The following is a 72,089-nucleotide window of genomic DNA, read 5'->3' as shown; positions in this document are numbered from 1 at the left end:
TGTGGTCTAGTTAACAATTGGCAACAATCATTTAAAGATTATTTGCTTGATTTCGACTGATATTTGAAATTGATATATTGCTTAATTTTTATGTTTATGCCTATTCTGCAAGAGTGCTTGATCGTCAACACCTGACCAAGTTTGACTGAGAATCTAAGAAACAAGGATTTTAGACAAAATGCCCTTGCTCTCTAAAGAAATAAACTTATATTAGCGTCTGAGCTGCTACTCGCTTTAAGAGCTCTGGCACCACCAGCCACATCAAGAGTGCCTGATATTCCGCTAGTCCTTTTTCAACCCTACTTTTAGGTAGAATATAACCATTAAACTATTATTTAAGGAATCAACAAATGACTTTGATGGGCATTTATGCTCATGTAGACCGTTCCAACTGATAATAAAATCGACTCGTTGAAGAAAACAACAAGTCTGTTTAAATTAGAAAGACAAAAATTATAAAGACTAGCAGGACGGCTTTAGGACCACAGAAACTAACATGGCTTTTGGACTGTGGTGTCTTTAGACGACTTTGTGCTGCAATGAGTTGTTAGCAGTAGTAGTAGTAGCAGCATATTATCAAGTAAAATACTGAACAATATATGCAGGATTAAATGTCTGCAGAAGATTGCTGGAGAAGGCTGATAGGCTGGAGTTCGCACTGTTAAGGGAAGCATCTTTTGAAAAATTGTTATTGTTTTTGTTGACAACAGGATGCGCTCAGATGGTCTGATTCCACAAAAGAAAATACACTTTCGAAATAATACTTGCTTATTTTAAGATATTTCACAAATGTTTCAATATCCATTACATATAATTGTGCTGTAATCAAAGAAGTTGTATTGTAGTTTCCTTTCTTTCGGTCAAAAGACATCATCTTTCCATATTGCTTTTTCTTCTTTTTTTTATTCCGTATTGTATGCAATTTCCATGGTTACTCTCAGTGTGGTATGGGTTCCTCGGACAAGCGTAAGCTTCTAGAGTCCGCAGCAAGTTGCTTTTTGTTGTTGTTGTGTCACTGTGTGAAATAGCCAATTTCACTCAGTGCGGTAAAATATGACAATACTTGAACTTCACTACCTTCGTTTCTTTTTAAGGACTTTCCATGCACCAAGGAACTCATGGGAAAGCAAATCTATAATAAAGGTTCTTCCAACATGTGCCCCATATGTATTTTTTTGGGGGGGGGGGCTTCGGTATAAAGAATGAACAATCGAGAAATTTTGCGGAGGGTCATTTGATTGTAAATTGTATTATTTTAAGACCCTGGAGCCGTCCCTTGCTTCACTTCATAGATATAGACATGTTACACCTTTTTTTTACTATCATATCGGGATTGGTGTTAAATGATTGGAAGATTTTCCTGAACTAAACCGCAAAGTACATATTTCACATAAGATGTTTAATTTCAATCAAAGTTGGCTAATTAAGGGGTTTTTGCTGTCACTAATCACAAATATGGCACTTAAATTGGAGTTTACTCGCATAATTGCTTGTAGCCTCCCAGACAAGGGCCCGAAATTTTTAGAACAGCTTTTTTTCAAAACAAAACCTGGATATATAAATTTTGGCGGAACATTGGGCAGTCTAAACCATGTTGAAATTAGGGTCGCGCATGTGTTTTAGTGTATATTACCGTAGGGCCCCTCAAAACTGACTCTTTTCGTCACCTACCGAACACCATGAGTATAGGACATGTTCTCCCTCTCTTGAAGTATAATTGTTCAGGGTCATTATGGGAAATGGAGAGCTTGCGCTTTTCCCCTGGGAAATCCCCCCAGAAAATTTCCTCCGCAAAAAAATCCACCTTTGGAAAATTCCCACACTTGGAAAAGTCTCCCACGCACAACATTGAGCAGCCATAGAGAAAGTACAAAATAGGTAACTCAAAATGTCGAGGTTTGTTTTTTACTAGGTTTCAAGTATCTCTTCATCCATTGAACAGACATTATTTAATTTTTTTAAATTTACTTATTAAAGTAAATTAATAAACCTACGGAATAATTATTGTATTTAATACCTTGCGATGACGCGGTAGATAAAGCTGCTCTAAATCCTGATTGAAGGTTTGCAGGCTCAATCCCATGTGTCGCAAGGAAAAAGCAAGTCGCAGCAAATAACAACTCTAGTTTCAGCCCGATGTTTAACTTCAACTTCTACCAGTATATACTCCAAAGCTAATAACAATCCTTCCAATTCAGCATCAGAAATCTTCCTATTTTTTGTTCTGCAGCATATAGCCGACGAACAGTCAGGACCTGCTACGGCAATAACACTACTACCGTCGGTGGAGTAGAAGCACCATCGGTGTACAATTTTAAATACTCTCCTTAGCGAGATTTAAGTATTGGACCAAATTCAGAACGACGGCCTTTTTTCTGTTTGACCTTCCGCAATCCATTGATATTGGATTGATTTATACAATACTTTAATTTTATTTTTATCCTTTAATCTTGAATAACACTATTTATGATGAACTATATCGATCTTTTATGTAATCACAATGAAATCATAGTTTTTCTTCTTAGAAACTATATTTTCATATACAAGATGATGAATGACGTCATAATCGTATTTTTTAACAATCTGCGTTAAAAGTATTAAGCTATATTATGATGCACCTTTAACTTCAAGTTACTATGGGCTAGAATTCATTCTCTATTGTAATAGTTTGCATATTTTTTTTTTCAGTTTACATAATATCTTTTGTTATCTTTATCTCCCCTTATGTTGAAATTACAAACAGTTCCAAGGGTTTTTTGTTACTATGGGCCGTGTTCGTCTTTTACTAATTCGCAGTCAAATATGGGAACATACTCCAGAAAAGCACCTTTTCAAAAGACGCTTGTGTTATCAAAACTTTTAGTTTTGGATATGCCACGGCTAGTTCTTGACTCAGTTTCAGTTATCTCTACAATCGCGGACACTCATTTATTACGAAGTACATAGATTTTCTATGTAATATTATTTAAAATTTTCAGGAATTATTCTAGTTTCAGTCGAAAAATCAGATTTTTGTTAGTACCCCCTACAAATTACTGTATTTTCAAACAGTTCGTGGTAACGAACTGTAAGTAAGGAGCGGCCCGGCTCAATGGTAACCGAAACTGTAAAAAACGGAATTTTGATACCAATAGATACATCAAAAGAATCAGATTTTAATTCTGATTTCAAATATATAAGTTTTATCAAGTTCCTATCACAAAAATGTGGTTTCAAGCTCCTATCTACAAAAATGTGGAATTTTTCCTTTTTAGCCAGAAGAAAGATCACGGATGCGTGTTTATTTTTTTTTTTTCTTTCTTTCTTTTTCCCAGGGGTAATCGTATCGACCCAGTGGTCTTAGAATATCGTAGGAGGGCTCATTGGAACGGAAATTAAAAGTTCTAGTGCCCTTTTTAAGTGACCAAAAAATGGAGGGCTACTAGGCCCCCTCCCCCGCTCATTTTTTCCCAAAGTCACCTGATCAAAATTTTGAGATAGCCATTTTGTTCAGCATAGTTGAAAATCTAATAAATATGTCTTTTATGATGACTTAATCCCCCAAAATTCCCAGGGGAAGGGCTGCAAGTTATGAACTTTGCCCATTGTTTCAGGAAGGATTTTTTTCTGGTGGGGGGGGGCTGGAGGAGGGGGTTACTTGGGAGAATCTTTCCGTGGAGGATGTTTCCTTGGGGTAAGGAACATTTCTATGAAGGGGGCACCGGATTTTCCAGCATTATTTAAAAAACGATCAGAAATTAAATAAAAAAAAACTAGTTTTTTCAACTGAAAGTAAGAAGCAACATTAGAACTTAAAAGGAACATAACTTATTAAGTATATGAGGGGGTCCTCCCCCAAGTCAATACCTCGCTCTTTAAGCTGCAGTTTTTTTTAGTGATTTGAAAAGTGCTATCTATTCTATTTAAACAGCCTTTGTGATCCAGGGGTTTGTGATTTAAAAATTTTTTTAACTTTAGCGTAAAGAGCGTGGTATTGACTAAGGGGAGAACCCTCTCATATACGTAAAAATATATACGTAATAAAAAATCCATAAAAAAAGCGATACGGCTCAATATCAATCGAAACTTTAAAAAACGGAATTTTCATGTCAATAAATGTACCAAAAGAATGGGCTTATATTGCTGATTCTAAATATACAAATTTTATTAAGTTTAGTATTACTCATCAAAGGCTCCCCTACAAGTGAAAGAATTTTAATGAAAATCACACCGTCAGATTCAGCGTATCAGAAAACCCTATTGCATTGGTTTCAAGCTCATATCTTCAAAAATGTGCAACTTAGTATTTTTTGCCAGAAGAGATCACGGATGCGTGTTTATTATTATTATTATTTTTTAAGGGGTAATCGTACCGACCCCGTGGTCCTACAACATCAAGAGAGAGCTCATTCGAACGGAAATTTAACGTTATAGTGTCCTTTTCAGAGACCAAAAATACTGGAGGGTAACTTGGTCCCATCCCACGCCCCTTTTTTCCCAATTTCGTCTGATTCACAAGGAAACAAATTTTTTGTACTTTCGTCAGAGACATTTATTCTAATTAACGGCCTTTGTGATTAAGGAGTCATTCTTAAAGAATTGGAACACGATTTGAATTTAACGTAAAGAGCGAAGTATTGACTAGGGGGCAAATCTCGTAATATACGTAATAAAAATATACGAATATAGAAGTTCGTCACGTAAGTAAATTTGTAAATTACATCAGAACCAAATTTAGAGAAAGCCATTTAGCAAAAGAAAAGTAAAATTAATATGCAAATTTTGTTTTACTCATTCAATCACGGTGAGCTAAAATAAAAGTTGCATTAACTAAAAACCGATCAGAAATTAAATTAAAAAAACACAAGTTTCTTAAACTGATAGTAAGGAGCGACATTAAAACTCAAAAGGAACAGAAATTATTCCGTATATGAAAGGGGCTATCCCCTCATCAACGCCTCACTCTTTACGCTAAAGTTTTTTATTGTTTAACAAAAATATAGTTGTGAGAAAGTCAAACTTTAGCGTAAAGAGCGAGGCGGTGCTCCCTGCCTCTGTACCCCAACCGTTCTGCATGAATAAACAGATTTGATATCAGGGTAATTTTGTGTTTCCTAACCCTGGAAGATAATTTTCAAAAACACCTAAAGAGTCTAGTTCAAAACTTAGAAGTTTGTCCGTCATAATATCAATGCGATACTTGTCTTTCAATGTTGCAGCGTTCTATCCTGCAATTTCCACAATGTGGAAAATTTCCACACTTGGAAAGTCCCCCACCACAACATTGAGCAGCCATAGAGAAAGTACAAAACAGGTACCCCAGAATGTCGACCAGATGTAATAAGGGGTAACAAAAGGGTAACAACCAGTAAACAGTTTTAGGACAGGGGCTGGTTGGTCTCCAATTACTTTCGAGTTATAAAAAAAGGACTAGAACTCTCAATTTCCGATCGAAGGAGCATCCTCCGAAGTTTCTACGACCATGAGGGGGAGGCTGGGGATGAAGAAGCGGCAGCCCCCTCCTATATGGGATGAATTCTGCTCATTTTTGGGTTTCCCAGAAATCAAAATAAATTAAATATCAGTTTCTACCTCCACGCTACCCTTCCTTAGAACTAATTCTTTATTTACCTGAAGGATCAAAGAGAGTTGGGACGTTTCGGCATTAAAATGCACCCTCTGAGGCATCTTTCACCCTCCCTAAGAACAGAACAATCAGAGAACCGTATAGTAGGGGGTTTAAAGCTCTCTTCTACAAATATTTGGAAATTTGTATTTTTTTTTACGTAAGAAAGATCATGGATGTGTGATCACTTTCCAGATATCCAAAATTGCAGATATCAAAACGGTTCTAGGACAGGGGCTGGTTGGTCTCTAATTAGTTTCGATTAAAAAAAAAAGGACTAGAACTCTCAATTCCCGATCAATCCAACATCCTCCGAAGTTTCTACAACCCTGAGAGAGATGTTGGGGATGAGAAAGGAGCAGTCCCCTCTTATGCTGAATAAATTCTGCTTATTTTAGGGTTTAATGTTACTCTTTACTTTCAAAACAACAGTGTATACCAGAAATGTTCCCAGAAATCAAGAGGAATTATATATCAATTTCTACCTTCACTCCCCGCCTCTCCCTTAGAACTAGTTCTGTATTTATCTGAAGGCTCAATGAGAGTTATGATATTGTGGTATTAAACCCCTTTGAGGCTTCTGCCTCCCTCCCCAGCTACAAAACAATCAGAGAACCCTACTGTAGAGGTCTAAAGCTTTCATCTACAAATTTTGGAATTGTGCATTTTTTTTTTACCAAAGAAAGATCATGCGTGTGTATAGCCTACTCTAAGCTTTTTTGAAGGTCCAGGATCAAACATGCTCTCTTTTCTCGCTAAGAAACCTTATATGTTAACAATAACATACTTCCATAACTTAAAGCTTTTGCACCGGGGGTAGCGGGAGGGTTGTCAACCCCGGAGCCATAGTTACTTGACCTTTGGACTACTTTGAAATAAATTACTATCTCAAAATTTTGATTGAATACATTTGAGGAGGGGAGAAGAGCGTGGGGGTGCCCTCTGATCACTTTGAATCTTAAAAAGAACTTTCGATTTCCAATTTTGGAGGGGGCAACCAGCCCCTTCCAAAAATTATAGGATCACCATTCCCATAAGAACCTTATATCTTAACAATGGGCAACTTGCATAGCTTATAGCGCTTGCCCCGGGGCTTGAAGGAAGTCTGTCACCCCGGAAGCATAATTATTTTACCTTTGGAGTATTTTGAAAAATGGCTGTCTCAAAATTTTGGCCACATGCGTTTGGGTGAAAACGAAAGGGGGGGGGGGACTGGTTGCCCTCCAATCACTTTTGACTCTTAAGAAGGTCACTAGAACTTTCAATTTACAGTCAAATAAGCACCCTCTGAAGTTTATACGACCACCCCTTCCATAGGAAGTACCTATAGGAAAAAATAAGTACCCTAAATACTTAAATGATAATACATTGAAGCCAAATGGCTGTTTACTATAGGGGACATATAGCATTGACTCTGACTTAAACAAGTGAGTAGGACTTTCAATTTCCCTTCTAATGAACATCCGAAATTATCCAGGGGAATATGGGGAGATTTCCCCCGGGAAATTTTCTGGGGGGGAACTCTCCAGGGGGGGACACCTAGCACCTGAGAATGATGCTTTAACTTTTCACAACAATTACATTTCATCAATTTCACAATAATCAATGTAACAATTAATACAAAATTTTCATAACAATTAATACCTCAAGATAATTGAGTTTTTATGCTGATTTCAAATATATAAAATTCATTAATTTTAGTGTTACACATCAAAAGTTACGAGCCAGAGAAAATTTGCCAGATTTTCCAAAAAAAGGAAACCCCCCCCCCCACAAAGTCAAACGATTCTAATGAAAATCACACCATTAGATTCGGCATGTTAGACAACCATACTACTGGTTCCAAGTTCGTATCTACAAGAATTTAGAATTTTGCATTTTTATTTCTCAGGAGAAAGATCGCGGATGTGTGTTTTTTTTTCCTTTTTTCAGGGGTGATCCTGTTGAGCCAATGGTCCCAAAAAAAATTGGGAGAGAGCTCATTTGTACAGAAGATAAACTTCATTTAACTAAACTGGTTTGCTTCAAATTTGATGATTATACACAGTAGTGTGTAAGTACGTATCAGATATTATGAAAGAGGGGTGAAGAAGGGTCACTTTGTAGACGGGGAGGGGGCAGATGTCTTAAAGAGTACATTTTAATTGATAGAAATTGATTATTGGTAGAAATTGATATCTAATCCCTCTCAATTCTCAGGAGTATTCTTAGTCTACGCTTTTGTTATTAGTGTTAGGAGGGGTAATAGTATCACTCCTATTGCGACAGTCTTTTTATATGTAGCATCAAGTATTACATTTACATGCCTACTGGCGCAGAGGTGGAAAAGGTGAGTCGGGGGATATATTTACATATAGATACAATGTGTTTAAACATCAGAGATCCCTATTTTAGAGGTCCCGATGGCTTCATTCGCGTAGAAGGGCGCAGAATTTCCACCCATATGAACAATAATACCCCTTTCCCTCCACCTAAATTCTGTAGTAAAAATATTATTAAGGACCTAATCAGCAAAATTACTGTTCATCGAAAATTTTGACTAAAATTCGAATTTCGTCAAAAATTTTAATTCTTAAGCAAAAACTGAAACAGCAGGACGCTACCAATTCCGTAATTTAAAAGTATTGATAGATGCAACTTAACAGACAGAAAACGGAGGCCTATAAGACCGGTACCCCACATCATATTTTGGTTTGGCCTGGGCGTGATTCGAAAAACGATCAGAAATCAAATTAAAATTAATAAGCTTCTTTCAACTGAAAGTAAGGAGGAACATTAAAATTAATGCACACAAAAAATTATTTTGTATATGAGGGGGGAGGCCTCTTCCTCAACCCCTCGCTCTTTACGCGAAAGTTTGACTTTTTGTCAAAATTCTTTAAGAGCGGCTGCTAAAAGACAAAAGCCGTTGAATTGAAATAAGAAGCTATTTTAAAGCACTAAAAAACTTTACCGTAACGAGCGAAGAATTGAGGAGGGGCAGCTTTGCTTAAATACGGATTAATTTCTGTTGGTTTTAAGTTTTAATGTTGCTTCTTACTTTCAGTTGAAAATTTTTATTCTCATTTAACCTGTTTTAGGAACTATTTAACTTTGTTTAAATTTAACTTTTCAAAAGCTTTTCCCCGTCTTAGTTACTCCAGCTATTCAGTAAGCCGTCCGGTTTAGGTTTATAGGCGCAGTCCAGGAATTTGTCTGAAATTTTCAGACGCTCAGAATTCTTTTGATGAATTGAACTCGGTAACAATTTTACAAAAGTGTTTTCATAAAAATACTTGTTGTAAACCTACCTATGTAGCAAAAAAAGAAACTTCTTTTCTTGGGTTCAAACAAACAAAGCAGTTTCTTTTTTTAGTTAATAGTGTGTACAGATTACGAACTACTTCTCCACTACTTTAGTTTTATTTGGTATCAAGACCCCCTCCCCCCCCCGGACCAGGTTTGTCAATTAAGGGGGTAGGAGAGGAGGTAATTGCCCTCTAGATTTTGAAAAATACATTTTTTGAAGTTTAGATTTAAAAAACTTGAAGAAAAACAAAAATATCCCCCCCCCTAGATTTTTTGAGGACAGTTTTTGTATCTTCATTTGAAAAATCAACAATAATCCTTGCCACCTCTCTGCATTTTCTTGAATTGTAGCCCTGCTTCAGTCTACTGCGGTTTCCAGAATTATATCCAATGTTCAGTTTAGTATCTGTATTTTTTTTTCCTTTTTTATTTTTTTTATTCTGTATAAGATACTTACAGCGTGCTATTATAATTTGACCATCTACAATATGCTATATAATTAAAAGCAAGCTAACACCCGTGTGCTTTTGGGGAATAAAGAAAGTCGCATTAATAGTTTTGTCCCACTTGAGGGCTCGCGCCCAAGATTTCCCCTCTTCTCGTCGGACCTTAGCCCCCCTGGCTCAGTTTTATTCCAAAGGGGTGAGGTATCAGGTAATTGTGAGCTATTTCTTCTTCAGACAGTTGAAAGGCGTTCGTGTAATTAATGCCATTGAAAATCAGGGCAGCTGGTGAACATTCTACTGGGTTCTGAATTGTACAGTTGGGTACTTTTTATGAAGGGACGATTGAAGTGGGACTCGTTAATCTTAAGCGGGAGAATGGCTTTTGTTGTATTCAATGGTACTAAATTTACTATTAAAACATATAAGGTATTACTGCTTCCTTTGAGACTAAATCAACAGTATTATTCTAGAAAGAATCAAGTTTGGATCTAGTGCTCCTATTTGTAGGGGTACCCTTTCCAATGAGTTTATTTATCAATAATAAAAGCATTATACTCACTTTTTTTAACCTTTGTTATTAGTATAAGTTTGCTTAAGTCACTATTAAGGGAAACCAAGCCCATGCTTTGAGAAATAAAAAGGCTCTTTGAACCAGACAGGTGTTCAGAACGGCCTTGGTCCTGTGCCCTCATTGAATCTTTATATTTGGGGAATCCATCTATCTACATAATTGTCAATGTAGGTAACTTCTAACCAACAACTAATATTCAACTCTGAAAACGACTATTTTACGTTGTACAAAGGGTACCAGCAGCCGAGCGAGTATATCTCATTGTTATACATATAATCAGGAGGTTTAAAATAGTGACGAATTTCATGCATAGTTTTATTAAGCCTACCCTTTTTTGCCTCACAACGGGTGGAGGGGATCAAGCTGATACTTCCTGGAAAAAAATTGTGGGGGAGAAGGAAGGGTAAGGTGGTTGTGAATTTTGCATTGGGGAAAGAAGGGAATTAATCTTTCTCCGGTCCTAAGATAAGAGTAAATGCTAAGTTTTTTCTTTCTTTTTTTATGCCTATTGCCTAATAGAATCTGCTGCTAGTTATTCGAGGAATTTGATATCTCTAATGTATTTCGTAAATTTTTAACATTTAATCTTAGATTTTTACTCCTCCCCCGGAGTAAATTATTTATTTGCGCCAGCTCTGAATCCTTTTTGTACTAAATATATATATATATATATATATATATATATATATATATATATATATATATATATATATATATATATATATATATATATATATATATATATATATATATATATATATATATATATATATATATATATATAAAGTTAACGACTAATAGATTAACTATTTCGAGTCCTCTTTAAAAAAATATATAACCGATAAAATGGGATTGCTGTTTTTAGCCGTACAACTACTGAGCTGCGGGAGTTGAAACATGTTTTATGCTTTGGGAGTGACGCTAATTAGACAAATACCTATTGTCTGGCTGTAAATTTTCAATCTTACAGCGTTTTTTTTTTGTGAGTGTCTTTTGCGTTTTTTTTTTTTAATCAAAATTGTTCAACAAAATTACCGACATCCCAAGTTCTTAGACAATTTTTTGGAGGCAATTTCGTACCAAGAGGGCTATTTGGGAGGGGCTTCAACAAAAACATAAACAACATTATCGAAAATCAATAGCAAAATAAGATGTGTTTCAAGCCGATACGGTAGATGCTGTAATGTAAGATACTCACTGTCTAAAGTTAAGGTTTCTCGAAAAACACTTGCAATGTATTTATCTCTTTTGTCAGTAGCGTCACAACACAGTCCTTTGCAAAGCTGTAAAGATAAAAAAATGAAGGCATTTTCAGTTTTGTTCGAAGTCCGCTTTTTCTGGATCTTTCTCAGTCTAAAACAGACATAACAGCCTTACCTGGCGTCCTAAAGATGTTTTTTTCCTTTTTTTTTCTTGATTATGCGCAAAGTAATGCAGTTTGTCTCTGAAAAAGGTTTTCACTTAAAAGCCCGCGTCGTTTGCCCGGAGTTAAGGGCCGGACACAAGTAGCTTTTTTTGGCGCCGATTTAACAAATCGCTGCCGAATTGCAAAGAAAACGGCAGTGACAAAATTTTCGGTGCAGATTTACAAAAACGGCGCCGAATTTCATCGTGATCATAAAAAATCCTCAATCTTTTCCTTCTCTTCAGCAGGAAAAGCAAAAGAACTAAATAATAATAAAAATTATTAAATATTTATCAATATAATTCAATAATGAAAGAATGCAAAATTTAATCAAAAAGTTTTTAATTAAATAAGAATGAAAGAAATTTAATAATAAAAGAACTACAAAATGGGTGTAGACCAATTGTGCAACTACTGATAAACTGCAATTGACTATTGGTATCCATGATGTTTAGTTTTGAATATTTCGCACAAAGGGCACTGCTTTTGTACTCCTATCGCTTGCCCACTGAGCTGCTGAAATCGGTGCCCAAAAAAAGCTTCGTGTGTCGGGTACTTCAGCTGAGAAAAAAACGAACAGGTGTTAGGAATTCAAAATCTACTTCTTCACTAAGACAGGTTCTACCTTGCAGAAAGGTACAGAAGTTTTTCAAATAAAGTACTTACAGAACTAAACGTACAAAGCCTTCCTCCATAAACCACAGAGCATAAGCCTACTTCTATTGCAGAGGAAGTAGACTTAGAAAAAATAATCTAGCAGAAAAACGCAAAATATTGTTTGTATAAATAAAAATTGTTCATAAAAAAACCATCTTGTTTCAAATTCATTTTAGAAGTATTTCTTTTCGATCGGAGCCGCCTGAATTGCTACATCCTGATTGGGTTTAAAGAAATATTTTGCAGAAGTTAAATGTTTATGGTCATCATATGAAATTTTGAGCAAACTTTATCGTATACATTTTATCAACTACATGGGTTTAAGTTGTTGTTACACCACGTATATAATTTTCTAGACTAAATGGTCAAATTACGTTACATTAAGTACAACATTTCACTCTTAATCAAATCCTTCGTAATCTTCATAAACAAAGTATTCAAAAATTGAGAATGGAGATGGAGATCAAAGCTCTGATCAGTCATGAAAAGCTTTGCAGGAAAAGTTTATCATTTTATTTTTAAAACTTATCAATTGCTGATCCAGATGTTTCTTTTGTTGCTAATATATAGAATTCTCCACAGCGTAACATAAACTTAAGTAAAATAAAATTCTATTTAGAGCTCGATCCCACCAACCGCTGCCTGCGTTACATGCAAAATTTGCTCTATAAGATTACATAACTTAGCATAGTCTTTTTATGCTAGTGTTAAAGGTTCTACAGCGTATTATGAAATAACATGTTGTTTTTATAATTTGGAAGCACTTTTATAATTTTTTAGGAGCGAAAATAAAGTTTTTAAGCTTAGTGTTGGATGCTAAAAAGAAAAATCATGTTAAAAGTTTAAAAGAGGAAAAATACTCAGAATTACAACTAGTAGGTGAACAATTTGGCTTCAATTCGGCTTACGTTTATAGTACCTAAAACTATGTTAGGTATTGTAACCTGTAATAATCCCAGTTGGTCTTCCGTACCTACAATGAAGTAAATTTACAATTGAAAATCCGACAAGGGATAAGGAAACACTAAAGGAATCTTTCTTGCATTCCAAATCCTTTCCGAAAAATTTTGAAATGAGCCTTTTGATTTTAGCCATGACGACTTGATATATGTCTCATCTATACCCATGGAGTCACACTGTCTTTATTTTCAATACAACAACAACAAAAACTCAATTTAGTCATTTATTCGTAATATAAAATAAGTAAATCAGGTACGAAAATAAGCTCTTTTTATCAATTTTCAACGAAGTAAATTATACGGGAACTTCAAGGTTTTTACGAATACGAAAAGCGGAAGGTCTACAATTGTAAATGTGATTTTCATGGGTATTTTTATCTGGTCGTCCTTTCCGACTTGGCAGAGTTGATGCGACAAGCCATGCATGCACATAATCAAATGAATTTTGATGACAAGGGGCCCTTGCTGTCCCAAATAACTGACACATTGACGGCATATAATGTGAGGGCGGCCATGTGGAATACATAACTTCAGATTCTATATCTGTCGTTATAGAAGACAACGATCTTTTATCAGAATCTGCTGGGTAGCTAGTAGAAGGACTTATAGGGTCTAAATCCAGAGGATGATCCATTAGAGTTCCAACATAGACTCTTGGATCTAGTCTTTGAAAAGCATCGGGACAGCTGAGCCTATGACCAACTGAGTGACCTGCTTCATCAAATATTTTGCAGTGACACCTTGTTTTTTTCTCCTGCATCATATGATTTATAGTTGGTCGATAAGGTGGTATGCGCGTAATTCTTGCGTGTTTTACACTTGATAGGCTACCTGTGAATGTGCTCGGATCTCTGTAAACACTTTCAGTTCGATTTGCTGTATTAGTGATATGAAGATGAGACAGGTCACGAAATTGACTAATTGAACGAGGTACAATATAGGTTGGCAAGTCATCCTCGGGTATAAAAGAAGAGCCACAGATATTAGGGTCTATAGTGTTTGTGTTTCTACTATTTGACGAACTATTATAAACGCTGTCATAATCACAGAAAGAATGAGTTGGGATTTCTGAATAAGGTGCTTTTTCTTCTTTTACGACTGATATTTCATAAGTACCGCAATCTTCTGGTTTCATCCAGCATTCTGGAGTTGTTAAAGCAAGGCTCAATAGACCAAACGCAAAAGTCCCAGCACAACTTGCCACTGTAGCTAATCGTACTACAGGATTATTCTGTCGGGCCAAATGAAACCAAAGGGATAACATAAAAGCATTTTCAGACCCAACGATTGCATAGTAAATGGCAATATTTAACACTTTCACTGTAGCTTCTTGTTCAAGAATATTGAGAAATGAACCACTATCTATTAATTTCGGTGACCAATTAAATATTAACAACAGTGACTGCAGCGCCCTTTTAGTCAATTTTTGACCTTTGGTCATTTCGAAAGTGTCCTCGTTTCTAAGTAACCATATAAAAATCCCAAGCCAGTGTAAAGTTATCACTGCAAATATCCAGTATCCAAGTTCAGATGTGAAAACACCAAATGATAAAACGCGGCACCATAAAAAACACACTGTCCTGAAGCCATAGTTAATGTAGGGGGGAATAATAGATATCTCTTTCTTCGCTTCGGAGCTATTGGTGCTGCACTGAGCACTAAGATATAAAGGATCCTCAATATCAGATATTATATCAGAGGCGATAACGACAGTTACACTTACTGAAGCCAGCTGTATCCCTGCTACAACTGCAGGTAATAGTATAGCTTCCGTGGTCCATGGACTTCCGTACAATAAAAATATTTGGACTAAGACGGATGGTAAAGTTTGTAAATGAGACTGAACATATCTCAAAATAGCAAATTCTCTGACATCAGTCCGATCATAGAAGAAAGCTAATTTTAGAAATCGCCACGCTATACCACAAAGCAGCAAGTGTAGAATATAGCAAATGCACTTTCCAAACCATCTACCACTAAAGTCAAGGCTGCTATGAACATAGATGATGCTGGCTACGTTGACGAGGATGGATGAGGTTATTAAAATTGACAGAACAACTGCTGCCCATTGTAAGCGCTGCCAGTAGTGGTAAGCCACACAAACTTGGAGGGCTGTTTCGAGTGCCACAGAGCAAAATAGTGCTGCTGCTTGAAGCCTTCGGCTTACCCCTTCGGAGAATATTGGAGTCGATGAAGTTTCCATAGCGAACCATACCACCTGAAACAAAATTTAGAGTAAGAGCATGTACAGGGTAAAAATAACTAAAAAAGACTCTAAGACTTAAATACAAGACGTAATCAGATAGGCTAGTTGTAAGAAATTAAATTAGCACCAGTTTGTATTTCGGATGAGCTAGAAATAAGTGCAAGCAAAAATTCAATCAGAAACATTGTGAGAATCGTTTTTGTTCTAAGTGACTGTTCCAACGGTTCGGCCTGTCGTTTTCAGGAATAAATTTTTCTTAGAAAATAATGGATAGCATTGCAAATTGTTGTCTACGCGTTGATTTCTTTCTCACTATGAGTCAAGATTCAAGAGTTTCTTATATCAATGTAATATTCATGTTGACTTCTTTGCTTTATTATCTCTCTTCCCTCTCCCACTCACCCTTTCACTCTCTACTAAGTTAGGTCATATTAAAAATCACAGATAATCAAAACATTTGAATACAGCTACTTTTTTTTAAGAAATTTAGCAAGTGTGTACGTGTACATGCATAAGGGGAATATTTACGATGAACCGTTCCATACATATTAACCAAGTCGGATGTCTCCAGTCGACAATTTTAAATTTTCTTTAACTACCGGATGTAGAACTTATGTAAACATATTTTACCTATGAATTGGCTGAGATCACCTCTTACCCTAAAAATTATTAGTATAACCAAGCGTTAAGACAAACCTAGAAACTATTTGCACTCACACACACGGCTACTACGGAAAACTAATAATATGAAGCATCAGAGCATTTACTTTATTCCACAGACATTCCATTATAAATTGAGATAAGGGTGCCGGTGCTCCATAACTTCACGAGGCTTGAGTTGCGAATTTAATGACTTTAAGCCGAGCATATTCCCCTTGGTTAAAATCCTTTGGTAAGCCTATTTGTAAAGCTAAATATAAAACTAAATCCAGAACGTAAGCTTTTATGCTGTGGATCATATAAGGCTGGAGATTTCTGTTCCCTTTCAAACAAGCTATTTTGCGACAAGCCAACAGCTGTAGCATGCACCGAAAGGACAACATACTTATATTTTTAAATTCATCAACTTCAGATTTATCCATTCACCAAGCCAGAATTATGGTACTGTTAAGACTTTTTTCTTATAGAACGATTTGAACTCCCTTAAAAAAAAAGAAAAGAAAAACAAAATAAAAAAATAAAAGCAAATTCCAAAATATAACTTGGCAAATGGATAAAGCAGAATATCAGCAATCAAGTGATGGCAAAATTGTCTTCTTGTACTGAAACATTATAACCAAGGGCGTAGGTCCAGCATTTTTATTGGGGGAGGGGGCAAGAGGGGTGCTTATCCGGAAAGGCAAGAGGAATGGGCTATATAATAATTTTTTCTCCAAATTATTGGGGGGCAACCGAAACGACGCCCCTGATTATAACCGTATGACTGCAGAAAAAAGGAATATCAAAGTTTGACACAGGGAACATTAACATTAACGCCATGGGCAGCAGCTATGCGTGAAATAGCGTTAATAGTTCGCTTGTTCCGACAGTTCCACTTTCCGTGCAACCTCGCCTCTGCAGATATCCGGTTTTGACTAGACCTTGAATTGGATGAACCGTTGTCGTAACAACTCCTACTTTATCAATTGGTAACATAAATGAAATCATTAGATATGTAGATCTTTATTTATCCTTCTTTGATTCGTTATCATTTTCCTGTTCATTCATAACTTCAAATCCTCAAAACGTGTTTATTGCAATGATTGCGTTATGATTATGGAGGGACGATTATGTTTGCTTCAAGTCTTCACGTAGAGTCTACTAAAAATAAGAATATGTAGTATTCAGATATGTTACATCAGATATGTAGTATTCAGATATGTTATCAGAATATGTAGTATTCAGATATACTACAGATATGTATTGTCAACGAGCCGCGAAAACATCTTTATTTGCATCATTGGCCATGCCATTTTTGCATATTAATTTATTGCACATTCTGAACATAATTGGCTACTTTCACATAAAACCTTAACACTATAAACGGTTTAGTGTCAACTTTTGCGAGACAAATGAAATCCCAATCGTTAGATTTGTATCATATAAAAAGGGTAGACACACTTGGATGAAATGACTATCTAAAAATGAAATAAAATGAGACCAGATAAAAATGCTATTTCACGGGTGGTCAACCAACGGTCCCAAAAGCTCGTTTACGTCACTTTAAATCTTGAAAAAAGAATTCTGAGAATTTATTTATATTTTCAGAATAGCAGTGTACATTAAGATTTAAAAATTTGCTTAGATTGATTCTTTTGTCATTCATTACTTGCTACTGTTATGCGTAATTTAATGCCCCATTAGTATGACAAGAGATTTATTCATTCCGTTAAGTCACCACATGTCCCAGTCGGCAATTCTTAAAGTTCAGGTATGGAGGATAATAAAAGCTGGCTTTAAATTTGGAAACTAAAAGGCAGAGTCATATTTAAATAGAATCTCTTCTATCTCTTCTTTTTAGGATCTGGATAATTAAGCTATTCCCTCTAAATTGTGTCAGTTCTGGATTGATCAAAACAAGGGGAAAATGCATTGACGCCGGCAGGGGGAACAATATCCCCAAGGACAATGAAATATGGTTTAAAATGCATAAAATAGAAAACTAAGAAATATTCTCATTTAAATCTTGTTAAAAAGAAAGCTTAAGGGAGCACTTGCCCTCCCCCTCCCCGGGGAATTTCCTGGTGGTGCTCATGGGCAAATGGTATCTACATGCGTAGTTTTGAAAATAAATGTGCCCACTCACCCGTAAAGGTTTCACTGCATGGGCGCCGGCAAAGGGGGGCAGGGGGCCACGTCCCCCTGGATATTTGGGACTATTAAGTAATTATAAGGAAACCAAAGAAAAGAGAGCAGAATAGGGGAAAACCATGACACATGTGCTTGTTGCCCCTTTGTTGGCTGCCTTCCAATAGATTTTGACCCATAATAAGGAAAATATAAACTCTAATTTGTGACTGAGTAACCCTTAACCAGTTTTCCACAAACATTTTTTCTATATGATTTGGTTGGAGTAAAAAAAAAAAAAAAAAAAAAAAAAAAAAAAAAAAAATCAAATTCTTCTTAGTAATGAATGGTAGCCTAAGTAAATAACGATCCTTGTCAATAACGAACCTATAAGAGCCTAAGTATTGATAACATCAAACAGATCGTGGTAGCGAACTGTAAGTAAGGAGCGACCCGGCTCAATAGTAACCGAAACTCTAAAAAACGGAATTTTGATACTAATAGTTACATCAAAAGAATCAGATTTTTATGCTGATTTCAAATATATAAGTTTTATCAAGTTTAGTCTTACCCATCAAAAGTTTCTTGCCTGAGAAAATTTGCCTAATTTTCGAAAAAAGGGGAAAACAACCCTTAAAAGTCATAGAACTTTAATGAACTTCAGAACTTTAGCGTATCAGAGAACCCAGTTTAGCGGTTTACCCAGTTAAGCAGTTTCAAGCTCCTATCTGCAAAAATGTGGAAATTTGTTGTTTTTTTTTTTTGCCAGAAGAAAGATCACGGATGCGTGTTTATTTATTTTTTTATTTATTTATTTTTTTGTATTTCCCCAGGGGTGATCGTATCGATCCAGTAGTCCTAGAATATCGTGAGAGGGCTCATTCGAACGGAAATTAAAAGTTCTAGTGCCCTTTTTACGTGACCAAAAAAAACTGGAGGGCAACTTGGCCCCCTCCCACGCTCATTTTTTCCCGAAGTCACCCAATCATAATTTTGAGATAGCCATTTTGTTCAGCATAGTCGAAAATCTAATTAATATGTCTTTGAGGATGACTTAATCACCCAAAGCTCCTGGGGGAAGGACTGCAAGTTATAAACTTTGCCCATTTTTTACACATAGGATTGGTTATTGGGAAGTATACAGACGTTTTCAGGAGGAATTTTTTTCTGGTGGGGGGGGGGGTTGGAGTAGGGGTTACGAGGAAGAATTTGTCCAAGGAGGATTTTTCCTTAGGGGCAAGGACATTTCTATGAAGGGGGCGCCGGATTTCCCAGCATTATTTAAAAAACGATCAGAAATTAAATAAAAAAACATGTTTTTTTCAACTGAAAGTAAGAAGCAACATCAAAACTTAAAACGAACAGAAATTATTACGTATTTGAGGGGGTTCGCCTCCCACTCAGTACCTCGCTCTTTACCAAAAAGTTTTTTTAGTACTTTCAGAAGAGCTTTCTCTTATATTTAAACAGTCGTCGTTATTCAGGGTTTTGTGATTCGAACAAAATTCAAACCTAAGCTTGAAGAGTGTGGTATTGACTAGGGAGTGAACTCCCTAATAGACGTAATAAAAAAATAAGAATATAGAAATTCGTTACGTAAGTTTAACTCGTAAGTTACGTCAGAACATAATTTCGAGAAAGCCATTTAGCCAAAAAAAGGAAAATTAATGTGCGAATTTCGTTTTAATTATTCATGTACGGTGAGCCAAAATCAAAGCTGCATTAACTCAAAAACGTTCAGAAATTAAATTTTAAAAAACAAGTTTTTTTAACTGAAAGTAAGGAGCGACATTATAACTTAAAACAAACAGAAATTATTTCGCATATGAAAGGGGCTGTCCCCTACTCAACGCCTCGCTCTTTGCACTAAAGTTTGACTCTGTCTCACAACTTTATTTTTTTAAACAATAAAAAACTTTAGCGTAAAGAGCGAGGAGTTGAGGAGGGGACAACCCCTTTCATATATGGATTAATTTCTGTTCGTTTTAAGTTTTAATGTCGCTCCTTACTTTCAGTTAAAAAAAAATTGTTTTTTTTTATTTAATTCAGTCAAAGAATCAGCTTTTTATGGTGATCCTAAATATATATTTGTTTATTAGTAATTATTGCAGTTATTAGAACACAAGAAAGTTCATATAATTATAGAAAACACAAGGAAAACAACTTAATAAGGGGCAATTTCGGTAAGAATATGCTGTCAACTTTTTCTTGCATTGCAAGACTACCCATGAACTGAATACTGATATATGAAGCCACTATAATCAGAAATATTTCCCCTGAACGGAATGATGGGAATTTCTGTATTTTCCTCCTGAACGGATACGTTATTGTGTTTTATTATCATTTTTTTCCAGGAGTGATGGTATTTATTTAGTTGTCACTTTGAAAAGGATTTAATTTTTTACAGTTATGAAGTATAAAAGGTGTCAAATATACTGGCCTTTGGTATTCAAAATTAAATTAAAAATTTTGATTTGATAGCCAAGTTCAAAACTGTCGATATTGTTAAAAAATATCCGTCCAACGCTTCGGCATTGCTCAACAGAACTAAATGCTGGGAGTTTATATCTTAGTTTTTGTAAGTAGCCTATTTTTTTGTAATTACTTAGTTTTTTTTTCATTTTTATATAGTTTTACTTTAATTGACATACTTTTTCCATTGCCTTTAGAAAATTGTTTCTCTCTAAGCTTCATTAAATAAAAAAAAAACATTTTTTTTTCAAATGAAAGTAAGAAGCGGCAGTAAAAATTAAAAAAAATAAAAAATATTACGTATATGACGGGGGTTGCACCCCTCCTCAACACCTCACTCATCCTACTACAATTTTTTAGCACTAAAAAAAAGTTACTTATTGTTCTAATTAAACGACCCTTGTGTTTCAGGAGTCGTTTTAAAGAAAAGGGCCAAAATTTGAAATTAATCGTTAAGAGCGGGGTTTTGAGAAGGGGGTAACCACCCTCATCTATTTACTAATATCTGTTCGATTTAAATTTTAATGTTGCTCCTTACTTTCAGTTGAAAAAAATCGTTTTTTCTGATCGTTTTTTAAATAACGCCAGGATACCTGGCTCCACCTCCACGGAAAAATCCCCCTCCCCATAGAAATATCCTCGGGACAATTCAATTCTAGCGAAAGTTGACCAATTTTCCTTAACATCTCCACGCGTAAAATTGAATCGGTAAAGAGAAAGCAAGACATATAAACAAATTTTGTATATGAATTCAGGTAAATTCACCCAGTGTAAAATTTCCTCTGAAAATTTCACCCCCTGGAAACTATCCTCTCCATTAAAAATTCTACCAGCAGAAAATTCATCCTCCCTTCCCTACCCCGGAAAATGAATGTATACTTCCTAATAAGAAATAAAACAATGGGCATATTTTATAACATGTCCCCCAGGGGCTGTAGGGGATCATTTTATCTCCAAAGACATAGTTATTAAGCCTTTCAACTATGCTGAACAAAAAATATATCTAAAAATTTTGATCGGACGATTTTGGGAAAAAAGTGGCATGGGAGGGGGCCTAGTTGCCCCCCCCCCAATTTTTTGGGCACTTAAAAAGGGCACTAGAACTTCATTTTCGTTAGAATGAGCCATCTCACGAAGTTCTAGGCCCACTGGGTCTATAGGATCACCCCTGGTTAAAAAGAAAAGAACTGTTTGATTACCCATCATAATCCAAACAGAGATAATTGAAATACTGATCGTTATTTCTGCGGTACCAAAAGTATTGTATTCGTAAAATTTTACAGTGTCATCAAATGTAATTAAACAAATACAACAGGTTTTTCAATCAAAGTAAGCATCAAGTTAAAAACTTAAAACAAATATAAATACTCTGTATATAAGGGGGACTACCCCCTTCTCGACACCTTGCTCATTAAAAAAAAGTCTTTTAGTGCTTTGAATTTTTTTTTCCAATTGCAAATTTTCTTTAGAAACTTGGAAAAAAGCCAAACTTCAAAGTAAAGAGTAAGGATCTAAGGAAGAGACAGCCCCCTTCATAGAAAGAATAATCTGTTTAAATAGGTTTCAAATCTGTTTCTTGCTTTCAGCTGAAAAGCTCTTCTTTTTATTTAATTTCTAATTGTTTTTTTTTTCCAAATCATACCCAGGCCTAACCAAGAAATAATTTGAGATACCGTTCCCTTACATCCCTGGTCAATTGCTTTTAAAATGTGTAAATCAATAATTATACGTTGATTAGTACCGTCCTACGTTTAAATTTGTCCCCTGCTCAATGCCTCGCTCTTTGCACTAAAGTTTGACTCTGTCTCACAACTTTATTTTTTTAAACAATAAAAAACTTTAGCGTAAAGAGCGAGGAGTTGAAGAGGGGACAGCCACTTTCATATATGGATTAATTTCTGTTCCTTTTAAGTTTTAATGTCGCTCCTTACTTTCAGTTAAAAAAACTTGTTTTTTTTTTATTTAATTAAGTCAAAGAATCAGGTTTTTATGGTGATCCTAAATATATATTTGTTTATTAGTAATTAGTGCAGTTATTAGAACACAAGAAAGTTCATTTAATTCGAGGTACCGGTCCCTTACATCCCTGGTCAATTGCTTTTAAAATCTGTAAATCAATAATTGTACGTTGATTAGTACCGTCCTACGTTTAAATTTTCAATTTCAATTTTGGATAAAATTAGAATATACTTAAAAAATTGGTGATGAATAGTAATTTTGGTGAAAAGTCCTTGTTAATATTACTAATAAAGAAGTTTGGTTGGATGAAAAGGAGTATTATTGTTTGGACGGATGGAAATTCTGTGAGACTTTTGATCTTCTACATAACTGAAGCCATCACAACCTCTACAATAGGTTTTCCATATCGATCAAAACATTGCATATATTTTTTTTTAAATACATGGAAGTACTTCAAATAAATAGAAACGGACAAATATTACCATTTAAAATTACTGAAAGCTAAGTTCCTAGCAGTATTTGCCATCCTCAAGAAAATTTCATGGCGGTGCTGATGATGACCTGCCTCGCCTTTTCCACCTCTGTGCTGGTAGATATGGGAATGTAACATATTAGCTTTATAGAGAAACATTCTAATTAATTCCTACACCTCCCCCTTCCTCTTTCAACGTTTATCTGAAGCCTCATGCAGAGTAAGCAGTTTGTCCAATAAAATGTACTTTTGTAGGAATCTACCCTACCCACCTAAACAATGACTCACACACCCCCCCTCATTATAGCTAATACGCAATTGCAGATCACCAAACGTAGCCTAATTTCATTACAGATAAAGGGAAACAACTTGGTTGAATACAGCACTACCACCGTGTGGCATTGCTTCTTTTGCAACTTGGAAGCCTAAAATATAGTTATTGATACTTTCAAATCAATTAGCTTCTCATAATTTTAAATTGATTGCAAATTAGTCCTCCTCGGGGGTTAAGTCGTAGTTTGGTGCCCTAAACCGCCTAAACTGTCACCCAACCACTGCTGCTATTTTGGCGTCTGCCGCCCCTGGAAAATTTTCTGCCGGCACCCTTGTTTCACTGCCAGCTAGATTCAAACAAAAATAATTACAAAGGTCCTTTGGCGACCTTGAAAAAAAGTCAGAGGACTCAAACCAAAATCTAAACTTCTCAACGCCAATAACATATTAGTCAGTTCAGTTTCCACTATCTTTCACAACCTAAGTTACATATCTTGTTAGTAAAAGTTTCGTCTGTTGGAAGAATTGTTTACGTTTATTATCTTACCTATATTTTTATGTGTACATTTATTTATTTTTTCTTGGGAGGGTACTCCTGACGTATATAGTCTATAGAATAATGTGGCTTCGCTGCCCCCTTTCTCCACTGCCCAGATGTCTTTCTTCCTCTTGAAACCCCGTTCACATCTTGATTTAGCACTGAACTATATCATTTAGCAAACGAACAGAGTAGCTTTCTGTTTGACAATTCTTTGATGGATTTTAACAGTAGGTTAAACGTGTTTCATTACTGCTATTGTGAGGTAGGTCTTAGAATTCCAGTTGCGCTTCAATTTTTCGAATAATTTTATTAGAAATTGCCTGCAAAGTTTAGGGTTTGATTACCAAAAATATCACTTGTCCAGTTGCCATTTACGTCGAGTTCCAAGCCGATTTCCATTTGTATTTTGTTTTTCGCTCATCGTAAAGCTAGCGCTTGTATCTCCGTACCTTTCATAAAACCGCCTTGATGTTACTAAGCTAAGTTGTAACTTTTTACTAAAACTTCGTTTTTAGGTGTCACATGATTAATAATAGCCAGTTACTCAATATTGGAAAAACAAGTTGGGAGTTTCCCACATCGAAAAGTTAAATTAACGATAGTGCTTAATGAGCTGATTAAATTCGGTCAATGTGTTGCTCAGTGTCATGATGGAGGGTCGGTTATGAGCGAAGTACTGCCTAAATACAGGTGAATGTCCGAAATTCCCTTTTCTCTGCTTGGATTCCAATAGCGTTGCAAATCAGCTTTTTCAGTCTTATGTAGGCTTTGACGGTAAAGTTAAATTTAAGTTAGATTGAATAAGGTTATAAAACACAGAAATGGGTTAAAAATCTAACCTAACCTTCACCATCAAGCCTTGCATAAAACTGAAGAAGTTGAACGGCAGTGCTGACTAAATTCAAGGAGAAAAAAGGTATTTCGGACGTTCACCGGTAAATGTCTACATTCACCTATCTCTAACATTCACGGTAACATATACACTCATGAAAATTTATTTCAGAAATAGGATTAATCACAGCGCCATAAAGGGACGGTGTTCAGGGTACTGAACTATTGATTAGTTTCCTAATAGCGTATGAAAGCATAACACAGGTATATATAATCGTTATTGCGCACGCGCGAAGGAAGATCCAAGAAGAATGGTGCGAGACACGTTGTGTCCCATGTTTGTTTGTTTTTTTTACTGGAAAAGGCTGGAACGCTCATTACTGTATAGCACAGGCTGCTGTGGCACACAAGCTGAACTTGGTCCTAAGAGACGATCAAGGGAAATCAAGGAATCTTTGACTTTTTAAAGTGCAGTAATTATAGTGGTTTTTAAACCAAGTATCTATGTGCTAGAACTTGTTTATCGGACAACAACAAAAATTGGCGGTTGGAGGCTCCCAAGTCAGTGGCGTAATTTGGGCAAAAGCGTGTGGGGGGGGGGGGGATTCGGAGCCAATGTTCCCAAATGAAGGGAAAATGATAGTGAAACTGCAAAATGAGCCATATAGTCCCATAAATGCAAAGATATACTAAAAAAAACTGACCCATTTCTGTGGATGCTTGAATTATGCAGGCTTATCTTAGTTTTTACAAGATTTTTGAAGAAACTAAATTTCAGCTAGAGGGGGGGGCGTTAGTTCAAAGTTAGATAGGAGAGTAAATACTACATGGAGCTACTGCTATAAGTCAGTTTGGGAGAAAGGGCTGTAAACAAAGGGAGTTTGCATTCAGCACATTCACCAAAAGTTAATAATGTGACTTACTGTCCCTGTGACTTCCGTGACAAGCGATTTGCTCAGCACCAAAAGGCATGTAAATGTAGCCTACAGGAGGGATGAGGGGCAAAAGCTTTATCAGTCTACTTGTCAAAGCATGCATTAAAGGGGAGGAAAATTGCTTTAACAAGGACAAGGTTACTAACCATTTTTCTGCGCTAGAGGACAAATGGTATTCCCTCGCTCAGTTTAACTTGCCTTCAAATGCATATTACTTCTACTTGCTCTCCATCCTCTCTCTACTTTTAATAATTATTCATGGGAAAAAAAAACCTAAATTTTATCTGTATTGGACTTCTTATTTGTGTAATGAGTTGTTCCATGAAGTCATGTCGTATTTGTTTTTTAGTTCTTTTTTGCCTCTGGGTACCCTCGTGCCTTGAGACTTAAAATCAGAAAATTTCTGTTGGAAATATTTTATCTATCAAATACTATAAGAAAGGAGTTATCTATGCAACAAATATATTAAAAACGTTAGTTACACCATTTGAAGAAAGCGAACACTGTTCAAAACCAGTAAATTAACATGAGCATAAATTAAAATAAACTATTCAATTTTGTCATTGCTTTGGCATATCGCTACTGAGATTAGCATTTGTTTTACAATGGAATTTAGCTGACTAAGGGTGACGAACGTAATGAGAATTATGTCATGTAATCCACCCTAATCTCAAAAACAGATAAAAGAATAAATAAAACTTTTGGTAGCGACATTAAAACTTAAAACGAACAGAAATTACTTCGTATATGAAAGGGGCCGTCCCCTCCTCAACGCCTCACGCTTTATGCTAAAGTTTAACTCTTTGTCACAACTCTACTTTTTAAAACAATAAAAACTTTAGTGTAAAGAGCGAGGCGTTGAGGAGGGGACAGCCCCTTTCATATTAATGTCGCTCCTTACTTTCAGTTATTTTTTTATTTAATTTCTGAGCGTTTTTCAACTAATGCAGTTTCGAATTTGGCTAACAGTGCACGAAAAATTAAAACAAAATTTGAATATTAATTTTGGAAGATTGCATCATCTTCAATACCTTGCTCTTTACGCTAAAGCTGTTAGTTCTTTAAAAAAAAGCTTCCTAATTAAGAGGCCCCAGTGTTTCAGTAGGCGCTCTTAAAAAATTGGGACAAACAGTCAAACTTTAGCGTAAGGAGCAAGGTATTGAGGAGGGAGCAACACCTTCATAAATGGAATAATTCCTGTTCGTTTTTCAAATAATGCCGGTGAATCTGCCTCAACCTCTATGAAATACACCCCTCCCCCTCACAGTAAACTCCTCCGTGGAAATTCCATGCAACGTAAGTTACACCCCCCCCCTTTCAAACTCCCTCCAGACAGTTCCATCCTCGCTGAGAATCCCCCTCCCTGTAAAATTGATTGCGGACGATTCACCATGAACAATTCTCCTTAGAATTCTTTCATTTGAATAAGACTTTAATCCCTAATCGGTTTCTCGATCACTCCATAAATACCCCCTTCCGTGGAAATTATTTCCTGGAAATCAAAACACACGGACTAAAAGCCCCTGGATAATTCCCCCAGAACATCTCCACATGAAAAATTTGGCAAAGAGAAAGTAAGACAATTAAAGAGTGTTTCGTTTAGTAATTCTGTCAAATCCCCCCAGTGTAACATTTCCCCTGGAATATTATATTCACCCCCCAGAGATTTCCCTCCGCAGGGAAGATTCTCCCTATAGAAATGTGACCAAAGCACAGCCCCCCCCCCAAAAAAAATGTCTGTGTACTTCCCAATAATAAATACTATACGTAAACAATGAGCGAATTTCACAACTTAGAGGCCTCTCCCCACGGACTGTGGGGGGTGGGGTGGTGGTTATTTTACACGTATAGACATGATTTTTTTATCTTTCAACTATATTGAACATATTTGATTACATAATTTTGGGGGGAAAAGGGGCGTGAGAGGGGGCCAAGTTGCCCTCCAATCTTTTTGGTCATTTAAAAAGGGAAATAGAATTTTTAATTTCCGTTCAAGCGCACCCTCTCTCGATCTTCTAAGACAATTATTTCGATAAAATCACCCCTGGAAAAAAAAAAATAATAATAAACACGCGTGGTCTGTCTTCTGGCAAAAATACCAAAATTCCACATTTCTGCAGATAGGAGCTTGGAACTTCTACAAGAGGGTTCTCTGGTACGCTTAATCTGATAGTGTGATTTTCATTAAGATTCATATAATTTGAGGGGGTACTTACCCCTATTTCAAAATCCGGCAAACTTTCTCAGGCTCGTAACTTTTGACGGGTAACACTAAACTTGATGAATCTTATATATTTGGAGTCAGCATAATAAGCTGATTCTTTTGATGTATCTACTGACATTAAAATTCCGTTTTTTAGAGTTTCGGTTACTATTGCGCCGAGTCGCTCCTTACTTACAGTTCGTTACCACGGACTGTTTGACGACCAAGTTCTCACATAATGGGAAAGAGAGGTAATAAAAATAAAAACAGCACATATTTAGATTTGTCAATAAATAAAGATGAAGTAAAAACCTATATATCAATTAAATTTATGATCTTATTTTAAAAAATGTACCTATTATTTTATCGATAAGAGTTCCTCAATAAATACATTATAAATTTGTGGTTTTTTCCCTTTGTTTTGTTTTTCTTTGCAATTCCCTTTACTTGTAACAAATCTTTTTACGTTTTTGACTGTTTCCTCTGTACTTCAGATAGTTATTAACCTAACAATAATTTTTTTCACAATAAAATTCACAATAATTTTTTTCTTCTTTGAGTTCAGCGGGCCTAAAGTATTTTCCGATTTTGTGATTTTCATGGATTTTTCCTCAATTAAATACTGAAATTAAGATATGTTTGCATTGGAAAGCTTCAAGACCTTGCTTTTGATATCATAGAAAATTATGAGAATTAAATAAACTCAATTTGGTCTGAGTACAGAAAAATAAAAATAAAAAGTCGGTTCGCCCAATCAAATTAAATGGACGATATCAAGTTTTTTTTTATGTTTTCAAAAAATAGAGCTTTATGAAGCAAGCATACATCGGATATTTTATGAATGAACCAAAAACACTCCATTTAAGTAAACTCGAAACCATTGGAGGGATGCGATACCTTACCGAATTAATTCTTATTAAACAAATCATATATATATATATATATATATATATATATATATATATATATATATATATATATATATATATATATATATATATATATATATATATATATATATATATATATATATATATATATATATATCAAATGAAACTGAGAGAGGAGAGAAAGTAACAAAATGAAAAATAAAATCAAAAAGGGTGAAAAAACGAGGATTTTGTCAGCCAGCGAACCATGAAGATGACAAAATATAATCAATTATTTCGACAAGGACCTCTACCAATTCGTCCTAATTTATAAACAAAAAAGAAAAAAAACAAAAAAAAACGAAAATCTAACCTTTCGAAGTTTACCATACAAAGACAGAAAAGGCACTGAATAAAAATCGGACAGGAATCAGTGAAAATAAATTTGCCGAGATGATTTGGCAAAGATATTTCGTCTTGCAATAGTTTTAGCTGGTCTACAATTTCGGTTTTCATTAGATATGCAAATAGGTTTTTTTAAGTTTTTTCGGGTGAAAATATTGATTGAGTCCTTCAAGATTAAACTGTCGTAAATTGGGCTTAATGAAATATCTCCAGTATCTCTATTTATTGCTAAATTTTGGTTCATACTAAGGACGTATCTTCTGGATCTATGGTCTTTTAAAATATGTGTTAAAGTTTTGAAACTCATTCTCTGAATAAATGGGCCCTCAAATTGTGTGCCCAAATGTAGGTTGAAACGTAAAGAAGGTGGAAGAATTCGATGTCTTTTTCAAGTTTCTAAGAAATTAAACTGACAGATAATATTTGCATGTTTCTTAACACAATTTAAAAAATCTAAAACAATATTGGTCCAATGCTCCCCGTAAGCTTGACGCAAATACATTCTTAGACCACACTGGCTATACATGACAAATGAAACTGAGAGAGGAGAGAAAGTAACAAAATGAAAAATAAAATCAAAAAGGGTGAAAAAACGAGGATTTTGTCAGCCAGCGAACCATGAAGATGACAAAATATAAGCAACATTTTGCCGATAGGGCCGTGTCCAGGATTTTTTAGGGGGGGGGTTTACAAAACGATTTTTTCAGTTTTTTTTTTCAAAAAAGAAAAACTTCAAAAAACACATAAAGAATCTGTTTATATTCATTTTTGTTACGTTTTTACAGGTCGTACAAACATTTTGGTTGGGGGGTGGGTCAAATCCCCTAACCCCTTTCCCCCTGGATACGGCTTTGGTTGCAGAAAATAGCTTCATAAAATGTTATGGAACTAAAATGGACAAATCTTCGGTAGAAGCCTTTCGTAGACAAAAGCATTACCCATAGGTATGGGTTTGTTTCCTCTCCGTTTTTCTGTTTCAAATTTAGAATAAGCTCTTGAATACACGTTTGATCGCAATCGTTATACTAGAAAACTCAAAGAATACTGACTGATGCAGCCTGCAATAAGATTTGAGGGTTGGGTCAAGATCCCACGCCCCAAAAGTAAAAGAAAATGACAAAAATAGATACTTTTAGGCTAAGCAATGGCAAAATAATAGTTTTTCTCTTTTTGGACCCCTTCCCCCCACCTTAATGTTTTTGACTAAATCTTGGCCTTCGGCTGTATACGTTTAAACTTTGAGCCATTTTGGCATGCTTTTTTGGGGGGATTGTTTGCTATACAAGCAAATGTCTCTGTCTATTAAAGGATGGCTAAATGAGCCACGTTTTGCAGATGTTTGGTAACACCCAAGCTTCTAAGAAATATGTTGTACTATCTTACTTTTCAAATAAAACAAGGGACAAAAAGGAAAGTGACCTGCTGAGAGGGATCCTTAGTAACTAATTAAATCTGACAATAATATAGTAGAGAATAGAAAGGTATCTCCTTCAACATATTGTTACTCGCGTGCGTCTAATAAATACTGACTGTCTATTTTAAGCGAGGGATAAAAAAATTCTATCTTGTTTTTGAACCAAGAAACGCTAGCAAAACTCAACAGTACGAAATCAACCCTTGTTATGTGTATTTCCCTTTTCCAACTACATAAATCCTCATCAGCGCTTAGGGACAAAATAAATTTGAAGCTTTTTCCAATCTTCTTTTTTTTCGTGTTTGAGTCAGAAATGTATATAGGAGGAGAAAACTTTGAGGACAAGATTCAAATTTTAAGACTGCTAGTATTATTTTCTAATTTTATCGTAAAATTCTCCCATTTTTACTATTTTCAAACCCATCCCCAGGGCTATACCCAGTAATTTTGTTCGGAGGCAACAAAAGAGAGAAGAAGATGGAGTTTACCATCCGTGGACTTTGTCGAACGGTCTGAAATAAGATTTTTGTTTGCCGACAATTTTAAAGAAAAATTCACGAGTCGGAGAACTATTTTTTAGTTTTTTTTTTAAGAGACGTAGGGTTTTTATTTGTAATTCATGGATAATTTATGATTCGACGAATAATTCGGGGGAGAGTATAAACCTGGAAAGCACCACCCCTTGATACAGTTCTGCCATCCCCAATTACTGACCCCCCTAAAAATTATTATGTTTTGATCCTGTTTTAAGAATAATGCATGTATTTGTGCTTAGTTTAGCATAAGTATTCAGATTATTTTTTAAAGATAATTTGGCTTTCATTGGCTAACATTGTTTATGCCAGATTAGATTAGCGAGTCTTGCTTTTTCAATAAGTATGGCAATCTTTGTATTCAAAAGCCGTTTAATGAAATTTGAGCTCCTACTAATACCGCAAGTTGTTCGCTAGTATCCATCGATGGCAGTTCATGTTTTTTTTTGGATTTTGTGCAAATCGCGGATATTGGCGAATAACTCGCTTTTATGGTTGTTAGGTAGTTGGTTTTAATTCTTTTAATTTTTGGCTTTTATTGATACATCTTTTCGTTTCGCGCTGAAGAAGAGGCGTTTGTCCTTTCGAAATATTCGCTTTGTTTTTTCAGTATATTCATTTTGCCTATAAAAACCCCATTTTTGCTCCTTTTTCTTTCTTTATGTATATATATACATATATATATATATATATATATATATATATATATATATATATATATATATATATATATATATATATATATATATATATATATATATATATATATATATATATATATATATATATATATATATATATATATATATATATATATATATATATATACACACACACACACACACACACACACACACACACACACACACACACACACACACACACACACACACACACACACACACACACACACACACACACACACACACACACACACATATATATATATATATATATATATATATATATATATATATATATATATATATATATATATATATATATATATATATATATATATATATATATATATATATATATATATATATATATATATATATATATATATATATATATATATATATATATATATATATATATATATATATATATATATATATATATATATATATATATATATATATATATATATATATATATATATATATATATATATATATATATATATTATGTATTCAAATTTTGTTAATAAAAGAAAAATTTGTTGATAAATGAAAATTTTGTTAAAATTTGGCCAGAAAATTTTTTGGAGATGGGTGGGAGGGGAGCTAATCAAGATTCTGCACCGGGTACAAGAGTGGCCGTTGGTAGCGTCTGCGACATTTGTAGGAAAATTTGTAAATATTTTTGATACTTGTCCAGGTATCTTGGGTTTGAATCTAGAGGACTTGCCATATTCACCTCCCATTTTAGGATTTTGTTTTTCAATTCTAGCTTATCACCAGGAACTTTCAGGATTTTCTTTTGGAGGGGGGGATCTAGAGGCTGACTTTGGAAATAAACAAGAGAAAAGAGCAGCATGAGGACCGGTGGCTTCAAACAGTTCCAGCTTTATTGCTTAAATTTCTGGTCGAGTGGGCTACTCCATTAGAGGATAGGTAAACAATAAGGAAAAGAAATCGTAAGTTCTAAGGTTCTAAGATTCTGTGGCGGCATATAGTTGCAAAGTGAAAATAGTGGCTCCTTTATGTGCAAGGATCACTAAATTCGATTAGTTTGCATTTTTTGCCTACGCGATGAGTCATAATCTTTCGCGTTAGGAGCCCTTTTGGTTCAATATGCTCCGCTTCATCGTCTTAGGAATAAAAGGACTGAAATTTGAAAACGGGTCAGCATTTTTTTTTCTATATTCATCAACTAGCATAGTTTTTTTTGTTGTTTTTTCGTTATAATGCTTTCATTAAATGATTTTAAACAAGAAAATCACGTAAATTTTGAAGAACGACAATTCGCTTGGACAGTTTAAATCGTCAACGAAATTTTTTGGGTTTATTTTCAACATGTTTAGACTTTCTGGGGATATATTCTGGATCGAAATAGCACAATTTTTGGACCTTCTGGGACCAGTGGCGGCTCTGGTGTCTCCTGTGGCAGGGGCAAAATCTTTATAAGTGTCTCCCACAAAATTTTCAAGCAAAATTTTTAACAAAATTTTTACTTAATAACAACATAATTTTCAATTTATTAATTAATCAATAATTTATTTTCAATTTACTATTCAAATTTTTGATTCATTAATAATTATTTTAACTGAACTGTTTAATTATTTTCATTCGATTATTTTTATTGTTTAATTTATAACCGTTAGATTGTTTATTTGAAATTTTGCGCCCCTAAAATTTTTGCGCCCGCGGCAAGTGACCCCTCTGCCTCCGCTAAATTTACCTCTGTCTCGGACGCACTCTGACAATTAATTAGCGACTACCTGGAGAGGTAAATAAATGTGGATAAAGCAAAGATGATAACTCTCCTTTTAAAATGTCACTGCCGTTTCTTAAGGTCGTACCTGAAATTTCAACGTTCGTAAAATAATTGCCAAAAAGTGTCTGTTGAGCTGCTTTCAAAGAGAGGATTGACAGGGCAACGTATGTTCAATAACGCTTCCGTCCTCCTGATGTAAATTATCCTGCTGATTATTCCTTTGAGAATAGCTTAGCAGATAATTTTTGGCAATTATCTCGGACGTGTGAAAATGTCAGATACGACCTTTTGGCAGAACAACAACGTTATGCTGTGTTGCAACAGTAACGCAAAAGGGTACTTTCCCATTATATGGGCACTTCTAAAAAGTCAAGTTTGGTTAATGAGAATGAAATAAAATAGGATGAATATTTAATAGTTTATAAACAAATTTGGGCTATATATTCACACATTAAGGGGTGGGGTGGGGGTAAAGCATTGCATATATTGTATACTTAACCTAACCTATGTACCTTTTTCTCCCTCAAACCCACAAAAACAACAGGTATAATATTGTAAATTATATGAAAAACAACGCTCTTCAATCAACTTAAATAACAATTACCTGCCGTACGAGTCTCCGCAACTATATTCATTCGACTGTCTATAGCCGAGGTTCCCACATAATAAGGAGGTACCAGCAAAAGCTGGACATTTTTGCTATTTATTATTTTGCAATCTTTGACTTAAATGTTCTATCTTTGGTTGAAAATGCTTTTGAGGCTTTTGCAATTTTAGCTTAAACGACTAATTAAAGAGCCAATCCAGGGAGTAAATTCGCAAAGAAGCTGTGTTCTTTGACGAAATTCTTTTAGCAGTTTCAAGAGAAGAAATTTTTAACCCCTTACCGAGTATCCGTGGGCCGAATGCCGAAGACTGCATGATGTCTTCGCGGTTCCTACAAGATCTTGTTGTTCAGACAGGGTTGCTTAAATCTTTGTTTACAACTTATACGGAACGTGTTTAAAATTCTAGCGGGTTATACATATAAAGCAATAATGAATGTAGGCTACCATAATTGACTCAGAATTGACTCGTACCGAAAATCTTCAACGGAATAATTTGAGAAATTTGGAATTTTTGATTAATTTCTAACATGCTGTACATCACTTTTATTATTATTGTTTTTTTTTATCTTAAGCTGCTGAATGGCTTGACCAATACTTGGATACTGTTCTTACATGTCGCATATAAAAGGTAACCGAAAAAAAATCGTTTAACATTTCGTATATTGAGGCTGAAATAAATTGGCAGTTTCCATTTTTGCCTAAAAGATGGTTGAATGAAAATCATCTTTTACGACAAAGTTATTTTGTTTGATAAATTATATGAGAAAAAGACCTCTTAGGGAGTTTAAAATGTAAGTTAAAACACAAAAGAAAAAAATGATGTTGACTTCACATCATCCTATTCTTTAATATACTTTAATTCCGAAATTCAGGTAGATTGTGGCAAGAAATGCTATGTCAGCATGTTTTATTAAAAAAAAAAAAAAGAAGAGAGGTCCCTGTCAGCTCCTAAGTGAAAAAATGAATTATTTTTGTGTTAACGTGTCATGACAAACGTGGTAGAAGAATATGTATATTACGTATCTATATATGTAAAATCAAGTGTGTCTGGGGTTTTGTGTATGCAGTTAATTGTGTGAACAGAAAACAAAGCTGAACTAAAATAAGCAAGAAACATGAGAACTTTTATATAGCAAGTGATGCTGGATTCACCAGTTTACGCCACTACCCTCTACTCACCACAACCTTTGGCTTCCTTCCAAGGCCGTATCCAGGGGGGGGGGGTTACCCGGTTTGCCCCCCCCCCCCAAATTTTTGACCGAGTCAAAAATAAGTCGAAAATTAGTAAAACCTAGGTAAAAATCAGTAAAATTAGTCGAAAAGTGAGTCAAAAATTAGTAAACCCCCCCCCCCCGAAAAAAAATCCTGGATCCGCCCTTGCTTCCGTCCGCTCGCTATGGTAGGCGGCCTGAGTCTTCGGCCCAGCGCACGGTTGCTACAATGATCATAATTTGGGGTCTTGTTCTGATTTTCAATTTATATTTGTCAGACTTTTATAACATATGCTCATTTTCAAAATTATTCTCCACAAATTTTCGTCTTTCTATCTTGATAAGTTTAGCCAATTTTCAGTGCAAGACAAAAATTGTACGCTTGGCGTAATGTTAGAGCTTGACAACAGTTTTCCAGGCCATGATAGGGGATCAATTTTGAAATTTTATTCACCTAGATCAATAAGATTTCCAGTTAGCAAAAATCCCGTAAACCACAAGTTTACTAAATTTTTTACGCATAATCAGACGAAAAGAATATTTTTCTACTTACACTTAGAGACAGTCCATTACTTCATAATTTGTGCAAAGCAAATTGTGCAAAGCAAATTGTGCAAAGCAAAATTCAACAGATTTTAACAATCTAGCTTAAACTTCTTAAACTTTTTTGTATGCCGACCAATGGTCTGGATTGCGCAGGTACCGATGCTTTCGGCCGGGAATGCAATGCTTGTTTGGGGGAAAATCATAAGTACCAGTGTTTCCCATATTTCTCCAGGTACCCATTTATAGCTGGGTCGACTCTGGCTGAGCTGACAGAGTTACACCATTCACTCCCGTTCCAAACCAAATAACCATATTGGAATACATTCAAAGCAAGGAAATGTTTTTAGAAAAGATTTTAGTGATGAAATAACTGTAAAAACTAAACGAAATTGGTACGATAAAATAACTTTCAACAATGTGGGATATAAACAGGACAGGGGCATTTGGGCGTATGCCCTAATACCAAAAACATAACTTTTTGCACCATGTTTCCTCAAAGTTCCAATATTTTTCATGTAGTCCATCTTAACTGCGATTCCCCTCACCCTCCGTCAATTTTGAGCCCCCAAATTACTTATATCTTAGACAAAAAAAAAAAAAAAAAAAACTAATTCTGGAATGTTAAAATTTAGATGTTAGAAAAAATATGACTGCATTTGAACTTCAGCAAAATCAGTTCCATTGAGAAACTTAATTTGTTTCCAGTGTTTACACCAAAGCACCATACTTTCGCGAAAACTAAAATTACAATATTATTAAAAACAAGACATGAAGGAAGTATTTTCACTTTCTAATTCAGGTTCAGTTCAATATAAACAAAGTGCAGAAACAATTAAACCGATGTTTATTTCTTTTCTATTTATTCATTTTTTTTTGTAGACCAGTAGGGCCTACATTGTAAATGCCCCTAATATCAATTAAATAAAAAAAAAACCAATTTTTTCAACTGAAAGTAAGGAGCAACATTAAAACTTAAAACAAACATAAATTATTACGTATATAAAGGGGGTTGCCCCCTCCTCAGCACCTCGCTCTTCACGCTGAAGTTTTTTAGTACTTTTATAAAACGTCTTATAGTTCTAATTAAACGGCCCTTGTATTTCAGGAGTCATTATTAAAGAATTGGGATGAAATTCAAATTTTAGCGGAAAGAGCGAGGTGTTGAGGAGGGGACAACCCCCTTTATATGCATAATAGTTTCTATTCATTTTAAGTTTTAATGTTGCTCCTTAATTTCAGTTTAAAAAACTTGTTTTTTGTATTTAATTTCTGATCATTTGTTTAAATGATTACAGGAAATCTGGCCCCACCTTCACGGAGAAAGCCCCTGCCCACAGGAATATCCTCTAGACAATTAAATCCCAGTGAAAATTTACCCCCGGACAATGACTCTTAACCACTCAGCGCATAAAATTGAGACGGAAAAGAGAAAGTAAGACATAAAAAAATTTTGTATACGAATTCTGGTAAATTCCCCCAGTGTATAGGCCTAATTTCCCGTGATAAGATCACTCCCTGGAAACTTCCCTCCCGATGGAAAATTACCGTGGAAAAACCCCCAGCAGAAAATTTGTCCCTCCCCCCACCCCAAAATGTATAGCTACATCCCAATAACAAATACTATGCGCAAACAATGGGCAAATCTTATAACTTAAAGACCTTTCCCTGGGGCTGCGCGGGGGGGTCATTTTATACCCAAAAGCATAGTTATTGGGCCTTTCAACTATGAAGAATAACATGGCTATCTCAAAATTTTGGTCTCACGATTTTTGGAAAAAAGAGCCGGGGAGGGGGCCTAGTTGCCCTCCAATTTTTTGATCACTTAAAAAGGACACTAAAACTTTCAATTTCCGTTCGAATGATCCCTCTCCCGGTATTCTAGGACCACTGGGTCGATACGATCACCCCTGGAAAAAAAAAATAAAAAAATAAACACGCGTCCGTGATCTTTCTTCTGGCAAAAAATACAAAATTCCACATTTTTGCAGATAGGAGCTTGAAACCTGTACAGAATAGTTATCTGATACGCTAAATCTGATGATGTGATTTTCACTTGACTTTTAGGGGCTGTTTCCCCCTTTTTCCAAAATCAGGAAAATTTTCTCAGGCTCGTAGCCTTTGATGGGTAAGAATAAACTTAGCCTAATGAAATTTATATATTTGAAATCAGCATAAAAAGCCAATCCTTTTGATATATCTATTGGTATCAAAATTCCGTTTTTTAGAGTTTCGGTTACTATTGAGCCAGGTCGCTCCTTACTTACAGTTCGTTACCACGAACTGTTTGATATAGAGCAATAACAGATCTAGAAAGAACTTAATTTGTTGCAGGTGCAGATTAAGGTAATTACAGCAATCTTCAAAGTCAGAATCATGCAATCAAATCTTGTTTAATGGTACTAATAAGTGTAGACAGAGAATTTATTAAGCTGTTCGTATGTACTTATGCATGTATATTTCATTCTTGTAAGATAAAAAGGATTCCTTCACACAAAAGTTAAGTCCAGCTTGTGCTAATTCTTGTTCGTGGTTTAAAAGCTGATTTAAATGAAACTAAAGGGCTTAAATTTGGTAAGAAACAATTCTGATTGCGTGTTTTGAACAATTAAATCAACTTTGTTTTAATCAACCATCAAATGTTTTTGTTTTCCCACTTCAATGCACGTCATATGCCAACCTTAAAAAGATTGACATTGTTTGCCATTCATAGTTTTTTTTTATTCTTTTTTTTCTGATATTATCTTTTAAGTTTTTCTTGCAAAAGCACGATTTCAACTCAACTACGCATGCTCAAGAGCTATACTTATTAATTCAAATATTGTCGTACAAACACCAAAGGGTGTAACTGACATTCTCATTATTTTACATGGGAGCGAGTCGTTGTTCACTTTAAAAAGTAGTGTACACCATGTGGTGCACATAAAGCGTGACACAAGTGAGCCACACGTGACGCAAAGGGGCGCAACACGGCAGAAGTGTGCTTATTACAAGTGGAATGTGCCCCAAATGGCAGAACAAGCGAGGTCCCGAGATATAGGACCACACCAGATGGTGGAGAAGTGAGCAACCTCTCCATACAAGAAGAAATTATGCTTCGAGGTTTTCACTGGACCATAAAAAAAACTAAAAAGAAAAATAACAATTATAACGTGTAGCTTACATTATAAGCTACATTTTGAAAAATAACTTTTTTCCAAATGAAAGTAAAGATCAATATTAAAGATTAAAAGGGAAGCAATTACACTATAAATGGAGGGGGGGTGCCGTGCCTTCCTCAACCCGACACTCTTTACGTTAAACACTCTTTAGTCTAAAACATGAAAAGAAATTTTTTGGCCCAGAATTTTAAAATTTCTATATAAAAGACCCTTCAAATTGGTATGGGGTGATCTAACGGAAAAAAGTGATCTAATAATTTGACAAAAAGTTGAACTTTGGCGTAATAGCGGAGGGGGTGTAACATTCTTTGTGCTTAAGAGAATTCCATTTAATTGCGTAAAGCAAATACTCCTAAACAAAACCCTATTATTGAGACAAAGTATAGAAAATTCACTCTTAACATTAGGATAAAAGTCGAAGTTTAACGTAAAGAGTGGGCTGAGGGTGATGACCTTCTTCATACTAAGGGAAATTCTCTTGTGCTGATTAAACGAAACGCACCCAAATGAAAGCTTGTATGGTACAAGCTTTGCTATAAAAAAAAGTTAAAATTAAACATAAAAATGGTGAGGGGAGTGGGAGCCCCTCTTGTCTTTAGGATAATTGCTAATATAGTATTATAAAAGAACAGAAGTGAAAATTAAAAAAAAAATACAATATAATAATGAGCGACATGTCAGAACCTAAAATGATCAGAAAACCAACAAAGGGGGCCTGCCGCCCACTCTAAGTCGTCTCCAATGCAGACGTTCAACTTTTCCACGCTTCAAGAATGAATGCTCTAAGACAAGAACAATGTGATATAAGGTGACTTCCTTTTAAAAAGGTTCGATAGTTGCATTGGAAACCTCCCGTAAAATAAGACAATTTGTATTTGTTTCAAATTTTAACGTCGCTCTTTACCCGTGTTTGAAAACAACTGTTTTCCTATTTAGCTACGCTTGAAACTCCTTTATTCTCTCAAGAATTTGCATATGCGATTCGAAGACAATTTTAAAGATGAATTCGGAAACTTGATCAGAATTTTTTGATCGTCTGACTGTTCTCCGCGAGGAGTTTTTGAATTTTTTTTTTGGAACACCGACGATTCAGCAAAAAAACACAAACACTGTGCGACTGATTTACTGATTTTTTCTCTCTTCCTTTTAATTGGTAGAAGAACACACTAAAAAAGCTAACAAGAAGCATGCAATGTCAGTGATAAAATCTAAGAATGGCTAATCAATAAAGCTATCTTTTGTAATTAAAAACCGTTAATTGTTCTGGAATCATTAGTTTGATGAACTCATTGTGACCATTTCAGTTTGCTTCTAATATTACATTGGCGTTCTGAAAACTTTTACTTCACAAAAAGACTATCAGAGCCACAGTACAGATATCTATATGATCGAAGTCGTTACGAATGCAGATCAGTGTCGTAATTTCGTCAAAATCCTGAAAAAGGCTAAGCTGGTGCCGATTTTCCCAAGTCAAGTAAAAATGACAGTGAGTGAAAAATACAAAATGAACTATATAATACCATCAAGGCAAAGGCATAGGCTACTAAAGGAAACTGATGTAATCCTGTGGGTGCTTGAATTAATGTAGGCCTATCTTAATTTTGACAAGATTTTTGAAGAAGGTAAGGGAGGAGGGGGGCAGTTGCTCCATGCCCCAGAGCAAATTACGGAAACTGTCAATATTTAAAATATGTAAAAAAAATAGCTCTTACGGCAGAAGCGGGCATTGTTTTAGTAGGAGTTGAAGGGCGCATATACATAATACTTTTTGTTCGTTTTAAGTTTTAATGTTGCTCCTTACTTTCAGTTGAAAAAACTGTTTTTTTTAATTTAATTTCTGATCGTTTTTTTAAGTAATGCTGGGAAATCAGGCACTTCCTTCATGGGAAAATTCTCTTCTCCCATGAAAAATTCCTCGATGGAAAGATCATCCCACGTAACCCCCTCCCCCGACCCCACATCAGAAAAATAATCCCCCTGAAAACGTTTTATACTTCCCAATAACGAATACTATATGGAAACAATGGAGAAAGTTCATAACTTGCAGCCCTACCCCAGGAGCTTTGGGGGATTCAGTTATCCTCAGACATAGTTATTAGATTTTTCGACTGTTGAACAAAATGACTATCTCGAAATTTTGATCCGGTGACTTTGGGAAAAAATGAGCAGGTGAGTGAACCTAGTTGCCCTCCATTTTTTTGTCACTTAAAATGGGCACTAAAAATTTTAGTTTCGGCTCGAATGAGCCCTCTCACGTTGTTCTAGGATCACTGGGTCGATACGATCACTCCTGAAAAAAAAAACAAAAAAAAACGCGAATCCATAATCTTTTTATGGAAAAAAAAACAACACAAAATTCCACATTTTTGCAGATGGGAGCTTTAAACCTCTAGCGTAGAGTTTTCTGATACTCTGAATCTGATATGATTTTCATTAATATTCTATGACTTTTAGGGGGTGTTTCTCCTTTTTTTTCGAAAATATGGCAAAATTTCTCAGGCTCGTAACTTTCAAGGGGTAAGACTAAACTTGATAAAATTCATACATTTGAAATCAGCATAAAAATTCAATTCTTTTGATGTATCTATTGGTATCAAAATTGGTATCAGGTATATTGGTACTATTGGTATATTGGTATCAAGATCCGATTATTTTGATGTATCTATTGGTTTCAAAATTCCGTTTTGTAGAGTTTCGGTTATTATTGAGCCGGGTCGTTCCTTACTTACAGTTCGTTAAAACGAACTAATTGATTTGATTAATCTAAATGGTGATATTGTTCTTCCGCCAATTGAGAAGATGGATTCAATTTAGGGTTCTCTGGATTGAATTAGGGATTAGAGTATCAGATCTACACTTAAAATAGAAGAAAAAAAAATACTTAAAACTTAATTCGACGCTAGAGAACCCACAGATACACTTCTCACGTGGACACAAAACTATAAAATAACTCCTAAGTGGACAATGGTTGGGCTTTTTTTTATAGAAAAGTGAGATTCTTCTAAGAGATATTGCAAAATTTGTTCCTCTAAAAAATATCTCTTTTTGTTTATTTTTGGCCTTCTAAGAGGTAAAGACAATGTCTGGCCTGTCTGGCCTGATTCCAAGTTTCCATGAGTACCCACACTAATAGCATTTCGGAGAATTTAGAAGGCAGGCACGTAAACCGAGGATTTGCCCTCTCTGCCCTCTCTGCCCTCTCTTGCCCTCTCTGCAACCCAAAAAAGAATTTCGAAAGTATTGCGATTGTTCCTATATTATCTTAAACAATACTTGGTACTAACAATTAGCTTATGCTCAGTAGAAAACTTGTGGTGGGTGACATAATACATTTTAATTATATAATTTGGGCGATAAATTTGCACATTAGGGGGTCGGGGCTAGGTTACTCCCCCCCCCCCTAATGTGCAAATATATAGCCCAAATTTGTTTCTAAAGTATTATATTTTGATCATGTTTTGACACTTTTTGTTAGATTAACCTAAATTCACTTCGTGAGTGTTGGCGGTAAAATACATAAGTAACTAATTCTTATATTTTTGCTTTTTGCGTTTCGAGAAGCCCCTCCCCCCCCCCAAAAAAAAAATACGTTCGTGCCTACTCTTAGTTCAAATTTCTGATATCGAGGTGAAAAACGACCAACAGATATAATCATGAATTAAGACACATCATTATAGCTCTAGTTTCTAACCATTTAGTACTTAACTTTACGAAAACCGATGAAAACTATTCTCTTTGTACTTTCGAATGATAAATAATTGGATAAATATTCATGACTAAAAATTTTGCTGAGTTCTGTTTTTTACTCTTTGACGGTTGAAAATAAATCTCTGCTCAACTTTTATTTCTCAGTAATCCATATTATTATACTTGAATCAAGAGTGAACCGGTTTGACCCCCTGCTGCATGTGCATCGTTTAGATTTCAAAAGTCGGCTGGAGTATGCGCAAAACATTTGCTGCGCGACAAGTGAGGTGAATAGATTGTTAGCAAAAACCAGAACTTGACAGAACAGACTTGTATTGTTTTTTTTTTCCTGTCTTTTCTTAGATACGTCTGGTAACAACGGACTATTTATAAGTTTAATAATTTAATTTATTAAATTACCAAATTTAATAATTTGATTTAATGACAAGACAGTAATGTAGAATGTCGTCAAACAAAGCCAAAACGACTTGATTTTTTTTTATTTAAAAATAATTTTAAAACTTTTTGTTGAGAAAATTAAAAATTGTCTTCGCAAGACTCGCTGTATATAATTCTACAAAGTATGCAGACAAACAATAATGTCCCTTTTACGTCAAAATATTGTTGCGGCTGCAAAAGGGGATTTTTAGATTTAACTAACAAGGGATTTTGGACCTTTTTGCATTGAAAATGGCATCCGACGTTTTCTCTATCTGTATACCAAAGTTTCTTAAGCTAAAATGACGTTCATGTGCGTATCTAGTTCAACTTACATGTCTAGACGCGTCTTTGTCCGGACTCCAATATCGAGGCAGTTCTTCCCATTCACATGTCAAATACAGTGCTTGGCTGCAACACGTCACAGTAAACCATCCATTTCTAGAATCTAGAACTCTATGTAGGAATTCAAATTCTAATAATCAGGAAGCTTCTTTTGTTGTTAAATTCAGCATTTGAGCTTAAAAGTGGCGTTCACATGAATATCTGGCTCAAACCCCATGCCTGAGCAAGTGCATGGACAGGTATACACGTCAAGGCGTGGAGGTTTTACTAGAACTGCACATGAACGCCACTTGAGACAAATTAAATCTGACATCACAATCATGGAAAGATTCATAATCTTCAGAAGTTTAAGAAAGCCAGGTAACGTTATTAAGTAAAAAAAAAAAAAAAAAAAAAAAAAAAAATTAAAAAAAGGCAACCAGTCCATACTACTAAAACTCCGTTGATTCATCATAAAAAAAGTCAAAAAATTTCAACATAAAAAAAAAATCCGAAATACGCAGAATTTCGAGGTTTTTTCGAGGGGGAGGGGAATCGAAAAAAAAGTAGGAGAATCATAAAAAATTCTGTATTTCAAGGGGAAAGAGCATGGACCCATATGCCCTTGCCGGTTAAATTTAAAGGAGGCTTTTTACTCTGTACGCTCCTCCCCCCCCCCCAAGATTTTTTCATTTGTTCTCATATAGTTGGTTATATTTTCCACCTAATTTGTCGATTTTAGGCTGAATATTCAGGAGCCAGCGTTTTCCCCTAGAAAAATCCCCCTGAAACAACCCCCCATAAAATTTACCCCATGGAGAAATATACCACACGCAAAATTTAGAAGCCACAGAAAAAGTACAAAATACGTACCTGAAAGTAAGGAGCGACATTAAAACTTAAGACGAACAGAAATTTTTCCATATATGAAAGGGTCTGTCCCCTCCTCAAGATCCTACGCTAAAGTTTGACTCTTTGTCACAACTCTAATTTTTAAAACAATAAAAAACTTTAGCGTAAAGAGCGGGGCGTTGAGGAGGGGACAGCCCGTTTCATATACGGAATAATTTCTGTTCGTTTTAAGTTTTAATGTTGCTTCTTACTTTTAGTTAAAAATACTTATTTCTTTTTATTTCTGAGCGTTTTTCAACTAATCCAGGTCGAATTTGGGTCACCGTACATGCAAAATTAAAACACAATTTGCATATTAATTTTGGCAGATTTATTCCAGATATGAAGGGTTACCCCCTCCTCAATACCTTGCTCTTTATGCCAAACCTGTTAGCACTTTTAAAAAAGCTTCCTATTCTAATTAAATGACCCCCGTGTTTCAATTTTAGTAAACAGTCAAACTTTAGCGTAAAGAGTAAGGTATTGAGGAGGGGGCAACCCTTCATATATGGCATAATTTATGTTCGTTTTCAAATAATACAGGTAAATCTGGCTCACCCTCTATGAAATATACCCCTCCTCCTCACGGATAACTCCTCCCTGGAAATTTCATCCAACGTAAAGTGCACTCCCCACGTCATATCCCCTCCAGACAGTTCCATCCTCGCCGAGAATCCCCCCTCCTTGTAAAATGGTTTGTGGACGATTCGCCCTGAAAAATTCTACTTAGCATTCTTTCATTAGAATAAGACTTTAATCTGTAATCGGTTTCTTGATCACTCCAGAAATGTCCCCTTTCGTGGAGATTATTTTCCAAAAAACAAAACACGCGAAAAAAGCACCTTGATAACTCCCCCGGAACATCTCCACACAAAAAATTTGGCAAAAAGAATTTAAGACAATTAAAAAGAATTTCTTATAGTAATTCTGTCAAAAAACCCCAGTGTAACATTTCCCCTGGAATATTCACTCCCCAGAAATTTCCAGAAATGCCCCCTTTCGTGGAGATTATTTTCCAAAAAAGAAAACACACGAAAAAAGCACCTTGATAATTCCCCCGGAACATCTCCACACAAAAAATTTGGCAAAGAGAATGTGAGACAATTAAAAAGAATTTCTTATAGTAATTCTGTCTAAAAACCCAAGTGTAACATTTCCCCTGAAATATTCACTCCCCAAAAATTTCCCTCCCCAAGGAAGATTTACCCACAGAAATCAACCCCAAGCCCACCCCCCCCCCCCAAAAAAAAAATGGTTGTATGCTTCCCAATAATAAACACTATTTGTAAACAATGGGCAAAGTTCTCATCTTGCAGCCCTTCCCCCGGGGAAGGGCTGCAAGGGAGAGGGGGGTCATTTTACACCAAAAGACATGGTTATTAGATTTTTCGACTATACTGAACAAAATGGCTATCTCAAAATTTTGATCCGGTGACTTTGGGAAAAAAAGAGCGTGGGAGGGGGCCTAGTTGCCCTCCAATTTTTTGTGACAAGTACCATCAGGAACCTTTCACCGATTTTAAATGGTGATTTCCTCTTTTCCTAAATAAAATGTCTAAACGTATATATATATACATACGTATATAACGTATTTCAACATCAGAAAACACTATTGTGGAGGTCGTGATGGCTTCAGCCACGTCGAAGACCAAGTCACGCAGAAGTTCTATCCACATGAACAATATATACGTATCCTTCCTTCCGAATTTTTCAAGTAAAATTATTAAAGACTTTATTCGACAAAACTACTGTTAATCTAAAATTTTGACTAAATGGTCAAGTCTGGTTCGACGTTTTATTTTCAATTCAATATTTGAATTTTCAATCAGAAAACTGAAAAAGCAGGAAGCTGACAATAAATTTACAATTATTGGTACATACACTTTAATGGCAATAAATCGTGTGTTTTTTGGGCTGGTAGCCTGCATTAAATCTTGGTTAAGCCTGGGCATAATTTGAAAAACAAATAGAAACTAAATTAAAAAAAAAAACTTTTATCAATTGAAAGTAAGGAGTAGGCTAATATTAAAACTTTAAACAAACATAAACAAATTCATATATAAGGGGGACCACCCCTCTTCAAAACCCCACTCTTTGTGCTAAAGTTTGACTTTTTGTCACAATGCTCTAATAATGACTGCTAAACCACAAGGGCCGTTGAATTGGAATAAGAAACGTTTTAAAAACACTGTAGTCGGCATCAACTCGTTCAGTAGTAATTGCTTGAAAGCAGGCTAGATGGGAACTGGAAACTTCAGAAGGGAACTGGAACTTTCGATTTCCAATTGACTGCACCCTCTCCAAAGTTTAGTAGACACCCTTTACATAAAAACCTTATATCTTAACAATGGGCCACTTGCACAACTTGCAGTCCTTGTCCCGGGGCTGGAAGGGGGATTGTCAGACCCAGAGGCATGGCATGTGACTTTTGAACTATTTGAACAGAATGGTTATTTCAAAATTCTGATCAAATGTGTTTGGGGAGAAAACGGCGTGGGGTGGCTTGATGCCCCTATTCGCTTTTGACTCTTAAAAAGGGCACTAGAACTTTTAATTTGCAATCGAATGAGCTCCTTTCGAAGTCTATACGACCACCCTTTCCATATGAAGTACCTCAGAGAAAAGATAAATAAATAAATATTAATGCATTGACCACTCATTGTATTTTTATGGCGACGCTATAGCATTGCCTCCGACTTAAAGAGGTGGAGTAGAACTTTCAATTTCCCTTCTAAGGAACATTTAGAATTATCTAGGGGAAATACGGGGGGAATTTTTCTCCGGGGATTTTACCGTGGGGGAATTTTCCAGGGGGAGCCTAGACCCGAATATTCCGCTCCTTTCTAAGTGCGCACCTGGAAGAGTACGAATTTCGTACCTCGAGACAAAATTAATTATTTACAATACTCTGCATTTTCTAGTAATTTTAACCAACGCTTAACGTCAAAGCAGGGCTTTTTATTGAATTTTTAAAATAAAAATACGTGCAGAATGATGCACATGGCGCCCATAAGCTGAATTTAGGGGGGGGCTTATCAGGTTTAATCGGCATTTCCCATTCTGTATAATAAGGCAGCGTCATTGAGCCAGGGGGGCTGGCACCTCCCTGCCTCCCCCCCGCCCCGTATGGACGCCCTTGATGATGCTCTGAGTAAAATACAATGGAGTAGGAGCTTGTGTAGTTGCTATTTTGTACTCAGGTTGTATTCATTGCGATCGTAATTAGTAGTATTAGATTTTGGATAACATAGTCACCAAATCAGAATTTCGCTGCGATTAAGCACCTCCAAATTAGGTAACAAAGCACCTCCAAATTATGTAAAAATTTAGACTATGTAGTTAGCCTAAATAGTAATTTCCTCCATGGAGGAAACGAAAATTCACACTAAAAGAACAAATTAGTTGCACCACTTTTCCAATAGGAATTCCCAGCTCCAGCTTACTCCTTTTGTTCCCAGTAGATCAGGCAGACAGAGCTAATAATCTGGAAGTCAAAAAAGCAAAACAAGAAGAGAAACATCGGAATCTACTTAATATATTCACGTTTAATCGAAAAAGAGTCCGCACTTAATGATTGTGGAATTTGAAAGTGACGCCGTCAGACCCAAGGAAACGAATAACAACTTTTATATTTAATAAAATGGAATGTGGAGAGGTAGATGGCCGAATGGCGACCCTGTCACTCAAATACTGAAATGGCATAGGATCTTATCTGATGGACAGAGTGACAGCCGATACAGTAATCGAAAAATCGTGATCTATTCATTTGGGAAGAACAATCTAAACCCAGCTCTAGTGTTCGTGGTCTGGCCGCAGGGGGATTTGAGATCAACTTAAAAAGAAAAAAATATCTCAGATACGAATTCAATTGTTTAAGAGGAGATTATATATCAAAATTGTGCATTTCTTAGTTTAAGAAAAAGCAAATGTAGACCAAAAGAGAGGTTACCGAAAGAACTTAAACTTCAAGTAAACAATATTGCCCTGATCTTAAAATCAAGCCCGTCAAAAGTCCCACTTTTGCGGTCACTGCCATCTATCAACTGCCACTGCATCGTTATGCTCAGGTTTTCCTTTCTTGTGTAATCCTTTATTCCTACATTCGAGATCATGTAGTCTGTTACTTAAAAAAGCATTACTGGTGGGTCCAAGAGGGCACCCGCCCCCAAGATTTTTTCTCGCGCTATCACTCCTTTTCCACTCTTTTTTAAAAATGAATTTGTCAAATTCGTCAATTATTGGCGTCCTTGTCACATTATCCACCCTAGATTTCCTTATTTGCACCCTTGTGACATCCTCCCCCCTTAGATTCTGCTCTAGATCCGCCCATGAATAGCATAATACTAATGAGACTCTCAGAAGAGCCTAGACGAAATTCAATTATAAACTGCAGGAAACTTGAGGATTAATATTGGAGTAGAAATGATTTTAGTTTCAATAAATGACCTTGATTCCATTTTTACTGAATAGAATGCAGAAGGTTTCCAACAATAAATAAAACTAAAGATGAATCCTAAAAGTCATTTTTTATGTTATTTTGTATAAGGAACCACTGACTTAACGTGACTTTGAAATAAAAGCGAGAGAGATAATAAAGTAGGTTAAAGTTATTTCGGAAACCTCTCTGCATTTCCTTTTTTTTAGTTTACTTTTGATCACTCGTGCACAAATTCGTTCAAACAACCGTGGAAGTCCATTTAGATACACAAACTAGAAATGGGCGTGGACACGACGTCACATAGGCTATTTGAACAAAAATTCGAATAAATGGTCGTGTACCCCTGATAAAGGTTGTTGCTTAGCTAAAATTTAGAAAATGGAGATTGTGAATTGAATCTGGGGCGCCATGTCATGTGATAGCTATTTATAGCCCAGAGTCTGGAGCCCGGACCCCCATCATATATTAATTTTTTCGAGTATATGGGCACTTCTTTTTCCAATTAATATTTCATTTGTTATGTGGTTCCCCCAGAAAAAAAAAAATCATGTTTACTGGCCTGGCATGCTAGTCCTCAACGGATATTAAATTGAAATGTTGTCTTTCCTGCCGTATATCCCTCGACGGGGCTAGCAGAGCAGTAATTCAAGCGGACACGCCTCCAAAATGTTCTCCGTATGGACAAAGTTTGTAATACAAATCGTAACCAGAAATAAGTCACGTTGTTCCCAACATAACAATATTTAGGATTTTTTGCATATACCTAGCCTTCTAAGTTGCTTGAGAAGGGGGGATGGAGCGTGACGTCTGTCTCCTCGCAGTCGCAGGCACCCTTGTCCTCTCTGAGGACATTTGAAATTTGCAGCCGGCATCCGTTAGTGACTCTATCGAAGATAATCAGATTCCAAGACAAAGGACAGAGAGAGATTAAATATTTAATCGAATGTCACTTAGCCTCAAACTGACAGATGCCAGGCGCTTCGTGATCTTATCTGCCCAAAATTGTGATTAGATGCTCAGCTCCTGACTTCTTAGACTGCCTATTATGAAGCAATTTCTATCTACTAAGCTTTACAAAAAGGTTTCATGTTACAAGTTGAGCTAGTATTTGTTCGAGTTTTTGTAATAGTTCTCTATTTATTAATCAAGAGGATTAAACAAACAATTTGGATGTTTTTTTTCGGTTAAGAAAAAAGAGAATTTTGAAACTGCAGACTACTAAACAGTTTTTAGGGACTGAATTTAAACTTTCCTAATTTGAAACTATGAAGGAAACTTCAACATGAGGTCAATTAATACGGAACAAAACTTCAGCAGATACTAGTTAACGGCGCTATGAAATGCCCTCCACTTATTTTTCGAACCCCTAAAAAGTTTAATACATTCTAACTCGGAATTATACACGCAAATCTGAAATTTACGTACCCGGAGGAGGAATATCTAGACTCAGGATACCTTGTTAGCCATTATCTAATACTCTTAACACTAATTATTCATCCCAGTACAAAACCGCTTGAGCTATTCACAGCTACGCACGTTGCTTCCCCGTCCTACTCTGTTCAAATCATCCCACTTGGATTTCCCCTCCCCTGGACTTCCTACTTCCTTTATATTCTTGACATGAACTCTTTCCTCTTCATTCCAGGACGTCCTTCTTTTCGTTTGGCACTAGCTGGATCAAACAGTTCGTGGCAACGAAGTGTAAGTAAGGAGCGACCCAGCTCAATAGTAACCGAGACTCTAAAAAACGGAATTTTGAAACCAATAGATACATCGAAAGAACCGGATCTTAATGATGATTAATTTTAAAAAACAAAGTTTTTCCGAGGGAAGTAAAGAGCGAAGTTGAAACTTAAAATAACGGACAAAAATTATTATTTCACAGCATATTTAATATATATCAATATAACTAGTACAAATAAACCAACTAAGCGCTAGTTTTGTATATTGGTTTATTTGTACTAGTTATATTAATGTATATTAAATATGCTGTGAAGTAATAATTTTTGTCCGTTATTTTAAGTTTCAACTTCGCTCTTTACTTCCCTCGGAAAAACTTTGTTTTTTTTAAATTAATCTTCGGTCGTTTTTGATTAAAATTTAATGCAGAAACAACGCTGCCATGATCTTTTTTATTTATACGGAATAACGTATGCTCGTTTTAAGTTTTAATGTCACTTCTTAGTTTCAGTTGAAAACTTATTTTTAATTTAATTTCTAATTATCACCGATCTAGGGGAGATAAGACAGCTTTAAAAAATACTGCAAACAATCTTGACAGCTAAGAAAAACTTTTAGTCTATAAAATAAGGTTCATTATCCATACTTCACAAAACAATACATTTTTTTCAGGAACATTTGTTTTCCGATGAGCAAAAAGCTGTCTTTACTCGGCCGACTTCGCCTGAAAAAGCCATAATGAAGACAGGGCCTTATAAACCACCTACTGACTAGCAGAAACTAGAAGGCTACTGTAACAAAAGAAAGCCGTTTAAGGGCTCATTTAAAAGCTTGTATTTATACTTAATCACTTTTTATATCACATTTTCTTCCCCTTTATATCCCTGGCCATGGAGCCTTTCGAGGGGGGATTAGGAATGTTGTGATTGGATTGTATGTATTGATTGGATTATTCAATGTAGGCCTATTTTAATGTTTTTCTATTGATTTAGTGTTTGATTTAAACGGTATGTATTCCCCCTCTAATACAGGCCTAGGAGCCTTTGGGGGATTAGCACAATGTATTTTCTTGTATGATTAATTGATTATGAATAAATCTTATCTTATCTATAAAATTGACTTGATAGCACCTTCCCACAAAGTGCACTTTCGGTTGTTTCCCCAACTTTTTTAAATGAAACAAGTGCCTTTTCCAATGAAAAGGCAATATTATGTTCCAATATTATACGTTTGTAGGTAGTTGAAGGAGATGATTTTTTTTTGTCAAAATGATCTCAAATCATAGCATTCGAAAACAAAATAAGAGACAAATTAGGTCTTGGGAGGAGGTTTAGTTGCCCTCCAATCTTCAGGGTCTCTTAAAAAGGACACTAGAACAAAAAACAAAAAATAAAAACGCATCCGTGATCAGTCTTCTGGGAAAAACATAAGTTCCACGTTTGTGCAGATAGGAGATCATTACCTCCACATTAACATTTTCTGATAGGCTAAATCTGAAGGTCTAATTTATATTAAGATTTTTTGATTTTTTGGGCGGTGTTTCTACTGTTTCCGAAAATCAGGCTCCCTGTTTTCAAAATCCCTTAATCCATCAAAATCTCTTTTTCTTCTGAGGCTTGGAGCCTTTGATGGGTAGATACTAAACGCAATGAAATTTATATATTTGCAATCTGCATAAAAACCCTATTCTTAGCAATTGTTATCAAAATTCCATTTTTGAGTTTCGGTTACAATTGAGCTGAGTCGCTCCTTAATTACAGTTTAACACTATGAACTGTTTGATAAAACTTATTGGGCTAACGTCCTATTTTTTAATTAATCCTGTAGCAAACCGGAGTTTTTGAAGCACGATTTATGCTATTAAAGTGTAGTATTTCTGAGTCCAGTTGAAATGTGCACCATTTTGGAAAATTCTCTTTTTTTGGGGAAGTTGTTGGTTCCTTTAAGTGTACGTAAAGGACTGAAATACCCTTACAGGCGTCTTCAGTTCTTCGATATATTTGCTTACTTGGTTATTCAGCGTAAGCAGCAAATTTATGGCAAATCCAGGGAAGAAATCTTTTTTTAAACGCTTTTTGGGTCTCATTACAAAAATGAGGTTCGTCGCAAAAACATAAGGTGGCACCGCAATAGGAATTTTGCTCCTAATTTGAAAAAATTGGATTCATATGTTAATGCGTAGTCCCCGTTAGTATTGGTGAGATAAGTACAGCGTCTTAAGAAATTTTTTACCTACAAACACTCACAAAAAATGTATTTAAAAAAAGTGGTTGTAATAGCTTAAAGATATCTCGTTTACCAATGTGTCCGGACGTTAATTTCTCAGACAAGGAATCTTAAGTTATTTCAAAGTAAAAATATATTTTCTTATTTTTATAATTATCTTTTTATACTCAAAATTCAATTAGCATTCCCCTTTTTCTGCTATAATTCAAATATTTGAATTGAACTTATGCTGAACATATTACTTTCAATGGTCCTATAGTCAAATTTAAAATGATATTCAAGAAACTTCAAACTACTGTTGAAGTTGAAACCGTGTTGAGTGATATAGCCTATTTACGGTGAAAATTACATTTTTTCTACTGAAAAGTACATAAATATTAATAATTTCATGAATTTGTTGGAATTCAATAAGCAAGTCACAATTCCAACAGAAAAATTGGATTTTTTTTTGTAACTTGTTTGAATTAAATAAGCAAGTCACAATTCCAACAGAAAAATTGGATTTGTTTTTACTTGTTTGAAGTCGAGCAAAACATTTTGTTCGAAATCAAATTTTTTACAGTGTAGCTTTTCCACTTGAGACACGACACCGAAAGTGCCATTTTTAGTGCCATTTGAACTTGATTATGGTGGAATTTATGTGAAAGACGTAGATATGTGCAATATCTTTTATATGAGCTATAAAGATCTACCAACGATGTTTTGGTAGCCTGCTAGTGCCATCCTTTGAGAAATAGCACAAAAAGTGCCATTTTAGTGCCATATGGCACGTGCAGATGGCAGAATTTATAAAAAGAACGTAGATATGAGAAATAACTTTTGAATGAGCCATTAAGAATCTCTCTATTATGTACTGGTAGCCCACTAGACCTGTTGAAAAAAAAAACAACAACAAAAATCGGGAGACAGATCAGTGCTACCAATGCAAAAAAAAGTGATTTTCCTTGCTGTTCAGGGAGAGGGACTGTAACTTCCCTGTAAAAGGTTTTAACCATGTTATATCTAATGGTACACTTTTCATTTTCATATGACGCCATTTTCGAGGAGTGTGAGGCTTTTTTTTCGAAATCAACATAAATTTCTTTTCGCAAAAAAACTTTTGCTTTTAAGATGAACCGAAATAACAGTTAACGTTCCTGAGTCAGTGTCAGATGGGAATTTTTTTCACTAGGCAATTTTTTTTCAAAACGCGTTTTTTAACTTTTGGTTTCTATGGGCTGTGGTTCGCTTTTTAATAGGTTGCAGCTGCCACTGCAGCCATGGTACCTTGCCTGTACATTCTTTTAAAAAATGAGCCTAGAAAATGACTGAAAAGAAACAACAGCGGATACCGATATTCCCGATACGATACATGTGATACCAATAGGCCCAATACCGATACGCGCGATATCGATACGCCCGATACCACATACAGCCCTTCCCCAGGGACTATGGAGGTCCATATCATCATCAAAACCATATTAATTTGACCTTTGAACTATGTTAAAAAAAATGGCTATCTCAAAATTTTTATAGGACTAGTTTGGGAGGAGGGGGCCTGTGGGGAGGGGGGCTATTTGCCCTCCAATCTTTTTGGTCGCTCAAAAAGGGCACATAAAAATTCGATTTCCTTTCGAATGAACTATTACACAACTCTCTATAATTCTCTGGCCACCCCCTAGCCCTTCTAGAAAAAAAGAAAGAAAAAAGGGAGACAGATCAGTTCTACCCATGCAAAAAAGTCATTTTCCTTGGTGTTCAAGGTGGGGGACTTTAATTATCCGACTAAAGGTTTCCGACCATGCTGATTCCAATGGTGCACTTTTTATTTCGATTTGACGCCATTTTCAAGGGGTTTCATTCAGGCTCTTTTTCGAAATCACTATAAATTTCTTTTCACGATAGACTTTTACTTCTAAGATTAACCGAAACAATAGTTACCATTCCTGATTCAGTGTAATATGACAATTTTTTCTCACTAGACAGTTTATTGAAAAACACGTTTTTCAACTTTTAATTACTATGGGCTGTGGTTAGCTCTTTACTAGGTTGCAGCTGCCGCTGCAACCATGATTTCCAATATATAAGTTCCATCAAGTTTAGTCTTAACCATCAACAGTTACGAGCCTGAAAAAATTTGCCTTATTTTCGAAAAAAGGGGGAAACACCCCCCAAAACTCATAGAATCTTAATGAAATTACACCATCAGATTCAGCGTATCAGAGAACCCTACTGTAGAGGTTACGTGGGAGGATTTTTCCATGGAGGAAGTTTTCATGGAGGGAATTTTTATGAGGGGGAGAAGGGCGCCGGATTTCCAGCATTATTTAAAAAACGACAAGAAATTAAATAAAAAAAACAAGTTTTTTCAACTGAAAGTAAAGAGTAACATTAAAACTAAAAACTAACAGAAATTATTACGTATATGAGGGGGTTTGCCCCCTAGTCAATACCTTGCTCTTTGCGCTAAAGCTTTTTTAGTACTTTCAAAAGAGCTATTTATTCTAATTAAACGGTCTTTGTAATTCAGGGGTCATTCTAGGGGAAAGTAAAGAGTTGGAACAAAATTAGAACTTTAGAGTAAAGAGCGAAGTATTGACGAGGGGGCGAACCCCCTTTATATACGTAATAATAACTTACAATAGCACGATTCATTTCTTCTCGTCGATTAATTAGCGTTTTCCGTAAAATTGATAATTGAGCAATATTCCTATTTAAATTTCAGTAAAGACAAAGCACCCGGTATTCCTTGCCCCTCCCCACCCTCCTGGGAAATACCCTGGTGGTACTCATGATGCCACCACCTCTCCACCATTTCTGCTGGTTAGCATATGAATTAATCTTTTATTTTACATTAAAATTCGTTATTTCAAAAATAGAGGAGCTATCAACCCGCTCTGCCCATATTATAGGCTTAGTCCAAAAATATTCCCAAAAATGAAGGAAGATTGACGATTCTCCTTCCAAATCCCCTTCTACCAAACAGTTCCTGGTAAGGAGCTGTAAGTAAGGAGCGAACCGGCTCAATAGTAACCAAAACTCTAAAAAACAGAATTTTGATATTTATAGATACATAAAAAAAATCAGATTTTTATGTTGATTTCGAATATAAAAGGTTCATCAAGTTTAGTCTTACTCAACAAATGTTACGTGCCTTAAAAAAATTGCTTTATTTTCGAAAAAGGGTGAAATACCCCATAAAAGTCAAGAAACCTTAATAAAAATCAAACCATCAGATTCAGCGTATAAGAGAACCCTACTGTAGAGGTTTCAAGCTCCTATCTGCAAAAATGTGGAATTTTGTATTTTTCGCTAGAAGAAAGATCACGGATGCGTGATCATTTGTTTTTTTGTTTTTTCCCAGGGGTGATCGCCGACCCAGAGGTCCTAGAATATCGCAGGAGGACTTATTTGAACGGAGATTAAAAGTTCTAGTGCCATCTTTAGGTGACCAAAAAATGGAGGTCAGCTAGGCCCCCTCCCACGCTCCTTTTTTCCCAATGTCACCCTGTCATTATTTTGAGATAGCCATTTTGGTTCACCATGGTCGAAAAACATAATAACTATGTCTTTGAGGATGACCTAATCCCCCATAGTCCCTTGGGGAAGGGCTGCAAGTTATGAACTTTGTCCCATGTTTACATACAGTATTGGTTATTGGAAAGTAAACAGAGGTTTTCAGGGGGAGTTTTTCTGGTAATGGGGGGGGGAGGGTCAGGGGTCAAGTGGGAGGAGGTTTTCATGGGGGAAGGGGCATTTCTATGAAGAAAGCGACGGATTTCCCAGCATTCCTTAAGAAAACGATCAGAAATTCAATAAGAAAAACAAGTTTTTTCAACTGAAAGTAAGGAACAACATCAAAACTTAAAACAAACAGAAATTATTACGTCTATGACGGGGTTTGCCCCCTACTCAATCATTCGCTCTTTACGCTAAAGTTTTTTAGTACTTTCATAAGTGCTACTTATTCTCATTAAACGTCCTTTGTAATTACGGGGTCATTCTTAAAGAATTGGAACAAAATTTGAACTTTAGCGCAAATAGCGAGGTATTGACTAGAGGGCGAGCCCCTAATATACGCAGTTAAAACATACAAATACTAAAGTTCGTTATTCAAGTTAATTCGTAAGCTACGTATTATTTATTACTAATAAAAACACTCGTAAATAAAATTAAAAGTTCTAGTGCCCTTTGTACGCAACTCAAAAAATTGGAGGGCAATTAGGACCCCTCCTCCGCCCCTTTTCTCTCAAAATAGTCCGATCAAAATTTCGAGAAAGCCATTTAGCCAAAAAAAAGTTAAAATAATATGCAAATTTTGTTTTAGTCATTCATGTACGATGAGTCAAAATCAAAGCTGCATTAATTCAAAAACGTTCAGAAATTAAGTAAAAAACAAGTTTTTTTTTAACTGAAAGTAAGGAGCGACATTAAAAGTTAAAACGAACAGAAATTATTCCATCTATGAAAGGGGCTGTACCCTCCTCAACGCCTCGTTCTTTACGCTAAATTTGATTCTTTCTCGTAACTCTATGTTTTAAAACAATAAAAAACTTATAGCTTAAAGAGCGAGGCGTTGAGGAGGGGACAGCACCTTTCATATACGGAATAATTTCTGTTCGTTTTAAGTTTTAATGTCTCTCCTTACTTTCAGTTAAAAAAAAAACTTGTTTTTATTACTTAATTGTCAAAAAGCTCGATCTTCGGAAACCTATTATTTCAACCTATTATCGTCCGCATGCAATTTTACAGGGAGGGGGATTCTCAGTGAGGATGGAACTGTCTGGAGGGAATTTGACAGAGGAAGGTTTACTTTAAGTATGTAACCTAACCTAACCTAGGTATCTTTCCTTCCCTAAACCCCCAAAACAAAAATTTAAATATCGCAAACGCAATGAAAACCAGACTTTGCATTGCATTTCTCTATAGCGGTCTCTTGCAATTAACCCGTCTGGCGGGTTTTTCGTGACTGGTTTCCTCTTACAATATATAAAAGTGACCATATAACCCACCAGTAGCCAATGACTTCCAGTATCCTGATCTTAGTTTCAACACTTACTTTCCTATTCGTCTGAACATTTCTTTCAAGTCAAAAAAAAAATTCTCTTCTGCCAAACTTAATGTTTTTATGCATATATTCCTAGTGATGCGTTAAATGGACAGTTTTATATATTGTACAAGGAAACCAGTCACGAAAAACCCGTCAAACAAGCTATTCTCAAGAGACCGCTATACATATTGACTGCAAAGCCGTAATTTCTCAATGAGTTACAATATTTAAACGATTGTTTTTTGGGGTTTAAGAGGGGGGGGAAAGGTACCTAGGTTAGGTTGTGTATTTAATATATGCTATGCTTTAATTCCCACCCCCCCTAATGTGCAAATATATAGCCCAAATTTGTTTATAAACTATTATATATTCATCCTATTTTATTTGATTTCATTAGCTTTATTTTTTAGCATTTTATTTGAACCAAACTTGAGTTTTTAGAAGTGTGCATATAATGTACCAGTACCTTCCTAGTTCCTTTTGGAACTTTCCTTCCTAAAACATCGGGGGTAGCCTATATCAAAAACTGTTTTCCAAAATCATCTTTACTTTTAACATCAATACAGCACACATACATGCCCTATTGCGTTTTACTACTAGGTCATTCATGTCAACAAAAGTGTGGCAGTCTATTACCATTTTTACTTTTCTCTCCTCGGCAAACTCGACCTAAGCTAGAATATCATCTATAAGTGTTCGTAGTAAACTGAGTATTTAACCTTTTTAACAACGGTGCCACCTGGGATATTCAATATCTATTTCCGCAACTCTATGTAAAATTCCTTCGAGTCATTACTGTCTCCACTATTCAGCTTTGCAAAGACATATACTACTATGACTCATCCCTTCCGTCTTTTAGTCATAAAATGCTCAATTACTATTCTATTATTAACACCTTTCGAGTTCATATATGATATACCCAATCTTCACTGCCTGAATAAATGAATTCTATTCAACCTAACGTCATGTTTCCTAACTTAAGGAGATGACTTTACGAAACTCCAAGCGAGTCTAAGCCAAAACGTCTAGATTCTTCATTCAAATATCCACACGATAAGGTATTTCAACGTCGAAATGTTCAAGGTTGTATTTTCATATTATTTAAATGACTGAAAGCAATAGAACTTCAACATGTAAAAGCCAGAGTTCTCAAATTCACGACTTTACCCATATAGATTTCAAAGTTCTGGCTTGTGCTCCGCAAAATTTTTATGTTGAAGATGATTTTTAACATGCTTTTAGAAAATAATAGTTGATCTGCAGAGTACTATTGCTGATACAATAAAAATGGCTGCAGCAAGTCATCCATAAGGTTTGAAGCTGTAGGCCCGTTTTTTAGCACTAAGATCTTACATCTTTCTGCAAAGATTATCGTTTTTTAACTCATCTTTGTTCTAAGATCTTACAGCTCACTGATGTTAGCAAAAAATGTGAAGACCGCCACTGTTTGGCCATATAGAACAATGATGAGAGAACTTTGATGATATACTCATCATTGTTCTCAGACCGCTGATCAGCAGAATGATGTAAGAAGTTTGCATAAAACGACAAAAGATGTAAGATCGTAGTTCAAAGATTTCACTTTTAAGCGTTTTCTGACAAAAGATGTAAGATCTTAGCACATTGATGAGTTAAAAAACGGCCCTTGTTTCTCATCGACATTCCATAACGTAAGCTACTTAAATTAAAAACGTAAATGATCTTTGATTTGTCAGCTAAAATTAACTCACCAATCAGATTCAAGTTTAAATTCTTACCGACGTTTAGTAAACTAGTGAGATAGGTTCAAATCACTCAATGTGAAACCACTGATAGTATAAAATCAGATCATCATCTTGTATGCATTATGTAAGTATAGAAGCAGTTAAGTCTTGATTTACGTATACATTTTTACGTTTACGTATTTACATTTTTCAATGTGTTTTTTTGTTTAGTTTGTTTTTCATGACACAAACAATTGAAAGCAGATACTCTTATGAAATAGAAAAATGAGTCACAGACCATCTAACTAAAGGATTCTAAAGGGCTATACACGGGGCGCTAATTCAAATGTTCATCAGTACAAAAAGAGTAATAATTGTTGATAGTCCATTCAACTTTCTTTCCAAATTTAATATTCGCTGCCAAGCCATTGGCACCCCAGCCCCCTCTCCTTAACACTTGAATATAGCCCAGGGTTATCTAGAAAAGTTTGCTGGTTTTTGTCATTTTCTTTTCTTCAATTTGGCATTATGAACCAACTGTTGATGATAAATAACTATAAGAAAACAGTGGTGGATCCATTAAGTGGGGGACCCCCCCCCAAGAGTTTTATGGTGTTCTCATTTTTTCTTTTTTTTAATCTTTTTTAAGAATGAATTTGTCAATTTGGTCAATTATTGGTACATTTGTGACATTGCCCCCTCCCCCCAATATTTTGCTCATTGGCACCCTTGTCAGATTGGGCCTCCCCCAAGATGTCGCGCTAGATCCACCCCTTAAAAAACACAATCCTGGCATCAGGGAGGAGGGCTATGACGCAATTGGCATGATAGCGAATTATATATTTGGAAAGAATGGGGAATTGAATGGTATTACCCTTTTGGTATAATTAGAGCTAGTTCAGAAAAGAAATCTTGCACTTAGATTGCCTCCTTTTATTGTGAAAAGTTGCGTAGCGATTTCAAAGAACAGGCAAATCCTACTTCTCAAGCAAAATTATTTAATACCCTGCTCGGGTTGAAACCAGTAGGACAAATCCATTGTTAAGCCTTCTTTAAGAATCAAGATCTGGGAGATGCAAGCCACCGTTGCTTAGCGGCTCTTCTAAAGGGAAGACAATAATATCGAAATAATAGCACTATTCAATTTCTCTATCAACGGTCTTTCCAAATATAATGGTTGCTACCGTAAAAATGCGCCCCAGCCCCAAGGGTGCCATATATAGCACTAGGCTTTATACCAAACTACAAAAGATATAGTAGAGTAATAAAATTTTACTTTAAAATAAGCAGCATGTTCCTATGAATCAGATTTTCATGTTTATTTTCATTGCTATCCATATTTTAAAATCATTTGTAAACAATATATTTATCCAGATAATCTCAATTCTTTTGAGACGGTACTTTTAGCAAGTAAGGAATATAAATAACCGTTAACAAATACGACGAATTTAGCGACGGAAAACAACAGATAAATTCATTATTTAGGGCTAAATTCACCGTTAAAAGAAGGAGGCGCACTCTCACGGTAGCCACCATTTTATTTGAAAATAGTGCCAATATGGGAATCGAATGATGCTATTGGTTTATTATTATTGTGTTTTCTTCAGAAAACATTGTCATCCTAAACACAGGAATGATCAAACTCTAGTCAATCTTCTCGAATTCACTTTTTGAAGATCTGACAAATTTATTCTTAAGAGACAAAATTAATTCCAAGTTGCATTAAAAATCGGTAAACGCAAGGAAGATTTCATCCGAATTATTGTCATATACTGACCTCGGACCGTTTCAAATATGTAAAATATGTGTTCTCTATCCAGCCTTGAGTGTTACCTATTCAGAGTACAAAATCATACTAACTGTTGCAATCGGATCACTAAGAGCGCTGATACCTGCGATTTAGGTATTGGTTGGCTTGTAGCTCTACCCATCGAGCTTTAACATTCTTGATCTTTGAAAAATGCTACTTAAAAGGGTTGGGACAGCTCAAATGGCTGGAGCTTCCCTGCTGTAACTTGTAATTAAAGTGGAATGTATAGTTTATTTTTTTTTATGTTCTTTTATTGCCCGTAATTAATTAAATGTATAGCCTGGCTAAAAATGAATTAGATTTTTATTATGTGAAATGGCAAGCTTATGCATAAATGCTTCATTTATATTTTTTGTTTCTTTTCAAAACTGATTCTTTGACGTATACAGGATTTAAAAAATGATGGTAATTGAGACTGCATAAGTAGTTAGCATTAGGGTTGCCACGCTTGAATTATTGCCTTTACAAAGGTATTTTCAGAAACATGTAAGCTTAGATGTAAATGTATAGAACTTCAGTTTTCCTACAAAAATTTAAAATGGGGTAATGGCACCATTTCACCATGGCAAATTCAGAAGGGCACTATTTTCAACATCATGTTTTTTTATATAAATATCATATGATTCAGCTATTTTTTTTTCCTGTTTCAACAGACTTCAATCCCACCACCACTTTCCTCCCAAAATATGATAATGATAATAATATTATATTATTATTATGTAGCAGTATTAGATAATAGGTAACAAGGTAACATCGGTCTAAAAATCCTCCTACGTGTACGTATATTTCAGGTTTGCATGTAGAATTCCAGTTTGAATGTGTTAAACAAGATTTTTTTTATAAATGTCGCATATTTCAGCTATTTTTTTCATGTTTCAACAAACTTCAATCCAACCACCGCTTTACTCCCAAAATATGATAATAATAATAATATTATATTATTATTATTATTATGTAGCAGTATTAGATAATGTGTAACAAGGTAACATCAATCTAAAAACCCTCCTACGTGTACGTATATTTCAGGTTTGCACGTAGAATTCCAGTTTGAATGTGTTAAACAAGATTTTTTTTTAGAAATGTCGCATATTTCAGCTATTTTTTTCATGTTTCAACAAATTTCAATCCAACCACCACTTTCCTCCCAAAAATAAGCTAGGTAAAGAAAAAAAAATCCTAAAGATTTAAAAACCGAAGTCAATTCCACTTTTACCCATTTTCAGGCATTTATCCAAATTGCAGCGTATATTTTCAGCTCTCTCCGCTCTTCTTGACATCTGTCCCATACCTATTTCTTCCCTTAGGCATAAGGAAAAATCCAAGAATGAAACACAAAATAAAGAAAGAAACGTATGAAGTTTAGTCTTGCGTTCCGTTTTAAAGATTTGACAACCAGATAAATAAGAACTTTGGGATATTTTGTTGAGGAAATTGACGGCAACACTGGATGTAGTCTTAAGAAAGACTACAGATATTTATCACAATCTCAAATCTTCACAACAAAATTGGTGTGCATAAAAAAAGTACAGTGCTTTAAGACCCTTTATATAACCAGTGTCGGATCCAGAGGGACGAGGGGGGCACACATCCCCTCCCCCCAACGTAGTCTAAAGTAGTGTAATTTACTTAATAAACGCAAGTTTGCGTTAATTAAACTTCTTCCTAACGCAAGTTTATCGGATCAACCTATTTTGCGCCCCCCTAAAAATATCCTGGATCCGCCCTTGTATATAACAACGTGTCAACAAACATACGTTTTTAATTATTCAAGCTAAATTGAACTTAGAGTGTATTGTGAACAACATTTCTTCTTGTTCTCAAATTAAAGACAGATAAATATATATATTTACTAAAAAGTGAAAAAAACATAGGAGTATAAAAATATATGAAATTATGGGGAAACTCTTAAAGATTACGAGATTTGGGGATGGGTCTGAGCCTCCCTGACGACGTGACGTGTGTCGGTGTCCGTTTCGAAGCTTAGGTACAAACGGAGCAAGCCTGTTGAGGGATGGTCCATTAAAGCTATAATAGATAAGTAATAAATAATTTGCAAGACTACACTGGCTAGACTTTGAATGTAAATTTTCAGAGTCCCTCCTATTAAAAACTTATATTTTCAGTTTTGGACACATTCATCATTTTAATTTTTGATTTGACTAATACCTATAAGATGCAGTTGGACACTGCTTGACAGAAAAGCAAAAGAATTAAAAATTCTTGCACAAAAAGGTCTGTTTCAGATACTATATATTATAATTTTTCATGAATTTTTTTACTATCAGATTCATCGTATTAGGAGACCCTACTCTAGATGTTTAGAGCTCTTTTTTCTACAAAAATGGGATATTTTGTCATTTTGCATATTTATTATATTATTCTTTTTTTCCCCAGAGGTGAGCAGATGTTTCTAGAATATTAGGAGAGAGCTCGTTCAAACAGAAATTATTAGTTCTAGTGCCCTTTTTAAGTGACCAAAAAGACTGTAGGGTAACTGCATTATTCACTTTTTCTTCTTTTTTTTTTACCAAGCCAATTTGAATGGAAGAAGTTGTAAAAACTTCGGAAGGGGCTCATTTGATTGGAATTTGAAAGTTCTAGTGCCCTTTTTAAGTGTTATAAGTGATTGGAGGTCAACAAGCCTCCTTCTTACGACCCTTTTGAATGCCTGCCTCTGAGGAAATCCAATACAATTTTGAGACAGTCATTTATTTCAGTATAGTTGAAAGGTCTATTAACTATGCCTGTGGCGATGCCAGGAGCTCCCACAGCCCATAGGGCAAGGGCTGTAAGTTATGCAATTTGCCCATTTTTAGTTGTAGGATTTGTCATTGGGAAACGGGGGGAGGGGGTGTAAGTTTGATCCTGGGTCTCTAAAAAGGCTAAGAGATCAGTGATGGATCCAGGATGGCCGAGGGGACCCCAAGCCCCCAAAGATTTTTTTGGGTCCCTCATTTCTTCATCCGCCTCTGTTAGAGATATTGAACTAACCAAAAGGCACTATGTGCAACCTAGTGTTATTAATACTACTGACGCAACTGCTGATGTTAATGTTACTATTACTACCACTACTAATACTGCTATTACTGCTAATGCTACTATCAGATGCATTGCTATAGCGTTGCCTATAGTAAAGGCCATACGGCTCCAATTTTTTATTATTGTTTTTTTTTGTTTCCTTCAGAGGCACGTCCTATGGAAGTGGTCGTCGTGAGAACTTCAAAGGAGGCGCATTCGACTGGAAATAGAGACTTCTAGTGCCCTTTTTAATATTCGAAAGTGATTGAAGGGCAACTACCCCCCCCCCCTCTCCCCTTCACCCATCATTCCTCCAAACACATCCAATCAAGATTTTGAGATAGCCATTTCGTTCAACGTATTTGATTTCCAGATAGAAAACATGTTTTTGAGGAGGACACTCCCCCGCAACCCTCAGGGCAAGGGTTTTAAGTTATAGCCAGGGGGCAAATAAGAACGATGTTGGCACAATGTATTATTTCTGTTTTTTTTTCCTTTAGAGCAGGGCACTTCGTATCGAAGAAGTTGTCGTAAAAACTTCAAAAAAGGGCTCATTCAATTGGAAATTGGAGTGGCTTGTGCCCTTTTTAATAGTCGAAAGTGATTGGAAGACAATTAACACCCCTTCCACGCCCACCATTTCCCAAAACAAATCCAATCAAAATTTTGAGATAGCCATTTTGTTCAGCGTAGTTTATTTCCAGATGGAAATTATGTTTTTGAGGAAGACACTCCCCCACAGCCTTCAGGGCAAGGGTTGTAAGTTATGCCTTGGGGGAATATAAGGTTTTACAGAAGGCCTTGTCGAAGAAACTTCAAAAAAGGCTCATTCGATTGGATATTCAAAGGGATAGTGCCCTTTTTAATAGTCGAAAGTGATTGGAGGGCAACTAACCCCCCTCTAACGCACACTTTTTCCCCAAACATATCCAATCAACATTTTAAGAAAGCAATTTTATTCAACGTAATTTTAAGTTCTGAAAATTAGGTCTTTGAGGATGACAAGTCCCCCACAGCTCTCAGGGCAAGGGTTGTAAGTTATGCCCAGGGGGCATATAAGGTTTTATATAGACGGCGTTGTCGTAGGAACTTCAGAAAGGGCTCATTCGATTGGAAATTTAAATAGCTAGTTCCCTTTTTAATAGTCGAAAGTGATTCTAAGGCAATTGCCACCCCTTCCACGCCCACCATTTCCCCAAACAGATCCAATCAAAATTTTGATACAGCCATTTTGTTCAACGTAGTTGAAAGTTCAGGAAATTATATGTTTGAGCAGGACATTCCCCCCCCCAAGTCTTTAGGGGTAAGGGTTATAAGTTATACACTGGAAGCATATATGGTTCTTATGGAAGCAATGCTCGTACAAACTTCCGAGAGGGCTCATTTTATTGGAAATTGAAAGTTCTAGTTCACTTTTTAAGCGTCAAAAGATATTGGAGGGTAACCAGCTCTCACCCCCCCTAAACACTTTTTTCCCAAATGCATCCAATAAAAAATTTAAGATAGCTATTTTGTTAAAAATAGTTCAAAGATCATATAACAAAAATCCCACTGTCGATATAACCTTCCAGGGCCCGGGGACTGGCGTTGTAAGTTATGCCCTTGGGGCATATATGGGTCTTATGGAAGGGATGCTCGTATTAACTCCAAAGAGGGCTCATTTGATTGGAAATTGAAATTTCTAGTTCACTTTTTAAAATTCAAAAGAGATTAGAGGGCACCTAGCCCCCCTCCATGCCCTTTTTTCCTCAAACCCATTCGATAAGATCCTTGAGATAGCTTTTTTTTAGAAAAATAGTTCAAAGACCATAGAACAAAAACTCCAGGGTCGACACAGCCCCCCAGGGCCCGAGGTCAGGTGTTGTAAGTTATGCCCTGGGGGAATATATGGCTCTTATTGAAGGGATGCTCGTAAAAACTCCAGAGATGGCTCATTTGATTGGAAATTGAAAGTTATAGTTCAGTTTTTTAGGTTCGAAAGAGATTGGAGGGCAACTAGCCCCCCCACGACCCTTTTTCTCCAAATGCATCCAATAAAAATTTTGAGATAGCCATTAAGTTAAAAATTGCTCAAAAGTCAGATAACAAAGACTCAGGTGTCGTTACAACCCCCCTGGGCCCGGGAGCAGGCGTTGCAAGTTATGCCCTGGGGCATATATGGTTCGTATGAAAGGGATTTTCGTATAAACTTCAGAGAGGGCTCATTTGATTGAAAATTGAAACTTCGAGCTCACTTTTTAATGATCAAAAGAGATCTGAGGGCAGCTAGCCCCCCCCCCACGCCTTCTTTTTCCAAACCCATCAGATGAAAATTTTGAGATAAAGATTTATTTAAAAATAGTTCAAAGGTAGGATACAACCCCCCAGGGCCTAGGAGAAGGCGTTCTAAGTTATGCCCTAAGGGCATGTATGGTTCTTATGAAAAGGATACTCGTATAAAGTTCATAGAGGGCTCATTTGATTGGAAATTGACAGTTCTAGTTCAATTTATACTTATTATACTCAAAACAGAAAGTATTATATTATATTTATACTCAAAACAGAAAGTAAACCGAATGACAATGAAGATCCTGATAAATTCGTTTGTGTGTAAATTTCATTTATTAAAATCAACAGGACACTACATGCTATTGTGACTAAAGACTTATTGTGACTAAAAAACAGTTTAGTTTGTGTTCAGTGACTTCAGTTCACCATAGTTGATGGTGAATGTTCAGAGACCCTCTAGAACCATGGGGAATGCATTCAAAGTTCGAATGCTAATCCTAAATATTAACGACGAAATAAAGCCAAACTGTAGTAATATGAAATACAACTATAAATACAAAAATACAACTATAAATAATTCTTGGATTATACCATACAATCCTTACAATTGCCATATTAACGCTTAGAGTTATGCCTCTGTAAAGAATTAAATAATAAAAAAAAACAAGTTTTTCAACTGAAAGTAAGGAGCAATGTTAAAACTTAAAACGAACAGAAATTATTGCGTACATGAGGGGGTTCACTCTCTCGCCAATACCTCACTCTTCACGCTAAAGTTCGAATTTTGTTCCAATTCCTTAAGAATGACCCCTGAATGAAACCTCGCTCTTTACCCTCAAGTTTTTTTTTAGAGTTTTAAAACAAACCTTATTATTCTATTTAAACGGCCATTGTGTTTCAGGAATCGTTCTTAAAGAAATAGGACAAAAAGTCAAACTTTAGCGTAAAGTGCAAGGTCTTGTGGAAGGGGCAACTCCTTTCATATACGCAATAATTTCTGTTCGTTTAAAGTTTTCATGTTGCTCATACTTTTAGTTGAAAAAACTTTTTTTTTAATTCAATTTCTGATCGTTTTTAAATAATACCGGAAAATCCGGCTCTCTCCCCATGAATAATTCCGGTACATATGTATTATACGCCCCTCACTCAAGTTTACGATTTGCAAAACTCGATAACAAACCGGTTTCTTTGTTAGTTTCTTCTTTACTTTAGAAACAAATTTGGATTATACATTTACACATTAGGGGTGGGGGGGGAGTATAGCTGGTCTGTATGCAAAATGTGTTAGGTACAATTATTCTGCATACTATGAAGTAAGAATTGTTTTCTGACTTCAAACTGTCCAAATACAATACCCCCCCCCCCTTATGTGCAAAAATATAGCCTAAATTATGTATTTCCCATTTATTTTGTCACTTGTCTTTGTCTTGTCTCCCGCCAAGCTGAAAGAAACTAACGAAGAAACCGGTTTGTTCTCGAGTTTTACACAGCGTAAACTTGAGCGAGTGGTGTATGATACATAGGCTAAGTACAAAAATTCCTTCCCCTACGAAAAATAAAAAAAAACATTACTGAAATAAAATTCTTAAATTTGGAAAGCCTTATTTTCCTTGGGGGGGGAGGAGTATTTACCAGGAGGTATTTTCCCCGGAGGGTATATTCCGGGGGTAATTTTCCGGGCAGGTGGGGGGGGAGTATTATCCGTGGGGTATTTTCCTGGGTCATTTTCTGAGGGGGGATTTTCCGGGGGAGGGGGGGTGTTTTCTGGGGGTATTTTCCGTGGGGGGGGGGTATTTTGCGCGAGTGGGTGTTTTCCAGGGGGGGGTATTTTCCGGGGGTATTTTTCTGGTTCATTTTCTGCTGGGGGTATTTTCCGGGAGGAGGGGGTGTTTTCCGGAGGTATTTTCCACGGGGAGGGGTATTTTCCGGGGGGGGGGGGTACTTTTCGGGGGCATTTTCCGCGTGGGTTCTTTTTCGGGGGGGGGTGTCAAACACCAGGGATTAAACGTTAGCCACCATTTTGAACAAAATGGATATCTCTCAGTTCAAATCAGATGCGTTTTGTGAAAAGAGGGGTATTCGGGGGGGGGGCTAGTTGCCCTTCATCACTTTTCACTCTTTAAGGGGAACTAGAACTTCCAATTTTCAATCAAAAGAGACTCCTCTAAGGTTTATACAACCATCCCTTCCACAAAAATCTTAAATTTCCCCGGCGTATAACTTACAGCCCTTACCCCCCGGCTCTGAGGATTTGTTTCAACCCCAAAAGCCTTGTTATATGATCTTTGGACTATGTTGAAAAAATTGCTATCTCAAAATTTCAGTTGGTTACATTTGGGACAATACGAAGTGTTTGTGGGGGGAAGGGGTAGCTGCCGTCAGACCACTGCTACTCTTAAAAAGAGCACTAGAAATTCTGATTACCAATCCAATAAGCCTCATCCAAAGCTTATACAACCCCCTTTTCTATAAAAACCTTATTTGCCCCCAGGGAACAACTTAAAACCCTTCCAAAAAGGGTGGGGGGCATCCTCAAAGACATAATTCCCGGACCTTTCAACTACGCTGAACAAAATGGATATCTGAAAATTATGACTGGAAGTGTTTGGGAAAATAATAGGCGTGGGAGGGGGTCTGGTTGCCCTCCAATCACTTTTGACTATTAAAGAGGGCACTAGCCCTTTCAATTTGCAACCAAATGAACCCTTTTCGAAGTTTCTACGACAACTTCTTCTATGCGAAGTGCCCTGGTCTAGAATAAAAAAATATAATAAATAGTACATTGCGCCAACATAGTTCTTTACTTAGGCAGAGCTATTGCGCCGCCTATGATTATATTAATGAAACTGCACATTGTAAGAAAAAATATGCCGTAAGTAAGGAGCGACCTGTTTCAATAGAAATCAAAGTTCTAGAAAGAGGAATTTTGACAACAAAATGTAAAAAAAAACTGTTTCCAAATCGACAAAATTCATTAATTTTAAGTCTTCACTAAATATGTGTTAAAACACCCTTAAAAAGGCAGCTGAATCTTGATAGAAATTACAAAATGATTTTCCGCATGTCCGACAACTCTGCAAGGGGGTTTTAAAGCTGCTACCGACAAAAATACAGAATTGCTTACTTTTTCCGAGAAGTGTGGCCAAGTCTGAGTTTTTTTTTTTTTTTTTTAATCCATGGGGGACCTGCGAATATCCTAAGAGCGGCCTTCATAACTGCTATATACATACTTTTACCTCTGGACAGTTTGGCATAGATTTTCTGATTTGATTAGTGTTAGAGAATAATTTGAGGAGCCAGAATAGCAAATAGCTCAGGATGTTCAATCCTGTTAGTTGAATTTTATTGGACATTCTGGAATTTTTTTTAATCCGATACCCTTACCTTAAAGTAACATACCAAGCAAGCATGTAAGTATCAATTTGTTTTTGGGCATAATATTTCGGAGGTGGAGGATGCAAACAACAAGCAAAATAGGTTCCGATTTTGAGCACATGACTGATACGAATTGTGTAGCTACTTTTAAGATTTCATACTATTTTCTGAGAGGGGGCGGGGTCACAAACCCAAAATATATCTCAAATCCTCCAAATTCTGTCTAAGGCTGGCCTGTCATATTGAACAGACAGTCACGTGCACGCCATTTTACAATGTGGCACCTCAAGTGTAGTAATTTTGCATAAATGAAAAAAAGTGAAAATCATTTCGAAAAGATTGACTATGACTGGAGAGCGTCAAACCTTTTTCATCTTTGACGGTCCCTGCATGGGACAGCATTTTTGAAGTTCATGTATGAACAAATACACTAGACGCAATAAACCATCCTAAATATTTATGAGTTCTTTTTTGTCGTATAGATAAAAAGTAATATCGTTGCCTATTGTTATGTCGCGTTTTCTTGCTGTATGAAGCGATTAAAATCGAAAACATGAGCAAAGCTGATTTTGACCTGAACCGCCCGCAGCGTTGTCACTACCCTCAATCATCTCGACTTAATCGGATAAATCTATACCGGTGTCATAGCTGGATTCCAGCTATTGTCACAGGCTAAAGGTATGGATGAATATTTGATAGGGTACATTCCTTTGAGATATTTATCTACCCTAAGCATTTTATTTTTTGCCTTTGTGTTGATTATAATCGATATTTTAAAGCGTTAAGCGAAGCAAGTCAAGAACAGAAAAATAACTGACGAGGTATCTATGTGTTCAAACCGAAAGACATGTATCCCTTTAATATCTAAAGTTGAGCAAAAATTAATTTTAGAGCTTTTCACATGGATATTTTCTTGTTTACACAAGTTCACAGACAGATACAACTTTAGGGATCAGCTCAGCTATCAATTCCCGAAAAAATCCCTGAAGGTTTCATTCCCAAAATTTACTACTTTCTTTAAAATTTTAAACGAAGTCTGTGAGGGAAGCAACTTCAATCATAACAAAAAAAAAAATAGTAATAACAGCCCCTAAAACTGAATAGAAAATTATTAATATGGTTTTTGATTATCCATACTTCTGCAAGCTTATCTTTTCCAGAAACAATGTATCTAGTCATCTATGAAAGAAAGAACCCTTATTGTGTGAATAAATCTATCTATCTATCTAGTGATCCATATCACACTAGACTCTCTAAACTCCTCTGGTATAAATGTACATCTGAGAACGAATCGGATTATAAATTTAAGTCTATCTGAAGAATAAGAAGTGAAGATTAGACACTGACGTCCCCTGGGCTGTACAGCGAGAGGGGATTCATCCCGATCCTGAATTCCTGAAATAAAAGTCTATCTCGCTTTATAACTCTATTTTAAAAAAAGAATGAGATACCATTTTTCATTTTGGGCGTGACCATAGGACCCCCAAAGTTAAATTACTACTTATCAAAATTTAGGGTTGCTTTTAATTTTTAAAATCATTTACATAGTTTTGGGCTCAATTTATATCATGTTGCCAAGAACATACCAAAGAATGTATTTCTGTGGAAAAGCAACATTTTAGAAGTTGGCACGATTTCAAATAACAAAACGTCTAAAATAGACAAAGTATATAGGAGATTCAATAAGTACCAGAAAAAGCTGTTAAATCTCGGGACAATTTTTTGGAAGTAGTACGAGGCAAATCCCCCCACCCTTATGCGTAAATACATTTTGCAGCAGCTACTTATAGATAAACTTAGTCTATCATGGATTCCATCACTCGGACAAAAAGTTGACTGAGGTCACTTTGATTATGAGCCCTTGATTCTGAGAACGACCAACCAATGTCTATACATGAATGAATTTTTAAGATTAACTACCTATTAAGGCATGCCTTATACGCAAGCAGAAGGGTGTCTTTTCCCTTTCCTTTCCATTAAGATATAAAAATTTTCTTCATATTTATGTATAGTTCAGTGCTATTATTTTTTCTTCTTGAATTTGTCTCACCATCCGAATGAGGTTCCTGCGTCAATTCCGGAGCGCCATATGTATCATATTTACCGTAGTTTATCCTCTTTACAATATACTTTGCACAATTAATATACATAATATGACCATTTTGGGTGCCTTCTGAAAGTTATCTTCCTATCCATAATTCAGCAGCAACTAACTTACTATGGACACCTTTACCGAAGTTGTTTCGAAAGGGGGCGAGGGTAAATTTTTCAAAACAGCAAGGAATCGGAGGATTATAAAACAAATAATATAGAATATATACATACTACAGAAACGGAGATAAATCGTGAGAATCCGGCTGAAGAGTGTCAGTCGAAATCATCCAATACGCATGTGCCCGACTATGAATAGTACAAAATAAGGTTTCC

The 72,089-nt window shown here is 35.7% G+C and overlaps 1 protein-coding gene across 3 annotated transcripts; it reads right to left on the bottom strand.

The window, feature by feature from the left end:
• Positions 1 to 13,141: 13,141 nt before the first annotated feature.
• On the bottom strand, positions 13,142 to 61,018 carry LOC148947674 (uncharacterized). 3 transcript variants are annotated; one of them, XM_089096191.1, is made up of 3 exons: positions 60,969 to 61,017; positions 43,236 to 43,348; positions 13,142 to 15,149 (listed from the first exon to the last, which is right to left on the bottom strand). In XM_089096191.1, the coding sequence occupies exon 3, from the start codon at positions 15,132 to 15,134 to the stop codon at positions 13,227 to 13,229; it is 1,908 nt and encodes a 635-aa protein (XP_088952317.1). In that variant the 5' UTR covers positions 15,135 to 15,149; positions 43,236 to 43,348; positions 60,969 to 61,017; the 3' UTR covers positions 13,142 to 13,226. The 3 variants fall into 3 exon arrangements, with proteins under 3 accessions (XP_088952317.1, XP_088952318.1, XP_088952316.1); XM_089096192.1 differs by having other exon boundaries at positions 43,236 to 43,341; positions 60,969 to 60,988; XM_089096190.1 differs by lacking the exon at positions 43,236 to 43,348 and having other exon boundaries at positions 60,969 to 61,018.
• Positions 61,019 to 72,089: the final 11,071 nt, after the last annotated feature.

The sequence above is a fragment of the Artemia sp. Qi Xiang Cuo genome, chromosome 10, assembly GCF_049724085.1.
Source record: "Artemia sp. Qi Xiang Cuo chromosome 10, ASM4972408v1, whole genome shotgun sequence".
In the NCBI taxonomy this organism is placed as follows: domain Eukaryota; kingdom Metazoa; phylum Arthropoda; class Branchiopoda; order Anostraca; family Artemiidae; genus Artemia; species Artemia sp. Qi Xiang Cuo.
The sequence above is the reverse complement of the archived record's forward strand: the minus strand, read 5'-3'. Positions and strand labels throughout refer to the sequence as shown.

Bases quoted from the DNA above. Each gene is read 5' to 3' on its own strand.
- LOC148947674 (XM_089096190.1), bottom strand. From the start codon at position 15,134: ATGGAAACTTCATCGACTCCAATATTCTCCGAAGGGGTAAGCCGAAGG.